Source organism: Thamnophis elegans, chromosome 4, assembly GCF_009769535.1.
Source record: "Thamnophis elegans isolate rThaEle1 chromosome 4, rThaEle1.pri, whole genome shotgun sequence".
Classification (NCBI taxonomy): domain Eukaryota; kingdom Metazoa; phylum Chordata; class Lepidosauria; order Squamata; family Colubridae; genus Thamnophis; species Thamnophis elegans.
Window position 1 is genome coordinate 44,205,132 of NC_045544.1, and position 72,089 is coordinate 44,277,220.

Genomic DNA, 72,089 nt, shown 5'->3' on the forward strand with positions numbered 1-72,089 from the left:
ATGACTCTGCCCATGTTTAAAGTACCTGAAGCTTAAGGTACATGAATATATGGCCATTCTTTGTAATACAGTCTCAGGAGATGCACCCAGCATGTTATCAGCTTGTGGCTCTATCAACTCCCTGTGGGAGAGCTTCATTGATTGTTACTAAAAGGGCTAATACAACATGAACATACCTTAAATATGTTTCACTGAGTGACTAATGAACTTCACAGAATTTTCTGTGTTAAGTAGAACAAAATTGGAAATTAGAATTCTGGGAGTTGAAGTCTACACATCTTAAAGTTGCCAAATTAGAACAACCTGACTTGTCAGGGAGAGTAGAAAAATAGGAGTTTGGTTTGAGCTCCAGTGTGAATATTTAAGAACCAGTTCTCGTGAATTGGGTCAAATCAGTGGAATAATATATCTGACTGAATGGCCACCTGGCAGTGGACTCCCTCCAAATGTCTTTTAGGAAAGCCCTCCTTAACAGGCTTGCTTAGCACCTAGTGTATTATCTTTTTAGTGCCAATTAAGCAGAGATATTTTTATTCCCTGGAAATCATTACTCTTTATATGGTATGTATTTTAAAATACTATATTTTAAGAGATACTGGCTCAAAAACTTTAAAAAAATCTCTGAACCTGATGAAATGGAATGGTGTGCATCCTATTACTTGAAAATTCATTAATAAAAGACTAATAAGAATGTCACCTTCTGTATTAGTACATTAGCCCTAATTTTCTTTGTACCCAATAAGCCCTGCAACAGCTGGCAGAATGGCTCTAACAGCCGTGATGAGAAGAATATTGCTTGGATGCTACCATAATCAGAGGCACAGGCCTTCAAATAAAAAAACATCAACCCATGGCTTGCATTTGTCACCAACTGATCTTTCCCTTCTTTCATTGCATCTCATTATGGTTGAGATAATTTAAGAGTTCATTTTGTGAACAGAGTATTAGAGATCAATACCTATCCCCCAATACATCAAAAAGTGCCTATAGCATTCTATTACTCTTTGCGCCTCCTTTTATCTGCTTTATAACTGATCCCAAAAAACTCCCCATCTATCTGCACACAAATACATAAACACCACACTCATACATGGCACTAAATCATGAGCTTTCCTTGGTTCTAGCTTAACACACTGCAGGAACCTAGCCTCTGATATGATAAGCCACAATATTTAATTCAATAGTTTAGTTTAATACCATAATAGTAGCCAGTGTTGGTTTATAGAAATTTACGTTGATTAAGCAAATTGTGTTTGTCTTGATGTAGGTGTCTTCATACAAAAAAATGAACGCTATAAAAATGGCTCTCAAACACATTTTAAACATTAGAAATTGTTGAGAATATTCATAGTTTGGGTTGTAGGTTTGAGCAGAGATCTGTTCTCTGAGCTTCCTGTTTAGCTCCCAGACTTTTCATTACTAAACTGCAGCAGGGTTTTGGGTGAAGTATCTTATTTGTTTATATAGAGACACTTCACCCAAAAATCCCGCTGAAGATGTTACCTGGTTTGATAATGAAATGCCCAGGAGCTAAACAGTAAAGTTGGAGAATAGACCTCTGCCAAAACATTTTAAACTTCCTTTCAACATTGCTATCTTGTAGAAAGCATGCCTTTTCCTTGGCAGCCCCTGCCCCATGGAACATCCTTTTAACACCCCCCCCCCCACATAAAAAAAAATTGTCAGGCCTCTACCATCCTCAACATCCATAAAGTGTTGAAGATCTGACTTCCCCACCAGGCGCTCTGATAAGATGAGGTGATTGCACAAAGGAAGCTTAATTTACACCAGATTTTTGTTTTTATGTAGTTGATTTTAACACTTTTAATATGGTTCTTGTGTTATTTAAATTTTTAATTTAGAGCTGCCCAGAATTTGTTGTAAGATGGGTGGCTATATAAATGTTTTAAATTAATAAACTTTGAGTACACAGCAAGATCTTTATGTTAGAATTTTCCTCCAAGTCCCAATCAGTCCTATCTAACAGTTAGTGATAAGGGCTAGCTACTAAGAGTTGCAATCTAATAATTCCAGAAGCGTGTGCATTGTCTCTCCATGTTCACTGGCTAGGATTTTGATAGTCGAAATTCAATAAGCTAGAAGTAGAAGTCACAGTATTACAATCTTTATAGCTATAGCTGAAATGGAGTAGGAAACTGGACTCAATTTATTGGGGGTTGGCCGGTGAGATGGAAGCAGAGGAGGGGGGAATTAAAAGGCAGGCAGAATGATGGATGGGTTGGGAAAATTGTCTGGTAGTGTTTGTTTCAAACTTTTGGCAAGAGTATACTTTCCCCCAAAGTCTCTTGCATAGAAGAAAAAGTAGAAAAAAAGAAAGAGGGGAAAGACAACTTATCTAATTTTGGGATAGGCTTTACCATCCTCTCCCAAGGGTATACAACTTCAACAGAAAAATAATTTTCCCTCTCTGCTTTAGGGTCAGGCTACAGTAGGGCACAAGAAAGAAAACATGCAAGTTCTAAAGGGCATCAGAAGCATTTCAAATCACGTGGCTGACCTGCAGAAATCCTTGTAAATTTCACAGCTGAAACAGGAAGCCAGTCTTCACCCTTTAAAGGCTTGTTTGTCTAACAACTGCCGAGTTAGAAATGAAGCAACATGCAAACATTACTACTAATTATACTTTTTCCACAGAGACATTTAAGAGACACAATTTTATCTGCAGAAATTCCACCGACAAATGCAACAAAGCTTTTTTCATATGAATTGTATATAGTTTTCTTTTTATACTCACTGCTATAATTGAATATTTACCAGAATATCTAAAAGGAATTTTCTTTTATGAAAAAGATGTGGTTGTATTGCTAATATCTCTGTCTTAAAAGGAAGCCAGAGGTCACCTTTGTTAAATTTGTTTTATATATATGTGTGTGTGTGTGTGTGTGTGTGTATAAAATCACTTTTAATATGTTTTGCCATTCCTTTTCCTTTTATGTTAGTATTTCAATATATGGTATCAAAACCTAATAGAGGTATTATAAATAAAAATGCAAAAAAATATTCTAACTTGTTTGGGGAAAAATTCAAAAGTAAATTGTACCAACTTTAGGATCTATAGTATGTGGTGTCTTATATCCAAGAATTTAAAAAGATAAACATTTAAACATTTCCTCAATTTTTTTCTTTTTATATGCCACAGGGTGGCACTCATGCTTTGTATATTTTTCTACCACATAAACAAACAAACAAACCTATGGAGGGAAATTAAAATTAGTTTTCTCAAATATTGTATTTTATAAATTTATACACACACAATGTTTTCAATCAGATCTCCAATCATATTAGGTAGAAAATGCTTGCTTTTTTAGAATGAAAAACTAGTCTCCAGATACTCTATTTAGTATAATGCAATCCACAATACACTTTAATAAATGCATCTGTTTTACGTTCTCATCATAATTAAAATCCATGAGGGACAACTAAACTCTCATCTAGCATTAGGTTCCTGGTTTTTTCTTGGTTTAGCTGGTGCTATGTTCTGGAACAAATTATTATGAACAGATGTAAAAAAAAATCACTTTTTGAAAACTTTTAAGTACCCATATCCATGTTCTTAGAAAGTAATGTTTCTAGATGAGGCAGTTACAGTTCTCCATACAGAGAACATTTGGAGGAAAGTAAATATTCAAATGACAATATCTTCTGCTTGCAAATCATGTTTCATGGACAACTCCTAATGCTGACACTGTCCAGTTTCTTTAAGATATCGATATTATTATCATAATTATTAATGAAATGAGGAAGGAAGGAAAAAGAAAAGAGAAATATTACTCCCTATTTCCAGAAGGGGAGCTATATTAAATACTTGGATAAGTGCTAGACGACAGACAGCATACCTAAAACTCTGAATTCTGCTGTCATCTAGCGACAGCCAGTTGTTACATTACTATTAGCCTTCAGCCTTCTGAAGAAATCAGCCGGAAAGCCCCGAGGGCGAGAGGGGGGGGGGAAGAACGCGATTGCTCTTCTCTGGCCACGCCCTCCCCGTCCCGATTTGCATTGGAAGCTTTCGGACACTCGAAGAAAGTAAGCCGGATCGAACAAACTATAGAAGCGACCTTAAACCGGAAGGACCGTGCACGCGGAGAACATCCGGTTGCCGCTCTAGGCAGCGGAGATGGGGGCGCCGTCTATGGTGTTCGCGCGCTTTGTGATGTTTTATTGTGTCGCGGAGATTCGGCGGCCTGGAAACCCGGAACCGTCAGGAGACGCGGCGGCGGCAGCGGCAGCGGCAGCGATTGCCGAACGTCTGTGGGTCGCCTAGCGGCCGCTTTTCTCATCAGAAGCCGTTGGGGCCAGAGGAGAGGCGGAAAGGCCATCGGGGCTGTACGTCAGTAACGGTCTTCGTGCCGCGCGAACCGTTGCACGCGAGCCTACGGGGAAGCGGGGTCAGAAGTGCCAGGGTGGCCCCCTCTCCCTTTCCGTCTGGCATTTTGAGATGGAGGAAGAGCTGAAGGGTGCGGGGAGGGAGGAAGGTTTCTGCGCCCAGGAAGGGCCGAAGAGTTGGTTTGAGTGCAAAACCGGAGGTTGCTACGTTTCTTCTTCTCCCTCCTCCCCCTCCTCCCTCCGCATCTGCTCCAGAGCTTTCTCCCATCTTCCTTCCCGTTTCGGCTGCGGGGGGAAACGCCATAAGCCAGCCTTCCCTCAACGCCGGGTGCCCTTTTGTGGGGAGGGGGGGGAAGAACAGCCATGCTGGCAAGGGCGATGAGGAGAGAGAGCTCTCTAGCCCAAGAAATCTGGACGCTTAACGGGGTTGGGAATGGCTGCCTTATTCGTCCTCTCTGGGAAACAGCCAGCAGGAGGAGGAGGAAACAGCGTCCTCCGCAGGCACTTCTCCGTTCCCTGGCAACCTCAGTGACTCACGTTCATAAAAAGTAAATAAGCTGAAGAAGGAAGGCCCTCCTTTTCATTCACCCGTTGCTCTTTCTCAGGGCTCCGCTCTGTGACCTCTCCTGGAGGCAGAAAGTGAAATGGATCCGCGCAGAGATCCACTTCGGTTCTTCATAGTGTTGCCTTTACAGAAGCCCAGATTTATATCTTGTTACTTGTGGGGTGGGGGGAGGTGTTCCATAATGCTATGCATCCTATTTCTACCGGAAGCTTTTTAAAAATAACGCCCTTAAATAGAGCCTGGGTATAGCTATCCTCGTTGCAATAACTTCTCTAGACGGCTGTCTGTTGTAATGTGACATGCAGGAGTTTTTCTAAAGAAACTCCAGTTTATAGAAAGTGCAGCTGTTAGGTAACCAGGCTTGATAGAAACCATCTTATCGTTTAAGCGGCTACATTTATTCTATACCAACAAAATGCTCAATAGTTAGTATTTCTTGCTTTCATAATTTTCCTCCATTTTGAGTCCCTTTGCCATTTGAAGATACATGAATGGTAATCTGAGACAGCCTTTTTGGCTGAGAAACCAGATATTTGTTGCATTTTGAATTTTTTTCCTGTTTGCTGCACCATTTCAGAAGTTTGAATAGTGAATTTAAATTCCTGTTTTGTACTTTAGCCATGTTTAGTAGGTCACTGTAGCTATCTGCCTGCCCGGTTTTATTGTTTACTTGTTTTCAACTCCTTTGTTTCTGAGAAAGTATATTGAAAAGTAGATTATTAATTGCATTATAAATAATACTCAAATAATCTCTCAGAAAAGTATAATTGAAATTAAGTGCTGAAGAGCATCCCCCCCCCCCATCTCAGAAAACCCACTAACAATTGAATCTGGAGTCCATAGAACAGGATGGCAAAAATAGAATGAATTAAAATGAGTTTCAGGTTGAAAAATGTTGTCATAGTCTAGAAGACACAGACCTATTTACTCCCTTTCACAAATCTAGGATTCCCTTTTTTAGGAGCTCTATTTTCTTCATTATTGGGATCTCTCTTAGAATGCAAGAAACCTTTTCTCCAATCAATGTCAGTCACCTTCCCTTATATACTTTCTATTGTAAAAGAGCAAAGCTTGAGATATTCTGGAATTGAGATTTGTGCATTCAAGTTTATATCTTTCATTTAAATAACTTCTCCCTCAAATAACATTGTAAACTTAAAATAAATGCCTCTCATTAGGTGACTTGCATTTTATTCACCTTGTCTTGAACTCTTGTTATCATCTCTGTACAGCAATTAAACTGTAATGCCATATTAAAATTTAGAGCTAGATGGGGTGAATAAACAACCACATTTTGCTAGCCTTGAGCTATTGTACTATGTGGAGGAGAGTTTGCACAATTGCTTCTCTCCTGTACTCCTTGAGTATTGGCCCTTGCAGCGATGACTATAGGACAAAACAAGTGAATTCTATTTTGCCACTATCAACCCATTTGAAACACTCCAATGGAGTGAAACAGAGTCAGTTCTTAAGCTGAAATGCATGCCACACATCAAAAGAAGGAATTGGTTCCTTTATAATATAGAAGTAATACACAAGCCTTGAAAATTATTAAAGAGTAACTCTGATGAATATTCTTAATTGGAAGATGGGGGTAATATTGTAGATGAACTTTGAGTGTATTCCAGAGCATTTAGCCCTTTGAATATTACTGGATATTATTACGTGCTTTTTCCATCCACAGTTCTGAAAGTTATAATAGCATCCTAGAGAAAAAATCTAGAAGTATTTTTATGAATCAGTGAATGTATAATTAAGAAGAAAACTGTGTATATGTTCACACATCTGAGCTCAGGAATAAATCACTGTATTTGGTGGGAAATGAAATATTTTTAGTGGACAGCTGCTAGCTAACTTGTAGAAAGCACTTTCAGGAAATGGTATCCAGAACTTGTGTAAGTTTCCTGTATTATCCTTTCTTCCAATAAAAGATTTATATATTTTTTTCTCAGTTCCCCAGCTGCTATCTTGAACTACCAGATGTCTGTTTCTTAGTTTTGAATTTTGAAATATTTTTTTTGAGCCAAAAGACAGGTGTGAAGTGTGAGAACCATCAGTTGTTACTGAATTACCTGTTCTTAATATTGGCTAAGGGTGATATGTATTGGATTTCAAAAATTCATATAACCATTTTTCACTTCATTCTTGTTTGTAATTTAAGGTCAGCTAGTTAAGGAATAGTTAAAGATTTCCGTAATTCAGATACTTCAGACTTCATTTAGACAGATCTTAATGGCTGAAAAATAATAATCAGAAATTCAATTGAAGTAGGATAACTTTAAAGAATGCAGATTACAATGTTAATTTGTGTTCATTTTGGAATGCTTTTAGATTTTTTGATGATAATTACAGATAACTTCTTGATCAGTAAATCTCACCCATTTCTGGAAGAAGAAGATAATGCAATTCCAATTTCCATTCTTTACATGTGTATTGTTGCTATGCTGTAAATTTGGGCATGATGCCGTCCAGTATGAACAAGCTACAATTAAGTCCAAATGCAGTGGTATAATTTATGCTGTATAAAATAACAAAAATATACATTTTACACTTTCATATAATATATTTCATAATCTAAAAGATCATATTGCATAGAAAAACTGGTCTTCAGAATATTTCTCTCTGCCATCCTGTTCACAGGAGGCAGAAAACATTAACAATTCAGTTAGGTTTCTGTCTCTCAGATTCTTATGATATGAAAACAGTATAAATTCAGGATTGTAATTATGCTGGGAAAGTTTTTTAAGACTGGTCATGATACACCCTGAAAAAAATTGTATGAATATAAGTGTATGAAAGTGAATCTGAAGCAAACAAAACTTTTCCCCCAGAATGTTGAAAATAGATTTACGGCTAACTAATACAGAAAATGATATATTCTGAACATTATTTATGTTTAGCAATGTCTGACTAAGTATAAATTGGTTTAAATTAGTTTAATACATTGTTTTCAAAAATGTATTAAACTAACTAATGAAAGGAAAAGTACTAGTGAAGCAATAATAATTTCAAACAATTATAATAACAAAAAGATTGAAAAAGAAAAAGCTCTGGAAAATTCAATCAATCAATAATAAATAAATAAAACAATTCCAGGGCTAACCTTGTTGTTTGAAAGTATTCTGCATACTGTATTCTGCAAATGATGGTATGCTTAACAGTTTTGGTTGGCTAAAAAATCAATCACATTAATATCTTTACATTAAATGGATATTGGTGTCCTTAGATCAAACTGTTGTAAAAAAAAATTCTAATCAAATCATGTAACTTAAACGTTCACACACATACACACACACGCACCATTTGTCTATTGGGAAAATCCTGTTTTTCAAATTAGGACTTCATTTTGGGAGTTAAAACATACTGTTATACGTTTTGATATCTGTTTAATGTATCTTACCCTCAGGATGTGATCTTTCATGGTATGGTGCTGGCAATCTGTGTTTTAAATCACCCCAATGGATGCAGAGAGTGATGTTGCATTGGATATTTTAATTACAAATGTGGTCTGTGTCTTCCGAACAAGATGTCATTTAAATTTGCGAAAGATTGCTTTGGAGGGAGCAAATGTGATATACAAGCGTGACGTTGGGGTAAGTAACATTTTAATTTTAGAATATTGGAAACTCTAAACAGTTCTATATAACAAAACATTTTAGATAATTTATTTGGTAATACGGATGAATGTTTTTTACAGTGTGCCAGTAGTAAAGACATGAATTGTAAAAGGGTTTCCTAAAGACATGCTAAGTGTCCAAAATTCAATGGTCAGGCACTCGGGTGAGCTTATTCAGTGTTATTCCCAAATTATGGAAGGTACTCCATTGGGAGCTCCTACACTTTTAAAGGAATTGTATTTTTCCTCTACAGCCAGGCTTTTTTAGATTGAGTTAGTTTATCGTGATATGGGTTCTCAGATTTTAATTGTTGCATTGCATGCATAGTAAGCATACAAAAATGATTATGTAACATTTCAAGCTCAAAAGCCAGTCTTACCAAAAGTGTTCCAACAGCCATAATCAGAAGAGTATTAGAATACTTTTATAAGCTGGGATGGTGGTTTTTAATTCAATCAGCAGTATATTAAACTTGAGCAAACTTGTTTCAGATTTGAGCTGTTTTGTACACTTTTGTGTATATTAGTAAAAACAGCACCATTAGTGGGAGCTTTCTGAAAAGCTAATAGATGCATTTATTCAAACCTTGAAATGGTCTTGCTGCTTTTCTAGTTGAAATAGATGTTGATTTTAATATTATGAAATGTGTTTTTTAACTTTTTAATTGTGTTGCTGTTTTAAAGTGAGCAGCTGAAAAACGAATTGTCAGCATGGGGAAAAGAACAGGGATTTGAACCATGATTTGTTTATATTGGCCTCAGAATTGAATTTCTGAAATATAGTCATTTCTGCAGTTTAAAAAATTCAGGTTGATGAATATTAGAAATTTATATATCTGATACTTTGTTCACATGAGTTGCTTATATAATTAGAATTCTGTCCACAAGTAACCCATAATGTGTAACTTGTTTGCAAATAAATATTGTTTTGTTGGTAAAACATCATGCCTGAACAACTATAGTAATAAGAATTAATTGCAGGAGATTCCAGGGCTGAAACAATTTTAATTAAAATACTTAGAGAAAGGAAGAAAATGTTTTATTATGTTCATGTTCAGACTTTTCTTGGTTTTTACTGTGGTATAGTACTGCCTATCCAAAGTTGAAAATAAAGATAACACTTTATCATAGACTTCCTTAGCCTAGTATCCTTTTGATGCATTAGATTTCAGCAGTTATCTTCTTGTCAGCTGTAATGTAAAATAAATACTTAAAATCTTGCTTTTTTATTGGAGTTAATTGCTTCAAAAACAACAAAATTATGTGCTAGGTAGAAACATTTTAGTTTCTCCCCCAGTATAGAGTACCGTATTTTTCAGACTATAAGATGCACCGATATATAAGACACACCAAGATTTCGAAGAGGTAAGTAAGAAAAAAAGGTTTTTGTCCTCCCTGGCCCTCGGGAGCACTCTGCAGGCTTCAGCAGGACTGCGGGAAGGCAGAAATGCCCTGTTTTTTTGAGAAAAATGGGTGGAAAAATGGGCTGTTTTTCGCAAAATTTGAGGCGTTTCTGCAAACAGCTTCAGGAGCCCAAAAATGGCTGTATGTGGTGTATAAGATGCACCAACATTTTCACGCTTTTGGGGGGGGGAGGTGTGTCTTATACTCCAAAAAATACGGTACTTCAGAAGTGAAGAAACCTCTAATTGAATATTTCTAAATGATAGCGTTTAGATCTTTTTTTAGGTTTTTCAACTTATTTTTCCCTGATTGATTTCAGAAAGTATTAATGAAGCTTAGGAAACCCAGGATTACAGCAACAATTTGGTCCTCAGGGAAAGTAATTTGCACAGGAGCTACAAGGTATACTTAATTTATATTTTATTGCTTTTTAATGAAATCATTTATGAATTAGTAATGCTTAATTGCATAATCCCTTAACTGGTTGTTTGTTTGTTTTGAACTTTAGTGAAGAAGAAGCAAAATTTGGTGCCAGACGACTAGCCCGTAGTCTGCAGAAACTAGGTTTTCAGGTAATTTTCTAGTGAAATAAATATATTTTGATTTATTAGTCAATTGTAATACCTCTCTTCTTGTTCTCATTCAGAGATTTTTGTTATTGGTTCAGTTTCTAGAAAGTTAGCTGACTATACTCAATGACTGAACAGATTTCATTAATCTGCTCACTAGCAATTAAAACCCTTTTCCTCTCTGATGAATCCTTTGTGTTGCAGGCAAAACACCACAAAACAAAATGGGTCAAAAAACAGTTTTTTCCTTCTTTTCATCAATTTCTTTGAAAAGAAAAGTTTCTCTCATTAGCTGAGTCATTGCAAAAATGCTTAGATCCTTTACTATAAAAAGAAACCAGGTTCTTTTGTAAGGAACAATGCAAAAAGAATTGAAGGAACATCACGGCTCTACACGCATTCCCTGCAAAAACTCAGTGCTAACAGCAAGTTTTCTCCCACCTCTATGTTCCCTGTCTGTGTTCATTTTGTCTCTGTTGGTTTGTATGTTATTACTTGACTAAATGTCTATAGAGCCTGCATCCTGAGCACACTCTTGTACTGCAGTGAGTCTTGGACCCTTTATGCATGGCAGGAGAGAAAGTTGAACACCTTTCATGTGTGCTGTCTCCGACATATTCTTGGCATCACCTGGCATGACAAAGTTCCAAATAGCGCAGTCCTGGAATGTGCTGGAATCTCTAGCATGTATACACTATTGAAACAGCAATGTCTACGCTGGCTTGGGCATGTCATGAGAATGGCTGATGGTCGGATTCCGAAATATCTCCTGTATGGAGAATTAGTGCAGGGAAAGCGCCCCAGAGAGAGACCACAGCTGCAATATAAGGATATCTGCAAGAGGGATCTAAAGGCTGTGGGAATGGACATTAACAGTTGGGAAACCTTGACCTCTGATCGTTCAGCTTGGAGGCTAAAGGTGCAGCATGGCCTGCCCTCAGTGTGGAAGGGATTGCCACTCCCGAATTGGACTTTTTAGCCACACCAGATGCTGCCACTCCTCTTTCCAGAGCACAATACCATAGTCTTTTGAGATTGAAGGATGCCAATGGAAATGTCAATAATAAAATGTTTTCTCAGCTACCAATTCTGACTTCACCAATTATAAATCCAAATATATATAAGTAGTTTATTAAAAGGAAAGAGGGGTGTATACTTTATTTGCAGTAAAATAACAATATGTTCAATTTGACATATATAATTCAAAGGTGAAGGCCTGGTTAGTAAATAGAATTTAATCTTAGTATTCAGACATCAGTTGCACTGTATGTGTAGATGCAGGAGTATGTGTGTGTGTATATATGTTTTAAGAAGCAAAATGCATTATTTCACAAAGTGCAGTAGGGTGGCACTTCTGACAATATAACTTGTCTTAAAAATAATCTAAATCAGTGTTTCTCAATCTCATCAACTTTTAAGATGTGTGGACTTCAACTCCCAGGCTAGTTGAGAGTAGAATCCCACACAGTTTAAGGTTACTGAGATTGAGAAACATTGATATAAATGATACTCTTTGCAGATGTAGTATCTCATACATGTGATGTTGCCCCACCCTATCCCAATAATTGGTTAGTGGTGGTTTATATATTGTCATGTTCTTATATATAGGAATAAACAAATAGGCGTTATATTTTGTGTTAATTATTAGAAGAACTAATACATGTGGATTTTAGGGATTTGTTTAATGTCACTTTACTCCATATGGCTGCTGCCAAAAATCGCTTCCAAGTGATGCAGCTATCTTTTAAAAAGCTTGGTTTCTTAATTCTTTTAGCCAAGGTAAATTAAATACTTCTAAAAGCAAAATGGGAAAATAGAATCACTCTTTTTTAAAAGATAGCTGCAAGTTCAGTACTATCTAATGAATATTTGTTTACTGTGAAACAGGAATATAATTATCACAGAATATTTCTCAGTTTTCGGGAACATTAGTAATTCTTGATTGCCATTGCAGCAACTTAATCGAATTATACGAAGTTGATTACTGAAATAATTTTCTGTTGACTAAAATATGTTAAATTCTTTTCTCAAAAAGGTCTTATGCTAAAAAATACATTCTAGCCATAGTTACAGGAAACAACTGGTGGTTTCTTTAAAATGAGACAAAAATGTATATAGCCCCTTTATTTAAGTTTTAAAAGTGTTCTAACACGTGTATCTCCACATGTTCTTTCTCCTTCAAAAAGGTGATTTTTACAGATTTTAAAGTTGTCAATGTTTTAGCAGTATGCAACATGCCGTTTGAAGTCAGATTGCCAGAATTTACAAAAAACAACCGACCCCATGCCAGGTATAGTCCAATTTAACAGTATTATTATATAATACAAATTGAAATTGTTTTAATTTGAATAGAATAAATTAAAATTATTTTATATTTTTATATTGGGATTTATTTTTGAAATACGTTTCATTTATTTATTTCCTAGTTATGAACCAGAGCTTCATCCTGCTGTGTGCTACAGAATAAAAACACTTAGAGCTACTTTACAGATTTTTTCCACAGGAAGTATCACAGTTACAGGTACTCATTCATTTTTGTGAATAAATACCTTCCTTAGCAATGGGACCTCAGGTAATTAAAGATAGATGTATAAACATGAAAACAATAACAAAAAATTACCTTTATTAAGACAAAACAATGTGTTACAAAAGAGTTTTTCAAAAATCTGAATTTAATAGAATTCTTTGCTTGGCAAAATGTTAAACATAGCTGTGTTGGAATGGAGGTGTGGGAATGACAGCTAAAAACAGGTCCAACATTTTTATGAATGCTACCTGTAATTCCCAGGCAGTAGTTTGTAGATTGGATTAATCCCCATTACTTATTTCTTACCTTCTCTGACAATAAAGCTAAAATTAAGATATCTTACATTGAGTAAAACATAGTTTATACTTAGGTAGAGATAATGATGATATACTAGATTCCTCAATACCTCATATAGCATTAATAGATGCAGAAATAGCTATTCTAATCTGCAAGACTATATGAAAATCCATAGAAGGCAATATTTCTTTTGGGATTGGCCCCAGTACTAAATAAGAGTGCCATATTTTTGTTTTTAAACAAATTATGTTTGTGTAGATCCTGTATGATCATTTTTGTAGATCACATAACACCTTGTTTTTTCCATTAAAATGGTGCCATCAATCTTGTGTGACAAGTGACATTTGAATGAAATTAGTCAAATTAAATTTTAGGTTGAAAGTCTAATAAATTGAAATTTGAAAATCTAACAGATAAAAACAGGAACATAATTGAGTGGGATCAGTTAATGTGTTACGATTAGATGTTCCAGGTATTAAATTCAGTAGTCCAACCATAAGTCAATATAACTGACAGGAACTGGTTTCTTATATCATAAGAAGTAGTTTAGTTACACGTCCAATTTAATTATGAGCACATGGAAAAATATTGTTTTTTAATCAGAAATATAGCATACGATGGAAGAAGGCTTACATCTCCCTTTCTGCTTGTGACTTATACACTTTAAGAATAAATATCCCATTGTACCAATGGGAACATTCTTTTTTTTATACTTTAGCAACTCTGGGGAAGTAACAATTTTGTTCAGTCTTGCTGAAGAGAGAAGAAATAAGACTTTGATTCCTACATGTTGGGATCCCAATGAAGATTTTCTGGACTTATAATTGAAGAAAAACAAGATAAATAGTTATATTAAGGTCTAATTTGAGTTGGAATGTTGGGTGGCCGTTGATGATAACAGGTAATTTATAACAGTATAAAGTGCAAGTAGCAAATATGGTGAAATCAGTTGCTGAATTTGCACTTTTTTCTTCTGAGTTTATGGTACAGCTAGTCTTCAATGTGAGAAGAGAGGAGATCCATCTAGGAGGTATATGGATGTGTGTGATGTATAATTTAATTAATGTTTTCAGGCTAGTTTTATTTTCTGCTTCAGTAATGTTGGAATTGTTCACTTTTAGAATATTGGAGAAAACACTAGTTGTAAGTATTAAGTTCCACTAATAAAGTTCTGATCCTTTTTTTTCTCATTTATTCTTAGGGCCAAATGTAAAAGCTGTTGCCACTGCAGTGGAACAGATCTACCCGTATGTGTTTGAGAGCAGGAAAGAAATTTTATAATTTGCCACTTCACGGTTAGGTGAACTAACCAAGCACCTTTTATAAGACTGCTGCATATTGGACTTAAAGCAAAAAAAAAAGGGTAAAGAAAAAAGGATTAACTGGACCAAGACAGCTGAGAAGGTACAAACTCTTGGCCACAGTGATAAACTCCAGTCCTTTTGGGATTTTATTTTGAACAGTGCTGTATTGTAAAAACAAAAGTTTACAAAAAGATGAAATTGCTGCTTTTTACAAGACATTCTATTTATTTCTGCAGTGATTTCTGTGTTCATAAGCAGAATTGTCATGATATGCACTAACCTTGGAAATACTTCTTTAGGTTGAGCTTGTGTTTTTATTTGTTAATAGTCTTTTACATTTTTGTATGCTGACTGTTGGGCACCAAAGAAGCTGTAGACATTACCTTTTTCACCTGACAAACATGCACAAATAAAAGTCTGCAAAACCTTCCTTCATACCTGTTCTGTTACATTCCTTTTCCCTTTTCAATTAACAATTGTATATTGGCAAAGTAACTAGAGCATTATTAGTGTAATCTTTTGTTCATTTTTTTTCTTCCAGTTTTAGTGTGCGTATGTAAAGTGGTCAATAGCAGACTAGGTTCAAGTGAATGACAGATACTTATGTATACAAAGGACAGACTCTGTTTTTTCTGCAATGTATTTGTAAGTAAATGCAGAGGTTGGCTGATCTTTTTCTGCTTTGCTCAGTAAGAGCACATTCTGGATCATAACAGATTTTAATGAACATTGTATTCAGTAAAAATAGAAGTACCATGATAGCACTTGATGTTAGCAAAATCAGCTTACTGTGTCCATAATTCAGATACAGTTTTGGTTGGTTTTTTAAAAACTGCTGTGAATTCCTTCCATTGACTAGTGTTATTTTTCAGGAAAAAAGTTTAATTGATGTAGACCTTTAGCTACTTCTAAAAAATTGTCCACATTTGCCAAATACTGCTATAGTACTTCATTTTTGTTTTTGTTTTTTATTCTAACATGTAAGAAAGCTTGGTTTTGACATGTAATCTTGGGACTTCAAAAGCCACTATTGAGTCTCTCAGTACATGTGCATTGGTACAGATGAGTGGTATTACTAAATTTTAATTGGAATGGAGATGCTACTCTCATCATATACAATAAATATGTAAAAATGCAGATGTCTCTTTTTCATATCTAAGCCTCAAAAATGAATAAATGTTGATATGAATATTGCAAATACCATGTATTCAGTTCTCAGCTTCCACTTCAAACTGAAATAAATTCAGCAGAGTTCTGCAGATAAACATCCCATTGGCATATTTTTTCAAACTATTTTTAAAATACTGTTCAAATGTCATGAGAGAACTTTGGAGGTCTGCTGGAAAAATGATATATAAATTGTGCTTTGCGAGAGGATACAAATGGACTAGATATAAATAGACATTGTGTTATTCCAACCAGAAAGTATGCTAAATATATCTTCCTAAAGCATTTTCATCAAAGAAGCAGGCTCACCTTTTGAGAGGCATCTACTCACATAGATTACAACATTGAAGCAATGATTATGCTAATAATAATTACAGTGGTTCTAGGAAGAGCATCTCCATAACTACAAGCTAATGTTGATTATCATCTTTTCGTTATGCGTGTGCCATCAAATCATGTGTGACTCATGGTGACTGCCTGGACAAGTTTCCTTGGCAAGATTTTGGAAATGGTTTGCCATTGCTTGCTTCCTAGGGGCGAAAGGGTAGGACTCACCCCAAATTAGCCAGCTGCTTTTGTGTCTAAAGCAGAAGTAGAAGTCATGGTCTCCTAACCGCTCACCAAGCTCTCATCCCAAATCATCTAGTGTTCAGAATTTGTTAATTGCTTCTTTGGAAACTTATGTAAGATAATTGCATAGTGTGTAGGGAAAAGTATGGAGATAAATAAGAATGATAGGGAGAATGATTGCACCCTCTACATTAACTTTTAATTAGTCATCATTTACATTTCAAAAAGGTATCGCTTATAAAAGTGACATTTCCTAGACTGATGAGTTGGAGTGCAATTGTGCCAAATTTCAAGTTGATCTGATAGAAGTTGCAATGAGTCCAGAAAGTTAAAATGCACTAAATATTAACAAATTTATCCTTTGTATTCAGACATACTGTATATAAGGTGTAAACTATTGGTGCACTTTATTAATCAATGAACTCATTTCAATGTGGTGCTCAAACTTTTCTGAGGTTTTTCTGCCCCATTAAAGGAGAGCAGCAACTGTTGAAATAGGTATATTGTATAAACTAGATGTTATCAGCTTGATTTGAGGGAAAAGAGATTAGTTTGCCTAGAGCACGGATGTCAAACTTGCCACGTTACATTGCCATTACGTGATGTTTTGCAACGTTTTTTCCCTTCACGGAGCTGGGGTAGGCGTGGCCTGCACATGATGCATCCAGCGTGCAGGGGCTGCCAGTTTGACATCCCTGGAAGTATGCAATCTGGAGAATTCTGGAAGTTGAAGTTCACACATTTTAAAATTGTCAAGATTGAGAACTGGCCTAGAGGAAACAGGAATAAAGTGCAGGAAAGAGATGTACCCAAATATTTTCATACTAATCTAGCAACACCACTTAATCTACTATCTCAAAATGTTAGCTTTCTAAATTTTTACTCTACTTTTAATGTTTGCATTCCAATTAAGAAACATTGTTTTACATGCATATAGTAAATTGCATAAAACGATTAGTATTCTGTTTCATATGAAGTGACTCATATAGTAGTGAGACAGTGGGACTCTGCTGTTCAAAATTGTCGATGTATTTTGCTAAGTTGTTACATGTGAGCAACATAATTCCATAATTATATGGAAAGAAACTCAGAAAAGTAGAGAAAACATTCCCATACAAATAAAGTCCAGATCAATATAGCTGGTATTTAGCAATCAGGAGTTTGAAGAGAACACTTAAAGGCTTTTAAAATGAGGTGGAAATTGTTTTGGGCCAATAATTACAGAAGACCAGGAAAGTTTCTCTGTTGATTGGACTTCCACATTATACTAAGCAATGATTTGTTTTAATCTTTTTTTAAAAATCAGCCTGGTTTACACAACTCTAAGCCATAAACTACAGCTTACAGACCACAGTTGTTCAATACCAAGCAAAAATTAAGATAGACTACATTATAATTTTATAGTGAAATATGTGATTGCAGTGATTTGAAAAGGCTTATTAGTTTAGTAGGGGACAAAGATGATGAGCAGCAGTAATAGTCTACGAGGTGCTTTATGTTACAAGTAGCTGATTCATAGTTCCTACATACTAATGTTAAAATATCAGTCTTTTCCAGTCCAAAATTAAAAGAAACCAGGTGTTTTAAGCCTAGTATAGCCATAATTTCATTTCTCAATCTGAAATCTAATAGGAAAAAAAAGATTCAGCCTTCATGGACTCAACACAAAAGTGGGAAACTCACCAGCCTTGTAGGTACTTTTAGGTAGTCTAATGTAAGTCTTGAAACCCCGTCCTCCCATCATATTGCCACTTGCCATATCTAGAAATGCTTCCACCTTAACCCTAACCCATTGAACAGTAAGGATTGCCATTTATAAACAATTAAGGGTAACCTAATAGCAGTAGACTTATATACCGCTTCATAGGCCTTTCAGGCCTCTCTAAGCGGTTTACAGAGAGTCAGCATATTGCCCCCAACAATCTGGGTCCTCATTTTACCCACCTCGGAAGGATGGAAGGCTGAGTCAACCCTGAGCCGGTGAGATTTGAACCGCTGACCTGCTGATCTAGCAGTAGCCTGCAGTGCTGCATTTAACCACTGCGCCACCTTGGAAAAATGGAGAGGGAACATGAAATATATTTACAATGGGAAACTATTGAGATTTAAAGACCCGTAAGGATGCCTAATTATATAAATACAGTGATGACAATAGCTGGGAATTGTAACCAGGTCTATATCTCGGCCAAAATGAGGCTGGGGGGGAGGGGCTTGGATTTAAAAGCACAATGACTATGTATACTTTTTTCTCTCTTAAAAAAAGAAGATATGTTAAAATTAAATATGTATATTGAAAAGGAATTATAAACACCATCAACATAAAATGGAGCTTGCTCAGAAGCTGAAATACACCAAGTAAATGAGATGAAGGAGAGAGGTAAGGGAAGAAGAGAGGGGAGAGGAGGAGTGGAAAGGGGAGAGAGGAGAGGGAGAGAGGAAGGGGAAGTAGAGAAAGGAAGGATGACAGAGGGAAGAAAGGAGATAGGGAAGAGGAGAGAGGGAGAAGAAAGTGATGGATAAGGTACAAATATGGTGTATGGAGAGCAGAAGAGCCAATAATTGTTTTTGGGAGTTGATGGCAAGACGAAATGATGTAAACATTTAATAATACAATAAGATGTTGGCTATGTAATAGTATACATGTGGTTATGTTATGAAAATGAAAAAAAATAAAAACTTTATTTATTAAAAAAAGTGGGAAACACCAGCCCTGCAGGTACTTTTATGTAGTCTAATGTAAATCTTGAAATACCGTCTTCCCATCATATTGCCACATTTAGAAATGTTTCCACCCAGAGAATTGCTGGACCATTCAGGAAGAGGATCATTTCCAAAGGAGGAGGAGATACTGTAAATAATAGAGGCTTTCAGATTTTCCTCCTTGGTGGCTGCAAGGCAGCTGGCAAAAACATGATGTTTCTTTCACATGTGAGGATACATATCACTTGATAAAGCCTCCGATTGCTTTATGTCACATCTGGGCTTCGAGCCTGCTAAGATTACCCACCCCACATTCAAGCATCCATTAAAACAAGACACTATTCCTTTTCTTTAAATTTTTTAATCTTCAAATTGTGAGACGGTATCACGAGATGTTTTGGTAATTATTTAAGGCAGATGTAACCTCTAGTCCAGTGATGGTGAACCATTGTGCGGAAATGTCACGCAGGCGCGTGTTGGGGCCACACTCCGGAAAAGCCAAGCTTCTGGGTTCTAGCGTGCATGTGTGCCCGATTATCAGCTGGCCGGCACACATACGCAGGCAGGTTCTCGGCATTGCTGGGCATGCAAAGGGACCGTGCTCTGAAAAAGCTGAACTTCCGGGTTCCGGCAGGCACGTGCATCTGACAATTAGCTGTCCAGCGCGCATGCACGGGCTGATTTTCTGCACTGCTATGTACACGACGGACAGCTGATTGTCATGCACACATGCGCCGCAGAAACCCAGAAGACAAAGGCAAGGCCACATGGACCGGGCGTGCCACTTTGGGCATTCGTGCCGTAGGTTCTCCAGCACAGCTCTAGTTTGTACAATCTAAAACAGAAAAGTTGTTTTCAAGCATAACAGCAAACCTTACTTCAACAGTACCAGGATATGTGTTGAAAAGTCTCACATTCTTATAAGTTCTGTCATTCTGTGGTGTGAACATAAATAGGAAACTGGAAGTGCTTATTTCTAGCCTTAAACTAGCCCAGCATATTACTAAGTCACAACACTGAAGAGCTGCATTGACTCAGATCAATGGCATTGCAAGGCCAGTATTCCTGTGCAATGGCCAACAAACGCCTGTAGAAAGGCCACCCACAGCAGCAAGAGCAAAGCTTCCCACCATTCAGCTCTATTGGATGGCCTTGATTTCTAATACTACAGTTCAGGCAAACATGTTCCCAACATCCATCATGATTTCTATCCTTACTTGTCTTTATATTAAGACACAGTAAAAAGTTTCCACTTTCTCTAAGGGGAATCACTCAGGAGCCTTTCTCATTTTGGTTGCCCTGTGCTGTCATTTGTTTTTTAGTTCTACAACAGACAAATCACAACAAAACATGATTTAAACCATCTGGCTTTGAATACTGGTATGCTTTAAAATATATATAACTCTTTGCTTTAAAAAAGAAGTCATAACTTAAGGTCAGTACCACTTGAAAAAAAAGGAAAATGCTTAATTTGCACCACAGATCATATTTTTCCCCATCTCCAGGGAGAAAGGGAAGTTTTCAGATAAACCCGTGCAAGTAACTCTAAACCACAATTGAATACTATATTCAAATTTAACCACAGCTTCCTATATCCAGATCTTACCATTTGTCCAGATTTAATGACCTTAGGGTAGATTTTCTTAGGCAGCTATTATAGATTGCCAAGCAGGTAGTCCTCAGGTTATGATAACTCAATGGGACTGGAATTTCTGTCACTAGTAATGTGGTCAAAGTGTGAAGTCATGTGGCTGCATTGCTAGGTAATGGCAATCCCTGCAGTCCCAACTTCTGTCTTAACCCCAGAATGACACAGGTTATTAAACAAGGATCTCACATGATTACAACAGAAGAGGCAAGCAGGTGAGAGCTACAGATGGATATGTACCATGGGCAGACAGTATTGAGCATTCGCAGGTGGGTGTCCCAGGCAGGCACAGGAGGGTAGGAAGGTGCCACGGGCAGGTGCTGCAGAGTATGGCTGTGGGAGCAATTTGTGGTTTTCCCTGCCAGTTTCCCCACTGATTTTCCTTGTAATTAGCAGACAGAAAAAGTTACAAATGGCAATCATGTGACTGCAAGATGCTGCAACTAATTTAACTGCAAGCTGGTTGCCAAGGACCCAAATCATGATCACGTGACTACAAAAATGCTGCAACAGCCACAACTTCATCCCAGTCACCAGTTCGGGTGAAATTCAGCAGGTTCTGGAGAACCGATAGCGGAAATTTTGAGTACCAGCAAATACCATCTCTAGCTGGCCCCAGAGTGGGGTTGGAATGGAGATTTTGCAGTATCCTTCCCCTGCCATGTCCACCAAGCCACACCCACAGAACTGGTAGTAAAAAAAAATGAATTTCATGACTGCATCATAACTTTGATTGCTGAACAGGCAGACATAACCGGAGTATTATCTGTGATGCAGTTTGTGTATTTGTGACTTAGCATGAAGCAATAGTCAGTGGCCTTCCTTTTAAAGAGCTTGGCTAAAAGGCCTAGAAAGGATGACTACAGTTGCACAAGCCTGCTGAGCATGTCTAAAATGTTTTACTCTCTTAAAGAGAAGTTTGCACAAATTTCTCATGTTTGTATAATTGGCTATATCACGCTCATGGTTTTTTATTTATTTATTTCCATAGAAATATCCTTACAGTTTGACAGTTCTGTGTTGAAAATGTGCAAATTCATTATTTTGTAATGTTCACTGACCAAAAAAGTCCTCTACAATAAAAATCAGAGAAAGCTAATTTAGAGTAAGGCGCTAAATCATTCAGATGTAGCAGCAGGATTTCCATAAATTCTACCATCTTGTACTCTTCTGGTCTTAGTGATTCAAGCCCCTGCCTCTGCTTCTGTCTAGAAGAACTGTTCATTGGCGTCTTTATTGGAAAGTTCTATAGCTGAGCCAATCAGTTGGTTTTGCCGCTGGCCCATCCAACAAAAAGGATTCTTGGCGTGCTTTCTGAAAAAAAGGAAACATTTTCAGCACAATTTTTAACGTAAGGTTCAGCATTCACTCCTAAACACACAGGTCCTCAAACTATGGGGTATTATGACCCTCTAAAATTCCTAATGAATATGTATGATGCTCCTTTACAGTCTTACCTTCTCTCTGTTCCAAAGCAGCTTTTTCCTAGGGCAGTGATGGTGAACCTTTTTGTAAACACGTGCCAAAATTATCCGTGTGCGTGTGATAGAGCGCGGACGTGTGCCCATACCCACAATGCAATGTGCCCTGCCCCCTGTGCATGTGGTGCGTCCCCTGCATATGCGCAGGTGGACCTCCCCCCCCACACGCATGCATGCACTTTCCTGAAGCCTGGGGAGGGCGAGAATTCCCCCGGCCCTCCAGAAGGCCAAAAATCAGCTGGCTGGTGCACGCATGCATGCTGGAGCTGATGGCTCGCGTGTCGGCAGATATGGCTCCACATGCCACCTGTGGCACATGTGCCATAGGTTCGCCATCACAGTCCTAGGGGATGTCAAACTGGCTTCCCATTGCAAAACCGTTTTCTGCCAGAGGCGCAATGCCCAGGCTGCCTGGAGTAAATACGCACATTCACTACCAAGATCCAGCATCAAATCCAGGAAAAGTTATACCTGAAGGGTCTATGACAATTCGCCACGGCCAACTTGCCGCAGCAAACTCACCGCGGCTAACTTGCCATGGCCCACTTGCCACGGCCAACTCATTGCAGTACATCTTGCCATGGCCAACTCGCTGCAGGACAACTCACTAAAGGACAAGAGTCAAATAAATGGTGGAATAGAATCATTAAAGAAAGGGTGCAAAAGGAGGGACAGAATGAAATGGGAATGACAAAATTAAATTTTTATTTATTTATTTAAAATAATAAAATACAATTGTTAATTTGTCCCACGGCGAGTTGTCCCATGGAGAGTTGGCCATGGCAAGTTAGACATGGTGGGTTGCCCGCAGCAAGTTGGCTATGGCAAGTTGTCCCATTCTGTTCCTGGAAGAGGAGAGAGATGAAGACTCTGGTACGTTGCCTTGAGCAGTGGTCAACAGCAGGTTCAGATCTTGCAAGAGCTGCTGGTATGAATTCAAAGAAGAGGAACCCAGCAGAGGTCCCATACATGGTCTGGTCCAGCCAGAGTGGGAGCGTCACACACACACACACACACCACTCGCAGCTTCCAGTTTGGGAAGCTTTGCCTTGAGATCCTGAGTTCCAACTTGGATGGAAAAATGTACCTTTACATATTACCAAATGCTCTGTCCTATCTGAATTTATTTAAGACTCTTCTATATTAAAAAAAAAAATCAATAGGCACTAGAATGGACCAACCCATCAGGAATCTATTTCCAGCAATACTTTATTTCCATTAAGGTTTCTGAACTGCCCATATATCTCAGAAGAATTCATAGAAAATAAAACAATGTGTGGCTACAGTTTTGCTTGCTTTTTGGCATATGGGCCATGGTGGGTATGACCAACTATTTTGTAGAAGTGCAAATAGGCTTTCAAAATCCCAGAAGTGTGCACTGATCCAAAAATGTTGGGTAGCAGTTGGGATTAGCTTTGCTTTTTGTCCTTTCCCATGCTATGTCAGCAGGTCAGAAGTTATTAAATGGGCTATTTCTGTCATGATAAGCATAGCACACAATTCCTTTTCAAAAGAATACTGATATACTGTATACCTAACAGTTTTCCTCAAGCTGGTACACTCTAAATATTGGATATTTCAATTTCCCAAACATCTAGTCAGCACCATCTTTGTACAGAATACTTAAGATTTTAAATAGAAGATCTAAAAAGTCATTTTTATCTATGCAAGTAAATTCCAAAATAGCTAGTATAGGTATTCACGTATGCTCTGCTTGACTAACATAAAACCGTTTGCTCTCTACTCCTTTTAAACACTTGAAGACTTTGTATTTAAGTTTTTGCAAGGGACACACTGCCATTACACAGCACACACAGGCTGATGAAGGGCATCAAATTCTTGAAGTTCAGTGCTTACATTTCTTGCTTGAAGCAGGACTATTCACACCACTGCAGCTGTTATTTCCCTAGCTTCCCAGTTTAAATTAAAGCTATCATACTGATGTTAGCAACAGTGTCTTTTCTGACACATCCAATTGAAGCTTCTGTACACATAATTTTCAAACACTGAAGATTGTGTCTACAGCAGTTTTTGGAAAGTATTGAAATAGGCTTCCTGCAAACAAAATGACCTATGCCGGCGATGGTGAACCTTTTTTTGGCTCGCATGTCATAAACAGGGGGAGTGCAGGGGGGTCGTGCATGGGTGTGCCGTACCCATAATGCAATGCGTGACCCCACCCCAGCGTGCATGTGTGCATGACAGATGCTCCCCCCCCATTTTTGCATGCTTTTTTTCACCCTCCTCAGGCTCCAGTGGCTTTCAAAGAGCCTCCCCCGCCCGCCCCCCAGAAGCCCCCCAGAGGCTTCAGGAGCTTCCCTCGGAGTGTAAAAAACCGGCCCTACCAGCAAACCGGAAATTCAGGAATGGACTTCCCGGTTTGCTCATAGGGCCATTTTTAGTCCTCTGGAGCCTTCAGGGATCTTCAGGAGACTTCCTGGGGAGGACCAGTTTTTTGCGCTCCGAAGGCTTCAGGGCAAGCTGCTGAAGCCTCTGGAGGGCCTCGGGGGGGGGAGACTGTTTTCACCCTCCCCAGGCTCCTATAAAGCCACTGGAGCCTGAGGAGGACGAAAAATGGCTTTAAAAAAGGCTGAACACAGTTGGCCAGCGCGCGCCTCGCGTGCCCTGACAAATGGCTCTGCGTGCCACCTGTGGCACGTGTGCCATAGGTTCGCCATCCCGGACGCATGCTATCTGATATGCTGTCTCCACAATATAACATGCCCTGTTGAAAGAAATTAAGAGTGTCTCACACAACCCTATTTTCTATAAATGTTAAAACTATAAATCTAAAAACAATCAATCAAAAATAGCAGCAATACCAACAACAACAACAACAACATCTTTGCATCAATGCTGCTATTAAGACATATGTCCAGTTTCAAAAGAGGTTTTTAAAGAGGCCTACTTGAATGTCACAGCCTCTCATATTGTTTTAAAAGGCCAAATGTGGACAGAAAAGTTATAGCCACAATGGAGAACTCCTAGGTTTGGAAATCGGGGCAGTGACGGCATGCTTGCATAACTTGTGGTGGTAGCTGGCAATTCTATTCACTCATAGTCTGACATTATTTTCTATTACTGCATAATATGTCACCACTTGTCCACTAGACCAGAGCTCCCCAATCCCCGAACCGTATATTGGCATCAGGCCGCAGCATACCAGAAACTGGGTAGCGCAAACAAGCGCAGCCCTATTTGTGGGATGCAGGCAGCACATGAAACCACGTCCCCTCTGTGGAAAAACCTCTCTTCACAGAACCGGTCCCTGGTGCCCAAAAGGTTGGGGGCCGCTGCACTAGACATCAGCTGTTCTCCATTTCAGAGAATCATCAAAGCATAAAATTATGGTGTTCAAGCCTACATCCATCACTATCTGTAACTTTAAGTGTTATAAATCCAGAGGGATGTGTAGTGACTTTTTTCCCCTGGAGTCAAATAAATCTTTAATTATAGTACAGGCAGCCTTTGGCTTACAAGAGTTTATTTAGTGACTGTTCAAAATTACAACAGCACTGAAAAAAGTGACTTACCACCAGTTTTCACAATTACAACCCTTGTAGCATCCCTATTTATGATGGTTGCAGTAACCTGGGGCCACGTGATCTCCTTTTGTGACCTTCTGACAAGCAAAGTCAATGGGGAAGCTAGATTCACTTAGCAACAGTTTGACTAATTTAACAACTATGGTGATTCACTTAACAACTGTGGGCAAGAAAGGTCGTAAAATGGGCAAACTCACTTAACAAATGAAATTTTGGGGTCAGTTGTGATTGTAAGTCGAGGACTACCTGTAATACACTTGTATATAAACAACTACAATATATGTGCACATTGCTTTGTACTTACTGTTTTGCCAGTTCCATGGATATTTGTTCTAAAGAATATCCTTTTGTCTCTGGTATACAGATAATGACGAAAGCTAATGATGCTAGGCTCATCAGGGCATAAATGTAACATATCCAGGGTAAGCCAAGTAGGTCTAAAAAGAATAAAAATTGTTTGACTCAGATACTTTAAGGACCCATATTCTTGGACAAACAATCTGAGGTTACCCAAGATTTGCTATAACATACAAATCTTAATACACAGAGTAACAGCAACTACAAAACCAGTTCAACATTGAAAAATGACAAATATGTTTTATTTTCAACAAATAGAAATTACTAGCTTACAAAACAAAACCTTATAGCAGATACTAGAAAGGATATTGTGAAATATACTACTCAGTTGTCATTTCCTTGGACGTAACAATGACTATTTTCTCTTTTACTTTACTTTCATTCTAAGAGTGATTTTTGTCATATAATACTAAAAATATCCTTCTGTCTACAGAAGTCCTCTAGTCCAACTCCCTGCCTAGAGCAGGAATCATCATACTATCTCAGACAAATGGTTGTCCACACTTTGTTGAAAACCTCTAGTAATGAAGCATCCACAAATGTTTGGACTTTCCCAGATTTCTGGAATTCTGCTCAAAGATGCATCAATTCAACTTATTTTTAAAGCACTACATCAGGGGTAGTCAACCTTTTTATACCTACTACACACTTTTATATCTCTATTAGTAGTAAAAAAATTTAACCGTCCACTGGTTCAACAGTAATGGTGATTTATAAAGTAGGGAAATAACTTTACTTTATAAAATTTATAAAGCAGAGTTACAGCTACCGCCCACCATGAAAGCTGGAATGCCCACTAGTGGGTGGTAGGGACCAGGTTGACTACCACTGGACTACACCAACAGGAGAAAAAGGCAGCAAACTTACTTGTTACAGTCAAAAACGTTGATGAGATAAGGAGATTAACCCCCCAGTTGACGCTTGATGTGAAAGCAATTGCTCTTCCTCTGATCCCTCCAGGAAATATTTCACTTAACACCAACCATGACACTGAAATCAAAAAACAAAATCAGTTAACTAGTCAAGTTTCACACTCTTCTACCCTGATTTATACTTCATAGGTAAAGGTAAAGGTTCCCCTTGCACATATGTGCTAGTCATTCCCGACTCTAGGGGGCGGTGCCCATCTCCGTTTCAAAGCCAAAGAGCCAGTGCTGTCTGAAGACATCTCCATGGTCATGTGGCTGGCATGACTAAACGCCAAATGTGCACAGAACACTGTTACCTTCCCACCAAAGGTGGTTCCTATTTTTCTACTTGCATTTTTACATACTTTCAAACTGCTAGGTTGGCAGAAACGGGGACAAGTAATGGGCGCTTACTCCATTACGCGGTGCTAGGGATTTGAACCGCCGACCTTTCTGATTGACAAGCTCAGTGTCTTAGCCACTGAGCCACCATGTCCTCTTATAAAAATTAAATGACTACCCTCCTCCCCATTTCCACTGTTTTTACCTGCTTTGAGTCACCCAGAGTCACTTGGATGAGATGGACATAACAAATTGAATAAATTATGGTTGGTCACATAGCCAGCCAGATATTTAGACTGGATTTGGTATTTTATTCTGCCTAGCAAGTCCTTCCCAAGGACCAGGATAGGTAGATGTTGCTGTTTATTAATATTTAAATTAGGATACAAGCTGTTCCAAGTAAAGCTGCCTTCTGCAAATGATGGTGATTTTGTCAATGCCAATGGTATTCAAGTAGTCCTCCAGATGTTGTTGAAATCATCATTATCTAATTTTCCTTAACTGAGGAACAGTAATATCACAAAATTATCTACCTTTAAGTTAAGCTCCTAAATGGCATCGTGTTAACTTCGAACCAAACCTAGCCACAGCCATCTTTCATGTTCCGCTGTTGTCACACAGAGGGGGGAAGTGGGGAAGATGGTTGGAAACCTTTACTAGACACAACAAAGAGCTTTCTTATGAGAACCAAGGTTAAACTTTACTGGCAACCGATAAGGTTGGGAAGGAGTGCCTAGAGAGCCCACCAATTGACCAACATGACCTGTGATATCTGGGGATGGGGTTATTTCCTAGTTTAATTATACTGAAACTGTGGGAAAGATTTAGAATTGGTTTTCCATTGAAGTTGTGCCGATATGATGTATTCAATAAACAGGAACTTTGAGAAGAAGTCAAGTTTTAGAGTTCTGATTTGCTTGGGTTCATTGGTCGGGCCTTAAGAACATAGGAAATTTCCAAATAAAGATCTCAATCTTCAGAAGGCAGCAAGATCAGTTCACTTACTCCCATCCTGTTCCTTGTTCTGCTCTGGGGAAAAGTTCCCTTGCAGAAAGAGGGAACATGAAAAACAAGAGGATCCATGCGGTAGCCTCAAGCATAGTCCAGGTTTCTAGAAATTCAAGTACGTCTTTAGTTTGGAATGAGGCAATATTATGAAAAGAAACTAGAATATAACAATGCTCCATCCTGGTCACTGAGCATTTGAAGCAAGTAATCCTACCAAAGTAACATACTAAAGCAGCAAAGTTTATGTTAACACACTTTTTCACACCTATTATTCAGAACAGGGCAAGCCTGTTCTTGTTTGGTTTTCAGCAGCCTTCCTTGGAGACAGAGACTGTTTCTTTCTCATTAATAGCTTTATTAATAATTGTGATTCAGGCATTTCTCAAAGTAGAATTTATTTAAAAAGTGAAAGGAAGGGTTTAATCAATGTTGGATATTCAGGCTATCATCCTATTCATTACATCTAATCAGCTAAAGGCTCTGAAGAAAGAACAGACAGACATTTTAAGTTTTCATTCCACCTGATGCGCTGAAATACTACAATGGAATCCAAAGATAATGAAGCAAAAGGTTTCTTGAGATCTTAGGAAATCTCAGCCACAAAGGCCAAAATTGTATTGTATTATATTTGCATTTAATGGATTTATAGGCTGCCCAATCCCGGATGAACAAAGGGAATTGTTCATTTTTGAGAGTATTGATGTATGCATTCGTTAGCTGCTAATACTATATTTTTTCAGAGTATAAGATGCACCGGAGTATAAGACGCACCAAGGTTTTGAAGAGGCTTTAAAAAAAAAAGTAGGTAGGTAGATAGAGGGAGAGAGGGAGAGAAAGAAAGAGAGAGAAATACAGTAGGTAGGTAGGGAGAGAGAGAGAGAGTGTAGTTAGGTAGGTAGGTAGGTAGGTAGATAAAGGAATAGAGAGAGAGAGAGAGAGAGAGAGAGAAATAGAGAGAGATAGAGAGATAGAGAAATACAGTAGGTAGGTAGGGAGAGAGAGAGAGTAGTTAGGTAGGTAGGTAGGTAGATAAAGGAATAGAGAGAGAGAGAGAGAGAAATAGAGAGAGAAATAGAGAGAGATAGAGAGATAGAGAAATACAGTAGGTAGGTAGGGAAAGAGAGAGAGAGAGTATAGGTAGGTAGGTAGAAGGATAGAGAGAAAAATAGAAAGAAAGAAAGAGAAGTACAGTAGATGGGTAGGGAGAGTGAAAGAGTAGGTGGGCAGGTAGGTACTTTACTTTAATAAGATTTGTATGCCGCCCACTCCCTTGGGACTCTGGGTGGCTAGAGGGAGAGAGAGAGAGAGAGAGAGAAATACAGGAGGGAGGTAGGGAGAGAGAGTGTGTGTAGGTAGGTAGATAGGTAGAGGGATAGAGCGAGAGAAATAGAAAGAGAAATACAGTAGATAGGGAGAGAGAGAGAACAGAGAGGTAGATAGCTAGATAGAGGGATAGAGAGAGAAATATAGTAGATAGGTAGGGAAAGAGAGAGTAGGTAGATAGATAGATGTTTCCAGGTGTATTTATCCATGTGCTGGAGAAGGAAATCGCTGACCATCTGCAACACCTAAGACTTTGTTTCTGCTGGCACAGCACTTGATCAATGTAATTCTCATCAATAAGTTAAAGAGCTTTCCAAAAGGAAAAAAAAAGTTTTTGCACTCTGCAAACCTCCCCCAAACGGTCCATTTTTCACGAAAACGGGCCCATTTCCTTTTTAAAAAAAAGGCATGAATAGCCTTGGGGGGGGGGCTTTCAGAGTGGTCCTGGAGGGTGGGGGGCAAAAATGAGCAAAAAACAGCTCGTTTTTTGTGAAAACAGATCTATTTTGTGTCAAAAAAATTGCATGCATAGACTTATGGAGGCTTATAGAGTGCTGCTGGGGGCTGGGGGGGGAGCAAAAACGGCCCGTTTTTTGCTCATTTCTGCCCTCTCCAGCCCCCAGGAGCTCTCTGAAAGCCTCCATAAGGGTATGCACGGCCATTTTAGTGAATGGGCGGGGCTTCGTGAGGCAAAAAATGCTGTATTCAGTGTATAAGATGCACCCAGATTTTCAGCCTCTTTTTTGAGGAAAAAAGGTGCATCTTATAGTCTGAAAAATACGGTAATTTAGAATAACCTAGCCTAAAATAGAAAGCAGAAAGGAGCTGCTGGATTTAATTTAATCACTTTTAAGAATGCAAAACCAATTTTAAAAACCCTCTTATACCTTTTACTTTCTGTGTAACACAAAAAAGAACAAAACTGGTGAGCCACCCGTTTGTTTATCATGGTTTTTACAAGGCAAAAATAGCTTTCTATTACAAACCATTCGATGTCTTTTTAAAAGCCTAGTTGGCTTCACACATAACCCTGAATCATAAACTATAAACTACAAACCACAATATCTTAGTGTCACATTATTTTCAAGTAGATCACATAATGGCTAACTATGATGTGTGCACCAGCCACCAGTATCATTTCACCTTGTTTCCACAGTGATGCAAAGGTAGGAAGTGTAGATTTGATTAGGAGATAGTGACATGCCCTGGAGTGTTAATATTCTTGAGGAGATCTTCCTTGAAGTCAGCCAAGTTCCCTGCCCTATCTAAATCCTATTTATTTTGGTTAAGATGTTTTAAATAAAAAATATAATAATGCTATATAAAGCACAGCATCAATTCATTTAATGCTTTTTTTTCCCCCCCAAGCCTTTGGCACAACATAGCCTGCGCCGAAGCCAATAAAAGGTAAATGGCTGCAACCCAATCTCTGATTAGAAGTTTATCCCCTTAATCTGAGTAAAAGCAATGGTACATTGAGGTTAAGCACATCCTCCAGGAGTTAGAGGAAATAATGGGATATGATCTCACCAGCCTGTTTTCAAATAAATGGATGGCTATGTTGATAACGGCAACCATTCTTTAAATTGATCTATGGTTACCAGCCAAACCATATTCTTAAACTATAAAATGTATCCTCCAACCTAAAAGTATTGTTTACTAATGAGACAGACACTAGCAAAAAAAGCTTATGAGGGCCAAACAAGATGTGACACAGACAGCAATTATATTATCTTTCGCCTGGGTCAGTGTTTCCCAACCTTGGAAACTGTAAGAGGTGTGACTTCATCTCCCGGAATTCCCCAGCCAGTAAGGCTGAGAAACATTGATCTGGGGAATCCAACTGCTTGCAAGCACATCTATTTCCTGCAACAGTGGTTCTCAATCTTTTGTTCACCGATGACCCCCTTTAAATACCTTTTGTGGCCACAAACCACCAAGATTTAACTCAAGACTTAAATCATGAAATTTCTTCAAACCTTTGTAGACCCCCCTGTGATATTGCCCCCCCCCCAGTGTGTATGTGTATATGCATCACAAGTTGAGAACCACTGTCTTAGATATATCATACATACTCTTGGCACATCAGCAAAGATTTTGCTTTACAATTTTTGTTGTAAACGTTCCTGATCAGTGACTTCAATCCAAGCATCTTAACACTACACCAAAATATGAGAGAAAGCAATATATGTAATACTTACTTGGTCCAAGTCCTATGGAGAAAGCCGCAACATAAACCAGCAAGCTAGCCAAAGAGATCCATTTCAAAAAGGGTTGCACCTTGGCCGGTTCAACTGCAACCTGGGATTCTGCTTGCATTCTGATAAATGTTTTGTCTCCCACCAATGTTGTCCCGTTCTGATACTCGGGGTCAGCAATTTCATCCTTCCACCGTGAGGAACTTTTAATAGGTAAAGTCGTGCCAGCAAAACGTTCCTTAAAAGTTTCATTAGTGAAGGTCCCAGTTCCTGCTCCCTGAGAAAGAATCTCTTCCAAAGATTGGTTTAAACAGACAGTGGTGACATTCACATGTATATTTTGCATCACTAATCCTAAGGTGATCAATGACACCGACATGAGGGATGAGCCAATACAGAGAAATGTCTTGCTTCCTAAGTGGTCCACAAAAAAAATAGCTGGTATCGTACTGATCACTTTAACTACTCCAACCCCAGTTGAGGCCAAAGTAGCTGCTGCATTGCTCTGGAATCCAACTGATTTCAAAACAGTGGATGTGTAAAACAAGATGTTGGGCTGTCCAGTTATTTGTACAAAAAAAACGAGACCAACCCCTATCAGCAGCCGTGTTCTCATGTTGTCTTTGGAATGGAACAAATCCAGGAAATGATATTGGTGTTCATCTTTCAAGGAAGATTTGATCATGGTCAGTTCTTCGGTAGTGTCCGAAGTTGCCCTGAGTTTTCCAAGTACTTTACTAGCAGCTTCATCAAAACCTTTCATAACCAGAAAACGAGGACTGGGCAGAAGAAAATATAAAGCAGCTATTTGTAAAACCCCCAGTGGAATAACAAGGCCGAACATGTACTTCCAGCCATGAGAAACATTAGCAAAAGCATAATTAGAAATGTAGGCAAAAAGAATGCCCGTAACAATCATAAGTTCATTTAAAGACACAAGCAGACCTCTTCTGTGCTGCGGGGCAATCTCTGCGATATACACACATGTTGCAGTTGAAGAAAGAGAAACAGAAACCCCTATCACAATCCGTCCTACTATAAGTAGTCCATAGGAGGCAAAAATGATCAGAATCACACTGCCCACAACTAGGAAAGCAGATGACAACATAATGGTAAATCGCCTCCCATATTTGTCTATCAGGATTCCACCAGTTATTGAAGCTAACAAGGCACCAACAAGAATTGTGCTTACAATTATTTCTTGTTGTCGGCACGAAAGGCTTAGGATGCTAGTTAGCTGAAGAAGAGCTCCAGAGATAACTGCAAGCTCATAACCCATCAAAAATCCACTGATAGCCGCAATGACAGATGACAGGAGAGTGAGCATTCCACAACCTGGAATTAAAGGATATGAGAAAAATCATTTAGTTTTGTTACATCAGTAAATATAGCTTAGAAACCATACTTTTCTACGATGCTCCAGCAGTTAAAATGGAGAATTGTATAAAAGGAGTTTTGAATAGATTAACTGCTTTTATTTCAAAAACCAGATACTATATGAGCCCAGAGAATTAAGAATTGAGCTAAAGAAATGGTTAATCATGGTCAAACTGTGGCAGAGTTTTCTGGATCCCGAATGGAACCAGGGTCTGCTGATGAATGGAGTCCTATCCAGTATTACTTGTCATCAACAAAAATTCCATGACAGAATGTGCTGGTTATGAGTTGAAATGGTATATCAGGAGGGAGTATTCACAACAAAACATCTTTGATCTCCATAATCATTTTTTTTTTTGCCAAAACATGGGGATGTTTGAGATGTCAGAATAACGGACAACTGGAAACCTGAGAAATGGAGCTAATATCAAAGTACCATTTTATTAGAAAAGTAATTGTTTTATTTTATTTTTCTTCCTTTTAAAAAGTTTTTCAACAAGCTTTTTTCATCCTTTGGATTTTAAGATTTAGGAAAGGACCTAGATCAATTATACTAGAACTACTAAATGGTAACATGAACTCACATGAAGTTCCAATTGAGGTATGCAATGTTAAACTGTTCAGATAATATCTCCCATACTATTTATTTCAGGCTGGTGCCTTCGGCTTCATGCTTGTGTGAGCAAAGCGTGATTGGAGCTGCCGTCTTTCTATAAATATTGGTTGGGGTGTGTGTGAAGTGCTGGCTTTGTTGCTGTAGGTGGATTGGTTGGCTGTGTGGTAATTAGTTGACGGAGTTGATGTTTGCAGATTAGTCAGCTGTTTCGTAACATCCTGCTAAAGGCTGTCTTGATATTATGTTTGTGGAGAATTTTGCTGATTTTATCTGTGGTGCCTATGATGTAAGGGAGGACGGCGACTCCAACTTCCCTTTCTGGGCGTCCTAATCTACAAAAAACCCAATGGCTCCCTAGGACACACCATCTACCAGAAAAAACCACACACCAACCGCAGATAAAATCAGCAAAATTCTCCACAAACACAATATCAAGACAGCCTTCGGCACTGACCAAAAAATAGCCAACATCTTAAAAGATCCCAAAGACACGATCCAGCTAGAAAACCAAGGAGTCTATGAAATACCATGCAAAATCTGCCCAGCCACATACATTGGACAAACTAATAGGAGAAGAAATGCACACATTGCAGAACACAAGAACGCAGTCAGAAAAGAAGAAAACACTTCCTCCCTCTTCTAGCACCTTAAAGAAACAGGACATGAAATTGATTTTGAAAGAACCAAATTAATCTCCAGAACTGAACACTTCAACAAGAGAATAATTATGGAAGCCATCGAAATAGAGAAACATCCCCAGAACATGAATAAACGTGATGATACCTCCTGCCTACCAGACATCTGGAAACTAGCCCTAGTCAACAAACGAGTCCCAGCCACGAAAACTGACACCAGACCCAGAACAACACAGGACGCAACCACCAATCATCCTCACCAGACTCAAACCCAAACCCATCCCATAGACCAAATGCAACCACCATCCAGAAGCCAAACCACGGTGGCATCACCAACTGCTGCACCCCCCTCCGACCCCCACACAAAGCAAACTGACACACACCATGAACACATGGCAAGACCGCAAACTCGGAGCCAAACCAAAGCCCAGGATGTTACACTTCAGCCATCTGCTCAGGATATTACAATGCAGCCCACCCCCCAGGAGGTTGCAGCACAGGACTCAGGATATCACTACAATAGAGCTCAGGATGTCATCACACAGCCCATTACCCAGGTCGTTACAACACAAAAGAACAATAGGCACACAGCGAAGTACCTCAGCCACACAGGATGTTATGAAACAGCTGATTAATCTACAAACATCAACTCCATCAACTAATCAAGATGTTACAACACAGCCAACCAATTCGCCTACAGCAACAAAGCCAGCACTCCACACCCCCTCAAGAATATTTATAGAAAGACGGCAGCTCCGATCACGCTTTGCTCATATAAGCACTAAGCCGAAGGCACCAACCTGAAGATGACGAGTGGGACCTCGTCGAAATGTCGCCAAGATACTCTCAATCTTACACGGGAAAAGACCCGAATACGCCAAGACCTGCATACCTGTACCCATGAAAATCTACACACACACACACACACACACACACACACACACACACACACATGCGGGTCTTGTTGTATTTATATCTATAGTATGACTATATCTATCTGTCTGTCTGTCTATCTATCTACAGTATCTATCTATCTAGTATGTGTGTGTGTAAAGTTTAGCTCAAGCAGACTGCCTTGTAAGTCTTATGAATCTGCTTAACCATGTGGCCTGAGGTTTGTACTGTTTATGATTTACATTTTTTCCTCCTAAGTTTGCTGACAGTCCACTTATCTTGTATATTAGACATTACTTTAGTTTCTGATTTTAAAGAAGAAACTCTGAATAAAATAAAATAAAATTCTATTTAACCATGCTAGCTGGACATAGGTTGAAAGACACATTTTAATATCCACCTTAGGTTGGTCTTTCCAAGGACTAGAATTCATGTTCCATTAATTGCATTGTTTAACTGTTGTTAAACAATGGGCCCAGAAACAGTTACACGTCATCATATTCATCATTAAGGAGGAGAGAGAGAATGACCATTGACTTACCTGAACGGTCCTTCTATGTGTGCTGCAAGGGGAATCCAATCATGGGTTAACTTTGTCCATTAGCCTAGAGACTGAGTATGCAAATCTTGACCACGCCTCCTCAGACTGGACCGGATCAGTTTTGCATGAAGTCAGCCGTTGAAAGATGCATGTCAATGTCACTCATGGCCACAGCCACACAGGTATTAAGTCACGTCCAGAGAAAGTCCAGTCAGGCGAAAGTCAAGGTTAGTCATAAGTCATAGTCAAGGAGAAGCCCTGGCCAGCCGAAACTGCGGGCGGGTTTGGATTCCCCTCACAGCACACATAGAAGGACCGTTCAGGTAAGTCAACGGTCGTTCTCCTGTGTGCTGCTTGGGGAATCCAATCATGGGACATGCCAAAGCAATTAAGTCCCAGGGCGGGAGCTAGGCTGGTCAGGATCCTCCGCAGACGAAAGAACCCTTTGCAACACTCTCCGCCCAAAGGAGGCCTCAGCCGAGGCGTATACATCAACTTTGTAGTGTCTAATAAATGGCGAGGGCGACGTCGAGGTAGCTGCCCTGCAGATCTCCTCCACCGAGGCTTGCGTAGCCCGGGCCGCCATGGTAGCCGCACTTCTGGTAGAATGAGGCGTAATACGTCTGGGAACCGGTCAGGATTGACTGTCGTACGCCAAAGCGATGCACGCCTTCAACCATCGGCCGATGGTGTGGGAGGACACCTTCTGTCCCATGGACGACGGCTGGAAGGAAACAAAGAGCGCCTCTGATCTTCTGAACAAGGCCGTGCGCTTTACATAACGTCGGAGGGTCCTACGAACATCCAAATGATGCCACTGGCGCTCTTGGGGATGCGAAGGGTGCGGGCAAAAGTCCGGAAGGACGAGCTCCTGAGCCCTGTGGAACAACATATTGACCTTCGGAAGGAAGGAAGGGTCCAAACGGAGGACTACTCTGTTAGGATGGAATATGCAGAGATCCGCACGCACAGACAGTGCTGCCAACTCCGAAACCCTCCTGGCCGATGTAATGGCCACCAGAAACACAGTCTTAAACATCAGCAGCCGAAGGATCAGATAGACTCGAACGGGGCAGACGTGAGAGCCCTGAGCATCAAGGTCAAGTCCCAGGTAGGATAACAGTGGACTGTCGGAGGTCTCAAGTTCATCGCACCCTTCAGGAAAGCCTTGACCCATGAATGCTGGGACAAGGAATGGCCCTGGCCGCCTCCCACCACCGTGGATAATGCTGTGACTTTCCGATGGAGTGTGTTAGGCGCGAGGCCCTTATTAAGTCCTGATTGTAAGAAGTCCAAGACCTGTGGCACCGAAGCCATGATAGGGTCAGCCCCGGTACAACGGCACCACCTACAGAAGACCTGCCAGGTGGCCTCGTAAATATGAGTAGTGGATGGACGTCGGGCCGCCTGGATAGTATCAATCACCTGACTCGAATAGTGAAGGCCAGTCAGAATAGTCCACTCGCGTGCCACACAGCTAACTGCAGGAGCTGGGGGTTCGGATGGATGAGAGCCCCCTGGTTGAGCTGGATCTGGTCGTCTGGAATCCTCCACGGCCGCGAGACCGACAGGTGCATGAGGTCTGCGTACCAGGGACATCTGGACCACATCGGCGCAACCAACAGCACCTCCGCCTGTTCTGTCAGAATCTTCTGGATGACTGACGGAAGAATCGGGAGGGGGAAAGGCATAAAGGAGGCCGGCCGGCCAAGGACTGCATAGAGCATCCACCCTCTCTGCTCCGGGGACCTGGTACCTGGCGTAAAACCTCGGAAGTTGTGTGTTGTGTGGTTGCGCAAACAGATCTACCTCGGGACGGCCGAACCGGCGAGAGAGTTCCCGGAAGAGGTCGGGGTGAAGTTGCCACTCCGCTCTGCTCAGCCAGTCTGCCTGTGTGTTGGCCACACCTGAAATGTGCTCCGCCCGGATGGACAAGAGCTTGGTCTCCGCCCAGCGATGTAACTTCTCCGCCTCCAGCATCAGGGCCTTGGAGTGGGTGCCCCCTTGGCGGTTGACATGGGCCTTGGAGGCAACGTTGTCGGTTAAGACCAACACGTGGTTGTGTGAGACAATGTCCCGAAACTCCAGGAGGGCTAGGCGGATGGCATGTAGTTCTAGCCAATTTATGCTGTTCAACAGTTCCTGATTCGACCAGCGCCCCTGAGCTACACAGTCCAGGGCGTGGGCCCCCCCATCCAAACAGGCTGGCTTCCATTGTAATCTGGATGCGGTCCAGTTCCTTGAAGGGGCACCTGTCAGCCTCTGCTTTGCTGTTGCTTCGGCTGCCATGAAACGGGGAGGGAGGACATGGTATTTGGGAGGGGTTACTCATTGTGCTGGAGGAAGGTTCTGGAGTTCACCGGCTGATCGGACTACGCATGCGTGGGAGTTTCCCGCCAGGACTAACGGCACCGACATTCCATCTTCATGATGCCTTTTGAAGTTATCTCGCACCTGACACTTGGGAGAATTATGATTGGACTGTAACTGTGATGCCAAGGGGAGGGGAATGGGCTATTCTATATATCAATCGCTTTCGCACCTAAATATTCAGATTTCGCTTCGCTATGCCTTTAATCATTTATAATTAGTAAAAGTACACTTGATTTCCACGCATGGAGTCTCGTGGTCTTTCTTTCCTAATTATCTAAATGGAGAGGTGCTGACAGCACCCCTGCAGGAGTTTGGAGGACGTCCACCAGCGAAGGGACATGAAAGGCTTGTGTGGGAGCCGAACCTTGGATTGGGAGTGGCTGGTGTGTGCCCTCTGGAAGGGGAGCAGGAACCACTGCAGTGAGCGCGCATGGAATCTGGCCCAGGGAACCACGCATCAACCACGTTGATGCAAGATATCATTTTCCCCAGCATTTTGGACAGCGTCACCAATGGCAAGAGTCTTTGGGACATAACCTGAGTGGCCAGGTGCTGGATGCTTTGTCGCCTCTTTGGAGAGAGAGAGACCTTGCAAGACACTGAGTCTATGATGGTTCCCTGGTGGAGCAGCAAGGTGGTCAGCTGCAGGTGGCTCTTGGGAAGGTTGAGAACCCACCCGTGACTGTGCAGCGAGTCCATCGTGATTTGCAGATCTCGTAGGGCCTGGTTCGAGGACGAGGACAGGACCAAGATGTCGTCCAAATAACAATTCACTCGTATTGGAACCAAGCGAAGAGATGCCGCTACGACTGCTAGGAGTTTCGTGAACATGTGTAGGGCCGATGAGAGGCCAAAGGGTAAGGCCCGGTATTGAAAGTGACAGCCATTGAACTGGAAGCGTGGGAAACGCCGATGTGCTGGATGTATGGGCACGTGGAGGTACGCCTCCTTGATATCGACTGATGTCATCATGTCACCCTGGTGGATGGAGGCCAGTATGCTTTTGAGAGATTGCATTTTGAATTTTTGGTATTTGATGTACCGATTGAGCCTTTTCAAATCTAGGATGGCCCGCCATCCCCCCGAGTTCTTGGGCACCAGGAACAAGATGGAATAGAATCCTAGGCCCTCCTGACCCCTTGGCACCTGTTCCACCGCCCTGATGGTGAGAAGGTGATGTATTTCGGTGTCCATGAGTCGCCGTTTTGTTGGGCACCTGGGTACGGGACACTTGATGAACCGTCTCGGGGGAATGGAGAGAAATTCTAGAGTGAGGCCCAGCCTCACGACCTGCAGGGCGCAGGCATCGGACGTGATCTCCGCCCACTGATGGGCGAAGGCCAGGAGATGCCCCCCTATGGCTTCCTCCCCCTGCGAGTCACCGGTACCTCCGAATGGACCGGTTTCCGGCTCCATGAAACTGCCTCCTAGTCTGGGGCTGCGCCTGATTCTGCTGGCGACCCCTATCCCTGGCGGCCGCACGATCCTGGCCGCGATCCTATGACTGGGAGAAACCCCTGTTGTAGTGGGGAACATAGGGAGCAGGGGCAAATCCAGAGTCCCCAGCCCGAAAGGGCTGTCACTTATTGTAAGGCTGTTGTCTTCTATGGGCCTGGCCCCCGGTGGAAGGAAGAACCTTACGCTTATCCCTGGTCTCAATGAGGATGGGATCCAGCACAGACCCAAACAAGGCACCACCCTTGAAGGGCGTGGATGCAAGGTGCCACTTGGACTTGACATCAGCCTGCCAATGGCGGAGCCACAGCAAGCGCCGGAATGCCACATTAGAGACTACGGCTCGAGAGGCGAACTTCGTTGCACTAAGGGTGGCATCTGCAGAAAACTCTAAGGCTGCCATTAATTTGGTAATATCCTGGTGAAGGCGCGCTTCCTCCGGCGCAAGCCTACTCTGCAATTGTTTAAGCCAGACCAAGGAAGTCCTATTAAAAAAGGACGCTGCTGTAGCCGAGCGGAAGGCCCAGGCTGCAGCCTGATGAGTCTTGCGAATAACTGTCTCGGCCTTACGGTCCTCTGCCTTCAGGCCCTCCGAAATTTTGGATGGAATTAATGCTGGAGAGGCGAGGGCAGCAATAGGAGCATCAACTGTGGGAAACTGGAGAAGAGCTTCCAACTCAGGAGTAGAGGTGTAGACTTTCCTATCCCCATTGCTAGGTGGGTTAACCGCAGTGGGTTGATCCCACTGCTTTTGAATCAGATCAAGAAATAACTTGGGCGAGGGAATAACATCCTGCAAAGCCACTTGCTCAGCGAAGAGTCGCTCAGTAGCATCTAATCCTACAGCCGTGCTGTCCTTAGAGGCTGCCTCCCCCATGTGGGTGGTGGTTTTAGCCTTATACAGTAATGATTTAAAGAGAGAATGTCGAAATAAACCAGGGGCAGTAGGCTGGTCCAGGGGCAAGCCCTCATCATCAGAAAATTCCCTGTCAATAACCTCGCCTTCCTCCACTAATGCTGACTCCTCGCTATAAACAGAGGGTAGAGGCGAGGGTGGGTCAGTCTGGAGAACAGAGGAATCTCCCTGCACTGGCTAGGGATCAGGCCCAGCGTGGGCCACAGTGGCTCTAGAAGACTGGGCTCTACGAAGCAGCTCTGCATCACCCCCCTAGAAATAGCTGCAGATATCATTTGGTATAAATCAGGATGAAGGCCCAAATCCTGGCCTTCCTTAGGCCTGAGGCTTGCAGCAGTAGGGGTAAATGTAGCAGAAGGCCCTGCATGTGGAGGCAAATGGGCTGAAGCCCCACCTAGCTCCGAGAGAGACAGAGGGAATTGGGGCCCCAAACCCCCTTCTGCAGAAATGGGAGCCTGGGGTAATTGAATATCAGGTGACCAACCCTGCTCTGTAGGGCGTGCTGGAGAGGCCCGTTGAGGGATTAGTACCGGGGGTGAGTCATGAGGTGCTTCAGAGGCCTTAGACGGGGCCTTGGACTTATCCCTGCGCTTATGGGATTTGTCCTTAATGGTGGATGAGGCCTGAGGCCTATGGCTGGAGGCCCGAGTAGTGGCCCTGCTGGGCCTAGGGCTAGCCCCCCCCCCCCTCGCCAGGGGAACGGGGCTCACAAACTGGCTCCCCAATACCTTTGGACCCAGACTGGTCTGCCATTGTACGAGAGAGAAGAGATTTGGAAAGGCTCAACCTTGTAAAATGAATAAAGGCTCCACCGCACAAAGCACCACGTGCAACAGTAACTGGCTGAGGCGACCTCCTCACTGACTCAGCAAGTTGCAAGTGAGAAAGAGGAGGCCCATTGGAACGGCGCCGACGCCAGGGCACGAAATCACATGCCCCGCCCTCTCCAGCCGATTCCTCCGCATGCGCAGAGACCCAAACCAAAATGGCGGCCGTCTCTGAGAGCGCGGAGATTCAAACCGGCACAGCCATGAACGGCGCTGGAAAGCCTCGCAGCCACAAGCCCATGGCGAAAAAGCCGCAGAACTCACCAAAGCAGCACAGCGCAGCAAGTAAAAGGTGCCTGGGCTGAACCGTGCCTCAGCGGCGGGTTGCTCCCAGCGTAATATAGCGCAGGGCGGCACACCGGCCCAGGACGCACACAGAACTCAAGCGGGGGGGGGGGGCTCCAACTCCACCCTGCAAGCGTTGCTGCTATGTCCTGGCTGAAGAGCCTATGGACCTCGCAGCCCCCGATCTCAGGCAAGTAACCCGCTGGTAGGGAGGATCTGGGCTTGCAGCGAACTCCACCTCTGAAGAAATATTCGAGATTAAATCGCAATGTGTGACTGCAGAATCCAAATAAAGATGAAATTTGTCGATTAGTCTAGAGAGAAAATTGAAATGCGTCTCGTTAGGCTGGACTGAGTAAAAAAAACTGATCCGGTCCAGTCTGACGAGGCGTGGTCAAGATTTGCATACTCAGTCTCTAGGCTAATGGACAAAGTTAACCCATGATTGGATTCCCCAAGCAGCACACAGGAGAATGAGATGCTCATGATTTTCAGAATAATAGCTGAAAATAGGTAACAGAAGTTGATTAGCTTTCTGTTCTGACCCCTCTCTTCGCTCGTTCACAAACGACAGCCAGACAGAAGTTCAAAGGAAATATCTTTTATCAGTCCTGACTCAAGCTGGCTGCAAGCCCAAAATAAACATAAAGTCTCTGGCAAAAAGTTACACAGCAAATGCAAAAACAAAACTCTTACAGCAAACCAGGTTTACAGAAAGCAAATCACTTATCCAAGTGCCTCTTTGAATCACGGAACTGAACTCACAAACGAACAACGAACGAAGAACGTTGACTTCTGCAACTAAGGCGTGGCACCATCCGTCTTTTATCTGCAAAAGCCCCTAACGAGCAACAGCTGCTCATTATCCTGCATCCTGAGAGCATCCTGAAACCACTCACTGATAGCAGCTCCAAAGGCTCCTACCGAGCCACAACAGCTTTCCATGCACCATTGCAATTTATTTTTAAGTAGTTGGTTATTCAAGAAAGAACCTGTACCCTTTGCAAGAGTACATACACGTTGGCTCCCAAGTCTATTTTAATGATTAATTCCCTTAGATTTCCTTTCACTTGGTCTTTTTAAATTATCTCTTGCTACATTTCACTTTGTTTACTTTTGTTAGTCATAAGCAAGTCAAGACATGAACCTGAACAGTAATTTCAAAACATATTTTATTGACTTAATATTGCAAACCATTTTGAAGTTTGTATTACACTAAAAACTAATTACTTTCTTATTTATTATACTACCTGTTATTATAATTGTATATTTTATTATTCACCATTGACGTTATTTAGAAATGGCTTATTAATTAAATAAGTTATATGCTATTCACGTCACAAAAGTGATTCGAAGTGATTAAAAAATCATTTACAAAAATAACACCCCGATAATATAATACACGCCCAATACCTAAAAACCATTCCACTTTCCAGTCAAATAAAGACAAGAACTAGGTAGAACAAAGAAAGATGGAGCCTGATTGTTGTGCAAATAACATGACCCTGTGCCATGTAGGGCTATGTAAGTGATGATGACAGCTTTTAATTATACTTGGAAATCCGCTGGAAGCCAGCACAGTTCTTGGGGTTTTAATGAGCTTATTTGGAAACATCCAAACCTGCCAAATCCCTGGATGAAAACTTTTTCATAGACGGTCCTTAGTGGAACTATGACATTGGAAAAATTGCTGGTGTAGCAATGCTCTGTGCCCGTGATGGCAAACTTATGGCATGTGTACCAGAGGTGGCACATAGAGCCCTCTCTGTGGGCACGCATGTTGTCAGCAACTGCTCTTCAAGGGTGTTGGAGCACCAGAAAATGGCCTGAAAACAGCCTCTAAACAGCCCCAAAACCAGCCTCAAAATGGTCCGAAAGCCAGCCTGAAAACAACCCAAAAAGCGGGCTTCCAAAACAGCCAGAAAATAAGCATGTGTGCACCAGCCAGCTGGTCTTTGGGTTTCTTGTGCTCCGGCGCATGCCCATGCATTTCGGTTTAGGCACTCGGTGCCAAAAAGGTTTGCCATCACTGCTCTATGGCATTAGAAATTTTTTGAGGACGAGACCTTTAGTTTGGTGTGGAACTTAAAGCACCAGGCTAGAAACCAAGTAAGTTCCTTCTTAGGCAAGGTGACTTTGGGCCAATCTCTCTCTCTCAACCCATGACATCGGGCTCAGGTGACAATCTGGTTAATCAATTCTTGTTGTACCCAATGGATCAACACTCCATTGAAAAAAAACAACAACCCCACACCCTGCACTTGTTGGAAAATGCCGGAAAGAAAAAAAAAATAGACGTTCTATTATAAATTCTAAAAAGTTCTATGGCATTAGAAAACTTGCTAGTGTAGCAATGTATTGTCTGGATTCTCTTTCTCACCTCTCTGCTTGCTGCTGCCAACTATTTCATCATAGATGGGAAAGCATATGATTTGGCTAGGTGAATCATGCTCTGGGATGAGAAAGGCCAGCAATAAGGAAACATGATGGAAAATTGTAGTTGCCTACTCAGTCTAATGACACTGTAAATAACTAATGGAGAAAATGGAGATCACCAGACACTTTGTTTAGTTGGGAGTGGGGGGAATCAGGTAAATGAAAAATTAAGAATGGATATAACTGGCACATATTTCAGTCAAGGTAATCAAGAACAGAAAATAATATACATATTGCAACATAGCATAAAAAAAGAATCAATATATAGCATCCAGATTAGGACATAGTGATTCTAACATTATAGCCAGATGACAAACATTTGGAAACTTGCGGGAGAAGAAAGTGAAAGGAATGTTTTCTAAAACACTACTATGCAAGTAAGAAAACATATTCTGGTATAGTTCCAGTTTCTCATATATGTTACTTTATTAAAACCCACACATTATGCAATTTATTTCATTAAATGCATTATAGCTGCCAATTCCAGCAGATTACTCATCGATTGATAATGATAAATTCTTACGACGTCAGGTACTATAGAATTAAGCACTTAGAAATTAATAAAATGCAAAAAAAATTGTTTATTTATAATTTAAATTTCTGCCCAAATTCAACAATGACTCTAAGTGGCATACATATTAACATTACTTGAACTGTTTGTCACCCTTTTTTTGAGGACAGCTGAGTTACAAAGGACCCATGCTGTCCCCTTTCCTTTCCAAGCAGATTCTTGATGGGAGACAACATCATCTTCTTACAATTATATGAAGCCTTGTGATTTATCACAAGATTAATGCCTGCTTCTTTTATTATTATTATAGGTTTACTAACATCAAAGCAATAAATTTAAAATGAAGACACTTGCATTAGTTCTTGTATAAGCATGTTTAGTTGCCCAGGCCGACTTGCATTAGCTTGGATTTTACATTTAGATTTACATTTTATATTTAGAACTCAACTTTCCCCAACACATACATATTTACTGCATAGCTTTCTGAAAATATACACTTTAGAGGCTGAAGTGTGAAAATGTTCTCCTGGACATTATCTACCGGTAAATCTAAATTTCTTAAATTCACAGCAATTGTGTTGCTTACACTGTTAACACTATTCCTCCCCTATTTCCTCTCTCCTTCTCCAGGACACAGGTAATTTCAACAGCATTTGTGGTTTGAATGCCTAGAGAGAGAATTCTGGTTCTTCCAACTTTTGTACAAGCTGAAGCTTTTCTGAATCCCTTTATGTCTACTCTGATTTCTAATCTTTCCTTCAGCTGTTCCTGGGACTCATCTTTTCCTGAACCTCTTTGCACTTAATTCAGTTGCTGGAGCCCTTAACTCTGCCTGATTTTGAAATGTGCTGCACACATCTGCAGGCATTCCTAAGAGGGTGAATATTACCTGAACAATCATTCAGTGAAGCAAGTGTTATAATTGTAACACAAAGCTGGTTTATTTACAGCAAATACAACATTCAAGGATGCAAAACCTGCTTGGGTAGTTTGCTATTTCTCCCTCGGGGTGAAAAGCAATGGTCACAGAACACTCAATCCCCCCCCCCCGCCAACCCTGTGAGGTTGGTTGGGCTAAGAAAGACGGAGTGGAGTAGAGTGGAGTGGAATGGAAGAGACCAGACAGAACCGAACAGAATTGAATAAAAGAGTTGGAAGGGACCTTGGAAATCTAATCTAGTCCAACCCCCTACTCAGGCAGGAAATCCTTTACCATTTCAACAAATGGTTATCCAATATCTACTTAAAAACTTCTAGTGTTGGGGCACTCACAACCTCTGGAGGCAAGTTGTTCCACTGATTAATTGTTCTAACTGTCAGAAAATTTCTTCTTAGTTCTAGGTTGCTTCTCTCCTTGATTAGTTTCCATCCTTTGCTTCTTGTTCCGCCTTCAGGTGCTTTGGTGCTTTACTCTCTCTTCTTTGTGGCACCCACTGAGATACCGCAATACTGCTATCATGTCAACCCTATTCCAGGGGTGAAATTCAGCAGGTTCTGACAGGTTCTGGAGAACTGGTAGCAGAAATTTTGAGTATTTTAGAGAACCAGCAAATACCACCTCTGGCTGGCCCCAGAGTGGAGATTTTGCAGTCTCTGTCAGGGCTCCTTCACTTAATAACCAAGAAAGAAACCACTCAACTCCATTTTGCAGAATTAAGAATACTTTTACTGATTATAAGTAATGAGAAGCTAAGCAAAGCTGGATCTGAGCAAAAGCGCGCGAAAGCATTAGATATCACTACATGATTCATTCCCCTCCCCTTGGTAGCCCAGTCTATAGGCCAATCGTATATCTCCACAGCTGTCAGGTGGGAGACATTTTCAAAAATCATCATCAGACTGGTATGCCGGACAGTTGGCCTTGGCGGTAAACTCCCCTCCTTCCACATGCGCAAACGAATGGTGTGAACAACTCCCAATTAACAGTCCTCCTATACAGATTATTTCCCTCACCCAAATACCATGCCCTCCCTCCTCGTTTCAATGGCAGCCGAAAAGCAAGCAGCAAAACAGAGGCTGACATCCAGCCCTCCTCCAGAAAAAAGGACAATCATCCCTGCAGAAACGAAAGAACACAGACAAACAGACAAACAACATAACATAGAAGAAAAAGGGAAGGGGAAATAAAAGAGAAATCAATCAAGGTCAAGGCTTGTCTGGGTAGGCAGAGTAGAATTTACGGAGAAGTCGGGGAGCCCTCACATGGGTCTTATCGACCCATTCAGCATGAGAGGGAGGGAAATGCTTCCACGCCACAAGATATTGAACACGGTTCCTGTGTTTCCTAGAGTCCAAAATTTCTTTAATCTCAAAATGCTGTTCACCCTCAATCAGGAGCGGGGCAGGTGGAGCCGCCAAAGGGCCCCGCAACGGAGAAGTACGTTCAGGCTTTAGGAGATTGACATGAAATACCGGGTAGACACGGTTGAGATATTTAGGCAGTTCCAGACGTACGGACACAGGGTTGATCACCTTGATAATTGGGAACGGGCCAACATACTTGGGACCCAATTTCTTAGACTTTTGAGAGGTCTGGAGAAATTTGGTAGATAACTATACACGATCACCAACTTTATACTCCTCAGCTTCGTTCTCTTTTTATCCGCTTGCCTCTTATGTGCTTGATGCGCCGCATCCAGTGCCCGGTAAGCCAAAGGCCACATCTTTCGGAGTTGGTCACTCCACTCAGAAAGGGACAGCACTTGTGGTTTTTCTCGAGGTACCTCGGGGATAGGCACAAAATCATGTCCGTACACTATTTTGAAGGGCGTAAATCCTGTGCTGCTGTGTACCGAGTTGTTATACCCCACCTCAGCATGAGGCAATAATTCCACCCAATTATCCTGCTGGTAATTGATGAAACATCGGAGATACTGCTCCAGCACAGAATTAGTCCTCTCACAGGGCCCATTAGTTTGAGGGTAGTGGCTGGAGCTTAAGCCCTGGGCGGAGTCTATTAAGTTCAAAAACTCTTTCCAAAACAAGGAAGTAAATTGGACTCCCCTATCCGAGATGATGCGGTCCGGTGCTCCATGTAAACGTTATACATGTGTAATGAACAACTTAGCTAAGGATTTAGCGGACGAGATCTTGGAACAAGGAATAAAAAGAACCTGCTTGGAGAACAAGTCAGTAACCACCCAAATCACCGTATTTCCTTGACTTTCCGGCAATTCAACAATGAAATCCATAGAGATCTCCTTCCATGGTGCCTCAGGACGGGCCACCACCTGGAGCAATCCTTGGGGTTTACCTGGTGGCCACTTTGCTGTAGCACAAGTGGGGCAGCTAGCTACATAAGATTCAATGTCTTTTTCAGAGAGGGCCACCAAAATTGTCTTTTAATGAGATGCAGGGTTTTTACAAACCCAAAATGTCCAGCCATGCGTGAATCATGAGCACGTTGAAGAACTAGGGCCTGAATAGTCACAGGAACATACAATTTAGCTCCAATTCAAGCCAGGCCATCCTTCATGGTGCACTCATCTGTATGTTGGCGAAACCACTCATCAACTTCAAGAGCCTCCTTGAGCTTTGTAACGAGATCCTGTGTAACCTCCAAATTGGAAGTGGTTTGGCTCCTGGTGACGACCGGAGCAGCGAGGCTTCTCACTGGCATCACTAGTTGGAGCACACTAAGCTTTGAACTATTATATTGAGGAAGTCTGGACAAAGCGTCAGCCATAAAATTCTTCCCTCCCGGGATGTACTTCAAAGTGAAATTGAATCTATTGAAGTGTTGTGCCCATCTCATTTGTTTGGGGGATAGTTTTTTGGGGGTCATCAATGCCTCTAAGTTTTTGTGATCAGTCCATACCTCAAAAGGGTGTTTAGCCCACTCCAAAAAATGACGCCAGGTCATCAAAGCCCACCTGACCGCAAAAGCCTCCTTTTCCCAAATAGCCCAACGTCTCTCAGTCTCTGTTAGCTTTCGAGAGGTATAAGCGCAGGGTTGCAACATCCCATTGGCATTCACCTGAAGTAGCACCACCCTACTGCGACATCACTAGCATTTGCCTGGACCATAAAAGGTGAATCTATGTCCGGGTGTTTCAAAACTGGTTCAGCTGCAAAAAGTCGTTTTAGTTTCTCAAATGCTGCTTGACATTCCATAGTCCAGTTTAAGGGTTTACCCGGCCTTGGTTTTGCCTCCCCCTTTGATTTTAGGAGGTTTGTGATTGGCAGGGCAATCTTGGCAAAGGAAGGAATAAATTGACGATAGAAATTAGCAAAACCTAAGAAACTCTGCAACTGTTTCCGTGTGCAGGGGGCCGCCCATTCAGTGACGGCTTGGACCTTTACTGGGTCCATTTCTATTCCTTCGTGGGAGATGCGATATCCCAGGTAATCCACCTCCTGATGAAATTCGCATTTAGACAATTTAGCATACAGTTCTGCTGCACGAAGCTTTTTTAGTACTGTGCGAACAGGTTTCACATGTTCCTCACGTGTTTCCGTGTAAATAAGGATATCATCAAGATAGACCATCACGCCTTTGTAAAGGTGGTCATGTAAAACTTCATTAATTAGCTGCATGAAAACAGCTGGCGTGAAACTTGTTCGCATTAATGAAGGACATGCTGGCCCAGTTGGGTAACATTATGCCATTTGGACTACAGGGGCGCCAGCTGTTTTCATGCAGCTAATTAATGAAGTTTTACATGACCACCTTTACAAAGGCATGATGATCTATCACATGGCATAACACGAAATTGAAAAGAACCAAGTGGGCAGTTAAACACAGTTTTCCATTCATCCCCTTCTTTAATTCTGACTCGGTAGTAGGTCTCCTGTAGATCTAACTTGGTGAAAATCCTCCCTTTACCCAGCTGGGCCAGCATGTCCTTCATTAATGGCAAAGGCTAGAGATTTTGGACACATACACCGTTCAGGTTTTTAAAATTCACACACAAACGAAAGGAACCATCCTTCTTTTCTCTAAACAAGACTGGAGCAGCAACTCGGGGTCTAGCGGGTTTAATGAATCCCCTCTCCACATTTTTGTCAATGAATTTTCTCAATTCGTCCCTGTCCCTAGGGATCATTGAATAAATCTGAGGCTTAGGGAGTTTTACTCCAGGGAGAATGTCTATGCTGCAATCGGTGGGTCTGTGGGAGGGTAACTTATCTGAAGATTTTTCACTGAAAACATCCCCAGTATTCTTTTGGGATTTTTTCTTCCCCTTCAATTTTTTCTTGCCTTCTGGTTGCTAGATTGGGGTCTGACTTATTTGGTTCTGGAATCCCTTCTTCCTTTTCAGGGGGCGTAGCAGATCGGATGCATAACCAACCCTTCCTCCAATTTATGTGTGGGTTCCACTTATGCAGCCAAGGCAATCCCAATATAAGGGGCCGGTCCATTCCTGGGGCTACAATAAAACTTCCCATCCACATCTCAATAGACTCAGTAACAAAATGAGCAGGACTCCCTCTCGCAATAGAGCCATCCAATTGGCAAAAAGCGATTGGGATTTTCAAAGTTTTTAGCTTCAATCCCAATTTTTCTACTATTTCCGGGCTCATAATGCATCGTGTGCATACGGAATCTAAAAGAGCTAGAATTTTCTCCTGTGCGCCAGAAGAGGGCACTCTAAGCTTAACTGGAATAGTCATGGGAACTTACCCAGCATCCATCATCAGAGTCACTTCCTTCCGAAGAGCTGGGGGTGTCCTCCCCCACCCTTCACCAGGGCTGAAACGCTGAGGAGGTTCCTCCCCTTTCAGGGCAGGTTCTTTCTTCTTGCTGGGAGGTTTTTCCAGCCTCTTCTCTTTCCGAGGGGGGGGGGGTCTTTTGGATCATCTTGACGGCAATTAACTGCACGATGCCCCTCCTTCCCACAGCGGAAACACATGAAGGGTTTTGACTTTCTAGCAGATCCACCTTTCCCTCGTTTCGGGACTCCTGGGGAGGGTTTTTTCGCCCTCACTTTCCCCTTGGTAATTCAGCCTTGCCAGATCAATTTCCACATCGGCAGCCACTTCATACCAGGGCTGCAGTCTACAGGGAGGTCTTCAATTCACACAATGCTGGTAAACCTCTTTGTTTAAACCATCAGTGAAATGGTCTAACAATGCTTCTTCAGACCAACCCCTCATAAAAGCTGATAGCTCACGAAATTCTGGTACATAATCAGTTACTGGCCATTTCCCCTGGGTAAGAGTTTTAAATTTAATTCTGGCTCTTCGCTCTGTGAGGGGATCATCAAAGCATTTTCTCAAAGCGGCCATAAAGCCATTAAAGTCTCTTAATAGTGGGGAATCAGCATTGTGCAAGCCTACCATCCAATCTGCTGTTTTTTTTCCCAAAGCCATCATAATAAGTCTTACGTTCGCTTCATCAGAAATAAGTTCATCGCCATACATTTGCATGTAGTTCCATGCTTGAACAAGGAAGAACCCTAGATCTTTCGGTTCTCCTCCATATTTTACACTTAAGGGAGGAAACTTAGCCATCCAGCGTCTGCGGGGTGGGGGTGGGGGGCTCTTGGAATGTTTCTAGCTGCAGTGATCAGGGTCGGTGCTGGGTCATCTTTTTCAGCTCCCCATTCGGTCCCTCCAGTTTCTCTCGTGTCAGCCAAGGTATATCTTTCCTCTGTCCCTGTCTCAGTTTCTCTCTCCATTTCACTCTCACGGGCTTGGCACCTCTCCCATGCCCTTTCAAAAAGTTTCATCGCTTGGGACATTATAAGGTTCTCCTCCTCAGGATCCCGCCAGTCAGCCACTGGTTTTCTGGGTCTCCTCATAGTAATCCCAGTCAAAGGTTCTTCAGGGTCCTCTTTCCGTCCCACTCCCCAGGTCCACCTGGGTCGAACAGATCGTTCTTCCAAGTGCAGGCCAGCCATCCGCTCTGTCTCTGAAGGGCATGCTGCTCCTATATCTTCTTCTTGATCACTGTCTTGGTGGGACATCCTTCAGGAAGGTGTCAGCTCCGGGATGGGTGCGAGATGAGATCCAGCTTAATGCCAGGGCTCCTTCACTTAATAACCAAGAAAGAATCCACTCAACTCCATTTTGCAGAATTAAGAGTACTTTTATTGATTATAAGTAATGAGAAGCTAAGCAAAGCTGGATCTGAGCAAAAGCACACGAAAGCATTAGATATCAATACATGATTCATTCCCCTCCCCTTGGTACCCCCGTCCATAGTCCAATCGTATATCTCCACAGCTGTCAGGTGGGAGACATCTTCAAAAATCATCATCAGGCTGGTATGCCGGACAGTTGGCCTTGGCGGGAAACTCCCCTCCTTCCACATGCGCAAACGAATGGTGTGAACAACTCCCAATTAACAGTCCTCATGTACATATTATTTCCCTCACCCAAATACCTTGCCCGCCCTCCCCGTTTCAATGGCAGCCGAAAAGCAAGCAGCAAAACAGAGGCTGACAGTATCCTTCCTCTGGAGTGGGGAGGGAATGGAGTTTTGCAGTATCCTTCCCCTGCCATGCCCACCAGGCCATGTCCACAGAACCGGTAGTAAAAAAAAAAAGAATTTCACCACTGCCCTATTCCTTCTTTTCATTAAACTAGGCATATCCAGTTCCTGACTGGCCAATGTTACTCAATGAGCTTCAATGGCTGACAGAAGACTGGACCTCTTTAGTACCTGTCCTGCATGTTCACTGCTGCAGGAATGAAACTGAGTAGAAACATTTCTTGCATACTTCACAGTGAAGAAATGCATATATGAAGAAAGAGGGGGCTGTAGAGACGTCATCCTTAAATTACCCAGCTGCATTATTGCCAATGAATTCAGGTTGATGAACAACATTCTCCTAAGATAACATCCTGAACAACATTCTCCTAAGATAACATCTTGTTTCCGCTTCCCAATGAGGCTAGAACGCCTCTCCTCCACCTAAACCCCATTGCTGTTCCAACATTCCAATGAAGAGGGAGAACTCAATAAACCCCGGCAGCTATTGTTTGTTTTCTCTCCTACCTATTCCACTACGTTACACAAATGGCTTTCAGAAGAAGAAGGAAAACTACATGGGGCTACCATGAAAAGAATCCAGAAGCTTCAACTGGTAAAAAATGAGATTGCAGACAATCTTAGGCACCCAAAGAATAGTGTATATAACTCCTTTGCTACATGAGATCTGAGCCTGAAAAAAGTCTGTTTTCAGGTCCAATTCAAGATGTTGGTTATGACCCTTAAAACCTGTATATGGTATGGAGTAGGGTTACTTATGGAAGCATCTTCATCTGGTTACATCAGCCTATGTCACCCACTCAGGTAGGAAAAGTATTCTGCGGACTTTGTCAACCAAGGTATTCGGACTAGTGGGGTCCAGGAAGAGAGCGTTCTCTGCTGTGCACCCACCCTGTGGAACACTCTCCCCTCAGAGGTGACACAGGCCCCCATTCTCTTGACCTTCCGCAAAGGGGTAAAAACATGGCTCTGTGCCCTTGCTTCAGATGTGCAGAGGAACCTGCAGCCATAGGGCTGACTAGTTCCATGAAAGTGCCCCCTAACTTTTAACTTTCCTTGCCTCTTTAAATTTTATATACTATGTTATGTTTTTTATATTTTACTATATACCACCCAGAGTCCCTCTGCAAGAGAGCTGGGCAGTTCTTAAATATGGTAAATAGATAAAGGAAATTTACAGAACTTTAATGCTGGATTAACTTCTAAGTAACACCCATATATCAACAATATACTGTGTACATTAGTCATATCCATCTAATATTAGCAGTCTCAGGCAAGCAGTACAGACAGATACAATTGGACTCAGCGATTTGAATTAATGGCAAAGTGAAAGAGAAGGAAGAAGTAGAAAACAGCACAAAAAGAAGTACTACCAGTAGGAAGAAATGCTGTATGTATATAATGCAATGCAATCCAAACTTCCATTTTAAAGATCTACAACCCTTGGCATTATTTTAATAAAAATATAGGGCATTAATGACAAGTCTAAAATGTGATCTAATTACACTGTAAACCCTTTCTATGCATTCTTTCCTAGTATAAATTAGGAATAACCTAAATATAAATTATGAACAACAACATAACAGTGTTTTTTTTATAGTAGAGGCAGCAAATTTAAAAGATAAAGGCTTTTTACATACTTACATTTGTGTGTGTCTGCATATGTGTGTATGTATTATATGCACGTGTATGTATCTGTGTATGTGTGTGTATATGTGTGTGTGCGTGCGTGTGTGTGTGTGCAACTATTTGCAAAATTAAAAGTGCTTTTTTGTAAAGCCATATATGGTCACTGGGGACAATGGGCCTTTAAAATAATCCAAAATGTAATCACTTAATTTATGTTGCAGATATATGAAACAAGCCATTATCAGAACATCATTTTATTACATCATCAATGACTTTTGGGGGGGGATTTAGTTATTTTACATATAACTGGATTTAAGGTACTGAATAATCTAAATCTAAGCCACATTCAGACCCTTATCAACAAACAGAATTTTGACCTCTACCCAAACCTACCATCTGAGAATGCCATTCTTGGACAGATGCCGAGGCCCTCAAATTTAAAAGGGTCAATATCCATTCCATTGACCGTATAGTGTCTCTTTAAGTGATAGCAACGGATATCTGCCAGTTGTCTAATACAGTGTTTCTCAACCTTAGCAACAACATGCTGGCTGTGGAATTCTGGGAGTTGAAGTCCACACAGCTTAGGTTCGCCAAGGTTTGCTTTACTTATTTCTCACCTTTATTATTTTTACAAATAGCTCAAGGCAGATAACATACCCGTTATTCCTCCCTCCACCTATTTTCCCCATAAAAACCACCTTGCAGCGGTGAACTTGGTTGAGAGTATGTGACTGGCCAAAAGACTGTTAATTTATGCTTAAGGCAGGACTAGAACTTAAGTTTCCTTAATCACTAGACCAAACTGGCTTTCAGGCTGGTTGAGAAACACTGGCCTAATGAAAGAATACCATAAGCTACAACAAACCAAACCATTCAATATATGGGTCCCCATTCCCTCCCATTACCAGAATGCTGTTATGAAACAAAGCAAAGGACTGGCATGGCTCCCATCAAAAACGCTGCTGCTTCCTAGGAAAGTGAGCTTGGCAGCTTGAGGTGAGATGGAAAGTCAGGAGCCGCAGCATAGGTTAAGAGATGTTAAGAGATGCAGGCAATGGAGACATGAGACCTTTCCAGGTACGGATGCCTGAACTCTGGAGATGGTCACTAATACCAGAGGAAGGTTGTTTTTTCTGTTGCTAATTAAAACAAAGCCAATGCGGGAACCAGATTCACTTAACAAGAGTGTTGCTAACTTAACAACTGTAGTGATTCACTTAACAACTGTGGCAAGAAAAGTCATAAAATGGGGCAAAACTCACTTAACAACTCTTGCTTAATAGTAGAAATGTTGGGCTCAATTGTCAAGGACTATCTGTGTATTTCTGTGTGCTTCTATTAATCTCCTATGCCAGTGATGGCTAACCTTTTTTGGATCGCGTGCCAAAAGCGGGAGGAGCACAGAGGGTGCGCAGGCGTGCCACACCCATCATGCTATGTGTGCCACCCCAGCGTGCAGGCACGCACAACACCCACCCCTTTGCTTTTGGCATGCTTTTTTCACTCTCCCCAGGCTCAGAGGCTTTCTAGGAGCCTAGGGAGGGCGAAAACAGCCTCTCCCCCAGGGGAACCGGGAAATGATTTCCGGTTTGTCCGTAGGGCCGTTTTTCGCGCTCCAGAGCCTTCCGAGCCTTCCCTGAAGCCTCTGGAGCTCGCAAAACGGCCCAGCGCACAAACCAGAAGTTCATTCCCGAACCTTCGGTTTGTGCGTTGGCTGTTTTTTTGCCCTCCGGAGGCTTCAGGGAAGGCTCCGGAGGGTGAAAAATGGCCAAAAAAGAAGGCCGAAGTTAGGTGGCACATCCGGAGTTGATAAGGCAACACCTGGCGTGCCCTAACAAATGGCTCTGCATGCCACCTATCATGCCATAGGTTTACCGTCACAGTCCTATGCCATTTCCCCAGAAATTCTAAGCTCTTTGCTTACTTAAAGGAGCAAGCTGATCCTGTCCATGTTCTTTACTTAATTAACTAATCCAGCAAGTGTTCAAGGTTAATCAATCATGCCCACTAGTCCTTAGCATACTAACACAAGTTCTCTTCCAACCTCCCACATTCCTTACTGCAGGCTTTTAAGAGAGAGCATTTTATGAACTCACTGGCTAGAATAGAAGTGCTTCATAAAAGGATTTGTATATGTATTGCAAACAATCATTTGCACAAGCCAGTCTAAGTATCTCAGCTGTCATGTAAAAGTTAAATCCTTAGCATCAGCACATTGTGAATCCACCCCATGTAGCTCTTTTGTGTTACTTTTGGAAATCTGCAGAAGACCAAGTAGGCATAAAAAAAATGGAACAATAATGACATTGCAATCTTATGGGTTTTTGAAAACATAGATAATACCAGTCTTGCTGTGTTCTGAAATCAGAGCCAAAATCATCCTCAAACATTTGGAAAGACAACCATAGTCAGATGAAGAATTGAAGCTTCAAGACAGACAGATGTTGTTTTCATAGTGTACTTACTGCAAAGGGCACAACAGGTTATAATATATCTTGCAATAAGTTTGGACACCTTGTTAGTCCAATTAAATCAGGAAATAAAATAACTGCAAGATAAGCAACCCTCACCTCACATGGAAAATGATGCAAGGATAAGATCAAAGTGCTGTAGCAGATGGAAACTTACTTGGACAAGGAAAAACTGTATCAAAACCTACTTACTGTATATACTCGAGTATAAGCCTAGTTTTTCAGCCCACTTTTTGGGCTGAAAAAAGCCGCCTCGGCTTATACTCGAGTCAGTGAAAAATTTGCCCGAAATGGAGGAGAAAAAGGGGCGGGGCCATGCCGCTGGGTGACACTCGTGAATGGCCCAGTGCCCCTGTGAGTTTCCCCTCCCTCTGTGTCAGTTTGCCGCGCAGCGCGCACCGCACCATCCCCCCTCCTCACGTTCTAATGTAATGCAGGGCTGTCTTACGATTCCCCTTCCTCCCCCTCCTGCCACTCTGCAACGATGTCCCACCTCCTCCTTGTTATGGCAAGCAGCCACATAGCGATGTCCCACCTCCTCTGGTACAGTGATCCAATGATAGGAATCACTGTGCCGTGTGTCATAGGAGGCGGGACATCGCTCCCGCGGCTGCACGGGACATCATCATCACAGCGGGACGTCAGCATCATGAGGTGAGTGAAGTATTTCATTGAATACACCGCTAGTTTACTGTTTTTCTTTGAAATAAATATTCAAAAACATTATTGGTATCTATTTTTATTTTTGAAATTTACTGGTAGCTGCTGCATTTCCCACCCTAGGCTTATACTCGAGTCAATAACTTTTCCAGTTTTTTTGTGGTAAAATTAGGTGCCTCGGCTTATATTCGGGTCGGCCTATACTCGAGTATATACGGTACTATTGCTTAAATGAGAGCAAGTTGATATATTAGATTACGATAGTGATTAAGGCTTCAGGCTAGAAACTGGGACCTGAGTTCTAGTGCTGCCTCAGGCACAAAGCCAGCTGGTGATCATCAGCCAAGTACTCCTCTTCAACAGGAGAGTAGGCAGGAGGCAATGGCAAACTATTTCTGAAATCTTCCAAGAAAACCGCAGGGATTTTCCTGGCAGTCATTAGGAATCAAGACTGATTCCAAGGCACACAACCTGCCTCTCATTGCTTAGCTTTATACACACCACACAGAAATGCTACCAAGCTAAAATAGAACAAGCAGAATTCTTCTCCTTCGCCTCCTCTGGCTTCTCGAAATGCCCAAAGGATCTATACTGTACACATATATACTGATAGTGTTGCTTCCAGCACCTCCCTAAAGGAAAAACAGGAATGAGAAAGTTGAGTTGAACGATTGCAAAGTTTCCGGGCTATTTTGTTTCTTACCAAGCATTTTGCCCCTTCGTTATTGTTCTGTTTCTTGAAACTGGAAAGTTACAGACGAATATTATCTGTATCTGTCAAGTCTGCAAAGCATGTCCACAATCCGGATTCGGTTGCTTTACCTGTTTGAGCTGGGGGGTCGTGAAGGCTCCTGCGTGCGGTACCCTCTTCTGTCTCGCTCTGGCTTTTCGGACTGAGGTCCTCTTTCTTCTGCCCGAGTAACATGGCTGGAGCCTGAGAAAGACCAGGGGGCCTTCGAGATTCAAACGCCTTTATAGCAGGGCCGCCTTCCCCAGGCGGTCCAGACCGGCGATGAATCTCGCCGCCCTGCTCATAGCAGCGGGGAGAAATCTGAAAGTTACCAAAGCGATCCGCGAGTAACTTTTCTTTCCGCTACCGCAGGCTTTGCCCTTTTCGGTGACCCGGCGTGTTGCTATTCTGGCGGAGCCTATCAGCGGCGCGAAAGGGAGGGAATTTTTTTTTTGTTTTGTTCTGTTCAGACGTATTGTTTTCGCTTTGAACAAATAGCTGAGAAAACCAAAGTGGAGAAACGCGGAGCTCAGCCGAAGCTCTGGAGGTCCTCGTTCTAATCGAAGCTGTTTTGAGTATTCTCCGCCCGCCCCCAGCCCGCCGCGTGTGTGTGTGTGTGTGTGTGTGTGTGTGTGCCGCCCCCAGCCCGCCGCGTGTGTGTGTGTGTGTGTGTGTTTGTGTGTGTGTTTTTTTTTTTTTTTTTTTTTTTAAGAGCTGAAGTACTGCAGGGCCTACATAAACGAGGACACAGGGTACCATCCGTGCGCAGGACCATTATTTTATATCTTTTTTAAACCGTTCTGAGCAATTAAATAAATGTGGGAAAGAGTCACCTAAAGCAAATCCAATGTTTATCGGTGTCTCCCCCCCTCCCAAATAAAGGATGCTATGTTGGCAAGAAAAAGGAAGCAGAACCCTGGACATGTAAGTGAAGAAAAACGGGGTGCTTATAGCCAGGTCAAAAGTGGATTATTTCTGTAAAAATTTAAAGAGATTTTGCACAGGCAATAGTAGGATGTGGGTGTGTATAATGATTTTTGATTCAGCTGTCTTGCAGAAATTACATGAGAAATGTAGCATTGCCTACAATAAATTTAATAACTATATTAATCTCACGATGTTCTATTTAAGTAGCATCATTTCCTGAACAACCCCCAATTGTTAGGGTTCACACATAACCACAAAATTATAAACTAATTGGAGGATTACAGGATTACAAACCCCAGGGGTTGATTATGTTGCACAAAGCAAAACAAGACTGCCTCAGGACAATGCGTCATCCCGCCAGTAATATTTAAATACTACATTTCTGAGGAGGGTAATGCTGTGAATGTTGACCATGGCTTTTTTAAACTTTTAAATTTGAGTACACGTGCTCTGCTAGCTTTGAATATAGTGGAAATCACAAGGTGGGGTCTGTAAATGTGAAAAAAGTCAAGAGGGCCACAATTGTGTGATTGAAGCTCTGTAGCTTTTTGCAATCATGCACAGTACATGATGTGAAAAAGAGATGGGGATTTAATCATACCACTCCTGTCACTACCTTGACTTTTTGATGCAAACACCCCTCTAGTGCTCCTGTCAAGAATGTATCAGGCTTCGTTTACTAACTTTAATTTAAAATTTAAGCAGGAGAGACTATGATTCCAGATCCATTCAGTGTCCTCGGCAGTGGGATTTTATAGTAACAATTTTCTAGTGAATAGCAGAAATACTAAAATCAACACAAGTGAGGAAAATCCAAAGCAAATAAGAAACTTCAAAGCTCCTTTTATTTTAAAGGCAGCTGGGCTTTCTAGTTTCTCTTTAAGATGTTTTACTTCTCATCCAAGAAGTTTCTTCAGTTCTAATTAACTTGCGGGGCATGGAAGGGATTTATACATTCCACAAACAGCCAGTCAATGAGGATTGGTGCTAATAATCTGTGTCCTCTCACATAGTAAGAACTGAAGAAGCTTCTTGAATGAGAAGTGAAACCTCTTAAAGAAAAAAATCAGAAACTCCTGGTGCCTTCAAATAAAAGTACCTTTGGGACAATTGTGACCTTGATGAATGAGAATCTCTATAGACAAATGAAGCTGTTCATCAAGAAGAATTTTAATTCTACTTCCGATGTGGTCTCATTATTTTCAAAGAATAATCCAAAGAGAAGACTCATCTATAACTTCTATCCTCAGTAAACATTTTCCACAAGTCTCTAGATAAAATATTTGTCCCAACACAATAATGAGACGTGTAATATTTTGTTTTCTTAAAATCAATATTTGTACTCAGATGCAATTTAGTTGTTTTCTTCCCTACTTTTTGTACTGCAGGGTAAAACAGAAAAAATAAATCACTATTGAAGAGCTAATACTGCACTGTATGAAAAAATACGAAGCTATCATTACAGGTAGCTCTCGATTTATATCTACAATTTGGACCAGAATTTCCATTGCTAAGCAAAGCAATTGTTAAATGAATTGTGTCCAATTTTACGACCTTTCTTGACTCAGTTGTTAAGTGAATCACTGCAGTTGTTAATAATGTAGTCATTAAGTGAATGACCAGCTTCCCCCATTGAGTTTGTTTTTCAGAAGTTGGCTGGGAAGTTGCAAAATTACATAACCCTGAGACACTGCAATTGTCATAGATACATGGCAGTTGCTAACACATGTTCACATGATCACATGTCCATGGGGATACTACAGTAGTCATAAGTGTGTTTTGCATAAGCACCTGGTCATACAGTAAGTCATTTTTTCAGTGCTGTTGTAACTTTGAACAGTCATTAAACAAATTGATATGGCAAGGATAATCTGTATTATTCCTTCGTTATTAAGGCTTTAAGATATTCAAGGTATTCAAGCTGCAATAAATAAATGACAATAAAGAGAGGACACACATGCAACTTTGAATGTTTCAACTGAGAAATTCTTAGAATATGTCATTAAACCCAAAACATTCACTGAGTACTTACAGTTAACCAAATGGTGGATGAGGGAAGATGTGACTACACATCTTCAGGATAAACAAGCATATAACTCAATGAGCAATATATTTCCAATGCTAAACAAACCTTTACATACATATTGTACTCTCCAAACCAATAGCATGGGTTTTTTGTGTACTTTTGACTCATTGTTGACTCTTGGTGGTTGCCTGGACTAGTCCCTGCAGTTTTCTTGCCAAGATTTCAGAAACGACTTGCCCTTGTCTTCTTCCTAGTATTGAGAAGGACTGACTGTACAAATTCACTCAGCTTTCTTTGTATGTAATGTAGGACTAGAAGTTTTGGTCTCCTGGTTTCTAGTCTGGTTATATTGATTTTCTCTACAGCAAATATTGACAAAAGTATATTATTTTCAAAATATTCAGGGTAATTAGGTGTAGCCCCAACAGGTGCAAGTATATATGTAGAATTTGTTGGAGTGTAATATCTATGTCTGCAGATAGCTAAACAGTATAGATCTGTCTTTTGCAAATGCATCCAGCAAAATCTATTTAGCAACAAACTACTGTAAGAATAACAAGAACAGTGCAGTACAACCAAAACCAGTAAATATAGCTGTACGTGAAATATATTGCAAGGATCAAACCCAGGCCACAAAGAATATAACTGTGGTTTGTTGCATGGTCAGACAGATGTTTAAATTGGATTTGGCATTTTATCCACCTACCAAGTCATATCCATGGACGTCAGATAAGCAGATGTTATTGTTTGATGGTGTGTTAAAGGTATCATAGGATATAAGCAGTTCCAAGTAATTGTTGCCTTTTGCAATTGACTGATAATAATTTTTGTCAATGTTGATGGTGTTTAAGTGGTACTCCAATTATTTTGGGATTGCACCAGAACAAATTCTCCCTTTTCATGTGTTTCCTTTCACATGGTGTAAGATCTAAGCTTGTTAAAAAATAAAGTTAAACTTAATTATCACTTGAGATTGATCCTCTATGATTAGATTCCATATAAAGAAGTGTAAATTCAAGTAGATTTTCATACACTTCAGGTAGCTTTCTTTTGTCACCGTTGTTCTACTTCTATTTGCAGGTCTTTTTATTTTGTGATTTTTCTCCCATTCTTTCTCTTATGTTCTGCTGTGTCTAGGTCAGGGGTCAGCAACCTACGGCTCTGGAACCACATGTGGCTCTTTCATCCCTCTGCTGCGGCTCCCTGTCACTCAAAATATGTGTCACAACCGCCAATGTGCAACACCTGCCGGCATGCAATTTATTGAGCTTTTCGACCCCTGGAAGGCAAACCATGGATAAATCCAAGAAAAGTTTCAGAATGTTTAATTCAACTACATATGCTAGTTTTGTGGCCACTCAGGAAATAGTCAGTCACTGGAAGGATTTTGTGACTCCCGTGTCAGCGTTCCAAGTATCTTGCAGAATTAAATCAATAGCTGTCCAGATTACTCTGTTCCTACTGCTATCTGGGAGTTCCATGATGAAGTCCATTGCGACCTCTTCCCATGGTTGGTTAGGGCTGGCCACTCGTTGTAGTAATCCAGGGGACTTCTCCAGCAGTGGTTTCATCGTTACGCAAGTAGCACAGCTTTTTACGTAATCTTCCACCTCTGATTCCATCTTTGGCCACCAAAGTTGATGCCTGGCGAGGTGGAGCATTTTTAGGAATCCAAAGTGGACTCCTAGTTCCGCCTCATGGCTTCGCTGTAGAACTTCCAGCCTCAACCCTGCAGGGACGTACAGTTTGGACCCCTTCCAGGTTAAACCACTGCTCATTGTTAGGATGTTCTTGCTATTGTTGAACCACGGGTCTGCCGGGAGTGCGGCTTTGAACTCTGTCATCAGCTTATCTTGGTGTTGGGTGGTGACCTGGGCCACCTGTTGGTGGGAGGAAGAAATGATGGGTTGAACAACTTTTTCCTTCTTACTGTCGTACTGCGGTTTTCTCGACAAAGCATCCGCCAACAAGTTCTTCCCTGCAGAGATATGTTTAATGTTGAATTTGAACCTTTGGAAGTATTGTGCCCAGCAAACTTGTTTGGGAGATAATCTTCGATGGGCATGGATAGCTTCAAGGTTTTTATGATCAGTCCAGACTTCGAATGGCAGAGCCGAGGTGGCGCAGTGGTTAGGGTGCAGTACTGCAGGCCACTTTAGCTGACTGTGATCTGTAGTTCAGCGGTTCAAATCTCACCGGCTCAAGGTCGACTCAGCCTTTCATCCTTCCGAGGTGGGTGAAATGAGGACCCGGACTGTGGGGGCAAGTTGCTGACTCAATTTGCTAAAAAATTTGTAAATCGCTTAGAGAGGGCTGAAAGCCCTATGAAGCGGTATATAAGTCTAATAAATAAATAAATAAGAGATGTCTCCACTTGAGCAGGCTCCACCTGATCGCAAATGCCTCTTTCTCCCAAACACCCCACCTCCTTTCAGTAGTGGTCAGTTTCTTGGAGATGTAAGCGCATGGCAAGAGGTGGCCCTCTATTCTTTTGTAGTAGCACTGCAGCTATTGCTACATCACTGGCATCCGTCTGGATTATGAATGGTCACTTGGGGTCGGGATGTTGCAATATGGGCTCTTGGGCAAAGAACCATTTAATTTCTCAAAAGCTTTTTTGACAGTCCATTTCATGGGTTGGTTTGCTTTTGGCTTTGTGGGAGAAGGCCCCATTTTTAATAGTTCAGTCAATGGAAGGACAATTTCCGCAAAAGTCGGAATGAACTGCCTGTAGAAATTTGCAAATCCAAGGAAGCTTTGTAGTTGTCTGCGAGTACTTGGAGGTTTCCAGTCTAATACAGCTTTCACTTTTCCTGGATCCATTTCTATCCCCTCATTGGAGATGCGATAACCCAAGTAATCTAGTGAGGTCTTGTGAAACTCACACTTCGACAACTTTGCGTATAGCTTGGCGGCCAAAAGTTTTTTCAGGACTTGCCATACCAGCTTCACGTGTTCTTCTAGGGTTTCAGAGAAGATCAAGATGTCATCTAGATAAACAAGCACTCCGTGGTACAGGTGATCATGTAACATCTCATTTATGCATTGCATGAAGACTGCAGGTGCTCCTTGTAGCCCAAATGGCATGATTTTGTACTGAAAACTACTAAGGGGAGTGTTAAAAGCAGTCTTCCATTCATCTCCCTCTCTGATCTGTATACAGAAATACGCCTCTCTCAAGTCCAGCTTGGTAAAGATTTTGCCTTTTGCCAAGTGGCTTAGCACATCTTTCATGAGGGGAAGGGGATAAGAGTTCTTTTCGCATACAGCATTCAAGGCTTGCAGATCAACACAGAGACGAACCCCACCATCTTTCTTTTCTCTGAAGAGCACGGGGGCTGCTACTTTTTGACTTCGCTGGTTCAATAAAGCCCCATTTCAAATTGATGTCTATGTAATTCCTCAATCCCTTTCAGTCTGGTTTTCAGGCCTGGTTACTGCACCGAAACCGCTTTGGTCGCACTGACCGATGATCTCTGGCGAGCCAGGGATAGAAGGCATTCCTCTATCCTGGTGCTTCTTGACCTCTCAGCAGCCTTCGATACCGTTGACCATGGTATCCTCCTGCGGCAGCTGGAAGAGGTGGGAGTGGGAGGCACCATTCTGCAGTGGTTCTCCTCTTACCTCTCTGGCAGGTCGCAGTCGGTGTTGATCGGAGGACAGAGGTCGACCCCTAGGCCCCTTGAATACGGGGTGTCTCAGGGCTCGGTCTTGTCCCCCCTCCTATTTAACATCTACATGAAGCCGCTGAGTGAGATCATTCGTGGGCACGGGATCAAATACCACCAGTATGCGGACGATACCCAGTTGTATCTGTCCGCCCCGTGCCAACTCAGTGAAGCGGTGGAAGTAATGTGCCAGTGCCTGGAAGCTGTCAGGGTCTGGATGGGAATGAACAAGCTTGCGCTCAACCCTGACAAGACTGAGTGGCTTTGGATGTTGCCTCCCAAAAATAGTCCAGATATTCCATCTCTAATTCTGGGGAGTGAAATCTTACACCCCTCAGAGAAGGCTCGCAACTTGGGTGTTCTCCTGGATCCACAACTGACATTAGAACATCACTTGTCGGCTGTGACCAGGGGAGCTTTTGCCCAGGTTCGCCTGGTGCACCAGTTGCGACCCTACCTGGACCGGGAGGCACTCCAAATGATCACTCATGCCCTCGTCACCTCAAGGCTTGACTACTGTAACGCACTCTACATGGGGCTGTCCCTGAAGAGTGTTCGGAGACTACAATTGGTCGAGAATGCAGCGGCGCAAGCGATACTGGGTGTATCTAGGTACACCAATGTTACACCTATCCTCCGTGAGCTGCACTGGCTTCCCATCAGTCTCCGGACACGCTTCAAGGTGCTGATCATTACCTATAAACCCCTATATGGCCTAGGACCTGGATATCTCCGTGACCGCCTCCTGCAACATACCTCCCAGCGTCCAATAAGATCGCACAGGGCGGGCCTTCTCTGGGTGCCGTTGGCCACACAATGCCGTCTGGCGGCTCCCCGGGGGAGAGCCTTCTCTGTTGCTGCCCCGGCCCTTTGGAACGATCTACCCCCTGAGATCCGGACCCTCCCCACTCTCCTGGTCTTCCGTAAGTCTGTTAAGACCTGGCTGTTTTGGCAGGCCTGGGGCTGTTGATCTTGACTGAGCTTCAGCCCCATTACAACTGAGTGTATGTTGTGCTTTTGTGTTTAAGTCGTTTTGTCTCATGTTTTTAATCTAATCTTTTTAAATATTTTGTATTGCTTTTATGTAAGCTGCCCGAAGTCCTTCGGAATTGGGCGGCATACAAATCTATGAAAATTACAAATTACAAAAATTCAACCATCTCTTTGGGGCTCATGGAGTACATTTTCAACTTCGGTAAGTTAGCCCCCGGTTTGAAGTCTATTGCACAATCTGTGGGCTGGTGGGGGGGGGGAGATAGTTGCAATCTTCCTCACTGAACACCCCCGCTAAGTCCCAGTAGTCTCGGGTAAAATTGGCCCAGAATTTCATTCATGTCATCTACCCAAGCTTTCCCTCCTTCTGTAGTGATGATAAAAGGGGAAACACAATCTGAGGTGAAAAAAATCTTAGACTCGAGGCTATATAGGGGTCGCTTACAGTATTTCGTGCAATAGAAGGATTGCGCTTTGTCTGAAGCCACTTGGGTTTAAAAGTAGGAACTTAAAAGTGGAGAAGTTAGTAGAACAATTCCACGGAAAGTTTCCCAATAAGCCAAAGGGTCCCGGGGGGGGGGGGGAGAGGTGGTTATTTGTGTTATGCTAACTTTTATATTATTCTCTTTTCAGGAAACGTTTTTCTTCTGAGGAGAGGCCACCTGTCAGGCCTGTAGTTATGTTCCTTTTAGGATCTTTGGCCTGCCACACTTTCTAATATTTCATTATGCTGTTTCATTAGTGTAGTAGTTGGGAGGGGGGAATAGAAAGGAGTAGAATCATGGAATGTGTTGTTGTCATTCTTTTCTAGAAGCCCAAGGTCATCTTTTGTCTTCGCACCTCTGCACCTGACCGGAACCAGCTGGGTGGAGATGCCAGCGTGACCGAAGAAGATTGGACCATGTGATGGATTTATGGGTGTGGGGATAAGATCATGAACTTTCAACTGGGTGGAATCCCAGGAAGTTTTCAGAATTGGGATTTTCAAAGATGTGCCAACGTGTCTGTCTTATTAAATTGGAACTTTAAGGATAGATCTGCCTTGGACTCTGATTTAATTCTGCATGATATTTGGAATGCTAACGCCTTGTTTTGGAACGCTGACATTATCCCAATTCTGAAAACTTCCTGGGATTCCACCCAGTTGAAACCCATGGTCCAATCTTCTTTGGTCACGTTGGCATCTCCACCCAGCTGGTTCGGTCAGGTGTAGAGGTGCTTATTTATTACAGTTATATGCAGCCCATATTACTATCGTGTGATTTTGTGTAGCTGAGTGCCCGCAACAACGTTTAGGATTTGATCATGCCTTTATAAATTAAACTGAATGATTTATATGTATTCCAGGATATCAATTTTCCCCCCTTTTTCTAATTTATTTCACAAACTAAAAAACACAAAATCTAGAAACTTTTTTGTTGATGATCTATTCGCCAATGAGAACCCTTTCATGTAGGAGAACATTTGAGACTTTGAAGTAAGGCTGGGTTTTTGTTGTTTACTGTGTGAGCCCTTCATAGCACTTTGTAATGGAAATCACCATTATTGTCTATATTGTGTATACTGTCAGATTGAAAAACAGTTGAAGGCATCAACTGAAGGTTTAGTAAATTGCAACCTGGCTTCAATAGATACTTCTAAATAGAAGATAAAGAACAATAGCTATAACTAAATAACTAAATTATAATTTACCATAGTCCATTAAAACAAATTCTTCCTCTTTTCATGTGTTTCCTTTCATATGGTGTGAGATCTAAGCTTGTTCAAAATAAAGGAAATATCAAATTAGTTATCACTTGAGATTGATCCTCCTTATAAATAACTGTTCATGTGTGCTGAGCAATTAGATTCCATATGGTGAAGTGTACATTCAAGTGGATTTTCATACTCAGTTTCATACTCACTGATTTTCTACTTGCATGGCTGAGTTACATAATTAAATTTGATGGAGGGTGGATTAATTTGGAAATATGTAGACCTGTAGCCTTTATTTTCTGAAGCTATCCTCTCCTTGCATATATTTCAAGTGACCATATAGGCTGCACATCCTGTGAGTGTGTACCAGTGGTTGGTTACAGGCGGTGGAGCACCAGGTAACATTCTGGTACGGTGTTCCAGAGGGCCCAACCGCCCACCCGTTGTCCTTATCTGTATTTGAACTCTTCGGCGTTTCTGTGCACACGCAGGGCGCATACGGCTTATGCACGACACTCCGCCGAGCAGCTGGAGCATTAAGGAGGCATCGCTGGTTCATGTGGACTCCAGGCCCCATTGCATCATACCAGTTGCAACGAGCTCCAGAACCCACCACTGCTGTGTACATATATTTGTGTGTGTGTGTGTGTGTGTGCATTCAATTGGAATTTTGAGTTTATATAAATAATGTCTAAATGCATAAGATTTATTTTCAACACTTTTGTAAGGAGACATTATAGTTGTCACTAGTTAGACCCATTCTGCTGGTAAATAACCATCACAAGCAAACAATTTTTGCAGAAAAAGCAGTGGTTTTCATTAGGGATGAACAGAAACAATATAAAATATATTCATGTTTCTTCCACTAGAGGTCATCAAAACAATAATTTTGTCTGTTGGCTCTTCCAGTAGGCAATATATTTTAACTAAGTCTCAGGTGAAACCATTTGCTGCAATTTTATCATTTTTAATATTTCAAACATTCAAAGCACATTACGAATTTAATTATATATTATTTATAATATTTCCATGTTGGAAAGAAAGAGCTGAGGCTCAGTTATTTGCCCATTGGCAGGCTGGTCACACTATAATAAGCCCAAAATTTTATTATGATGTTAAAAAAAAATACCAGTATATTTTGCCAAATTTGGTCCTTTCTGGTGACCTGATTATCACAGGAAATTTGTTAGCTCCATGCATATCTTGCTTAGCGTTATGTCAAAACAAGATCCTTGTGTCAGGCCTGCAATTATATCCCTTTTAGGATCTTTGGTCTGCCACATATTCTATTATTTTACTGTGCTGTTTCATTAGTGTAGTAGTTGGGAGGGGGGAATAGAAAGGAATAGAATAGTGGTGTTGTCATTCTTTTCTAGAAGCCAAGGTCATCTTTTGTCTCCGCACCTCTGCACCTGACCGGAACTAGGTGGGTGGAGATGCCAGTGTGGAAGAAAAAGATTGGACCATGTGATGGATTTGTGGGTGTGGGGACAAGATCATGATCTTTCAAATGGGTGGGAATCCTAAGTAACTTCCAGAATTGGGATTCCACAGATGTACCAAGATATCTGATTTATTAAATTGGAACTTTAAGGATCATTTTGCCTTGGGCTCTACATGATATTTGGAACGCTCACATTATCCCAATTCTCCTTTTAAAATAAATCACCACCACCCCGGTAACGAGGGCTGGTGAGGGATTGCTGATTCCCAACACTGACCTGACCGGATCAGCATAAAATATGAGTGAACAATTATGAGAAAGCCTTTTGAGATAAGAACCTGAGATGAGATGCTTCTCTTCAAATCTTCAAAGGCGAAGGAATTTCTGTTTCAAGATATATTGCATCTAGCAAGAGGCACAGCCTGATGGGGATGGAATGGAGGGGAATGGAGAGGCTTATTCTCCACACGACTAGAGGATGGCCAGAAGATCTGATGAATGGAGATCCCAGCCACCATCACACAGTCATCTCTGATGGGCTTCCTGGACCATTTTGGACAACTAAACGTGAGTGCATGCTCCCCCTCCTTCCCCCCCAGCCAAGGCTTGGGGGAAAAAACTGGAGTGGACATTCTGACTCCTTCCAAACAGTGATAAATGAAATGAACCAATATCCTGCAACTGAGTTGAAGACAGATTCCCTATCAAAATGGGAAATCAGGCAACCCCGGGATGAGTCTTAACCCCAGATCATGGATGGAAGGGATGCCAATGGGTACCTGCCCTCCCTCAGCAGATTGCACCATGGCAGATAACTGGGCAGTGGCCAACTGAGGGATTGACCTCCCCACCGGTTCCAGACTTCCCTGCAATGCCCCAACAAGTTCTTACCCCACCTTCCTACAGAGAAAGGTTCTCAACAATGGAAGAAGGGATTACCAAGGGGGAAGCTACAGAATGGATAGTGGAACAATGTGATGAGGTGGTTCCTAAGTTTAGAGATGTAACTAGGTTCCTTTCCTCGTGGGGGCCAATAAAATGCCACCATTGCTGTCAACCTGGCCACAAAGCATCAGAGTGCTTGGCTCCAGACTCAATGCCACAAACGTGTGCACCAACCACCATGGCGGTAAAGAGAAGGCCCCAGATGTCACCAGAAAATTGTTATCTGGGCCAACAACCTCTGGAAGAGGATCCCCAACTTAAGGTGATGAAGAGTCTTACCAAGGGGGAGACCTCGGAGGAAAAGGGCAATAAACCTCTGGAAGAGGATCTCCAACCTAAGGTAACAAAGAGTACTGCCAATGGGGAGGCCTCAGAGGAGGAAAATGTCAAAGAACAAATGTGTGTACCAATCACCATGGTGGTAAAGAGAAGGCCCCAGGTGCCATCACAGAAGAGTCATCTGGGCCAACAACCTCTGGAAGAGGATTCCCAACCTAAGGTGAAGAAGAGTCCTACCAATGGGGAGGCTTCGGAGGAGGAAAATGCTGAAGATGACCCAATGGTGAATGCACCCATCTACCCCTTTGCCTTCCAAGTCAACCTCCAAGTACCTGAGACGGGGGTGGAAGGGGAAGTTGAAGCAGTTGTGGACACCGGTTGCACTCGATGCTTAATCAGCATGGCGATTGCAACTAGGCATAAGCACAAGACCTCTAGCCTGTCCCATTCGGGTTGAGTAGCTAGATGGAAGGCTAATTGGAGGGGCCCAAGCCACGCTAGTAACTGAACTGGTGAAGTTACAAGTGGGCCGCCATTATGAACTTCTCAGATTCATTGTGGCTCCAGAGATGCCGGAAAAAATAATCTTGGGGCTTGCATGGCTTGACAAGTGGAAGCCTACGATAAAGTGGGGAGACGGTGGTAGGAAATTGATTATTGTGTTTGAGCCACTACCACCGGTGGAGGAAAAGGGCCAGCCAGGGATGATTGAATCCAAGAGCCCAGAACCTGCAGCACCTGCAGCAGAGACAAAAACCTCAGGGGTCCAACAAGTACCAAAAAACTTATTGGGGGATGTTTTGTCAAGAAAACTGCAGTATGACAGTAATGGAAGCCAGGATAAGCTGATGACAGCTATGAAATTGGCGCTCCCAACAGACCAGCGGCCCAACAATAACCAGGAAATCCTAATGATGGAAAATGGATTAGCCTGGAAGAGGTCCAAACTGTACGTCCCTGCGGGGTTGATGCTGGAAGTTCTACAGCGAAGCCATGAAGAGGCCACTTTGGATTCCTAAAAATGCTCCACCTTGCTAGGCATCAACTTTGGTGGCCAAAGATGGAATCAGAGGTGGAAGATTACGTAAAAAGCTGTGCTACTTGCGCAATGATGAAACCACTGCCAGAGAAGTCCCCTGGACTACTACAAGTGGCCAGCCCTAACTGACCATGGGAAGAGGTCACAATGGACTTCATCATGGAACTCCCAGACAGTATTGGGAACAGAGTAATCTGGACAGTTATTGATTTGGTTTCCAAGCAGGTGCACTTCATCACTTGCTCAGGGTTGCCGTCCGCAAAGAAATTAGAGAAAATGTTTGTGAAACACATTTATCGCCTGCACAAATTGCCCAAGAGGATCATTTCAGATCGTGGAGTCCAGTTCATAGCCAAGTTCTGGAGAGAGATCCTGAAATCCATTGGGTCCACACAAGAACTGAGCTCAGAGGTTCATCCCAGCATGAACTGCGCAGCAGAGAGAGCCAATACAGTGATGGAACAATACATCCAGTGTTACGTGGACTATCTGTAAGACAACTGATCAGACTTGTTACCCTTCGCCGAAGTGGCGTACAACAATGCGGTTCACAGCAGCACTGGATTTACTCCTTTCCAGATTACCAGTAACATGGAATTTGTTGCCATGCCTGAGCTGCCTAGAGAACCTCCCTCCTCCATGTCTTGTAATGAATGGATGGGCACGCTAAAGAAAGGATGGGAGAATACGAAGAAGGCTCTAGCAGATGCGGCAGAAGCCTACAAGAAGCAAGCTGAAAATCACCGCTCGCTCCAAACCCCCTTCCGTGTGGGGGACAAAGTTTTTGTGTCTACCAAATACATAAGATTAAGAATGCCTAGCAAGGAATTTGGTCCAAAATTTCTAGTTCCATTCCCAATTGTGAAGATAGTAAACCCAGTTACAGTTCAACTCAGTCTACCCAGAAGTCTAGGGAAAATTGGCCCAGAATTTCATTGTAGCTTGTTGAAACCAGTAATTGGGTCTAGCATAAAAGCACCCACCCAAGCTTTCTCTCCTCCTGTAGTGATAGAAGAGGAACCACAATCTGAGGTGGCAAAAATCGTAGACTCCAGGCTGAATAGGGGTTGCTTACAGTATTTAGTGCATTGGAAGGGTTACCCTTTGTCTGAAGCCACTTGGGTGAACAGTTGGAACGTAAAAGTGGAGGAGTTAGTGGAACAATTCCATGAGAATTTTCCCGATAAGCCAAAGGGTCCCCCTGGGGCAGGAGGGGGGGAGAGGTGGTTAATTTTGTTATGTTAACTTTTATGTTATTCTCTTTTCAGGAAATGTTTTTCTTCTGAGGAGAGGCCACCTGTCAGGCCTGCAGTTATATCCCTTTTAGGATCTTTGGCCTGCCACACTTTCTATTATTTCACTGTGCTGTTTCATTAGTGTAGTAGTTGGCAGGGGGAAATAGA

At 41.9% G+C, this 72,089-nt stretch overlaps 2 protein-coding genes across 3 annotated transcripts; one reads left to right on the forward strand and one right to left on the reverse strand.

Moving 5' to 3' along the window:
- The first annotated feature begins 4,102 nt into the window (after positions 1–4,102).
- Positions 4,103–15,764, forward strand: TBPL1 (TATA-box binding protein like 1). 2 transcript variants are annotated; one of them, XM_032216192.1, is made up of 7 exons: positions 4,103–4,424; positions 8,319–8,505; positions 10,252–10,334; positions 10,441–10,504; positions 12,688–12,791; positions 12,928–13,022; positions 14,527–15,764. In XM_032216192.1, the coding sequence occupies exons 2-7, from the start codon at positions 8,371–8,373 to the stop codon at positions 14,604–14,606; spliced, it is 561 nt and encodes a 186-aa protein (XP_032072083.1). In that variant the 5' UTR covers positions 4,103–4,424; positions 8,319–8,370; the 3' UTR covers positions 14,607–15,764. The 2 variants fall into 2 exon arrangements, with proteins under 2 accessions (XP_032072083.1, XP_032072082.1); XM_032216191.1 differs by having other exon boundaries at positions 4,105–4,347.
- A 5,595-nt stretch (positions 15,765–21,359) lies between these two features.
- On the reverse strand, positions 21,360–58,265 carry SLC2A12 (solute carrier family 2 member 12). Its single transcript, XM_032217034.1, has 5 exons — positions 57,763–58,265; positions 31,880–33,211; positions 26,965–27,087; positions 26,045–26,177; positions 21,360–22,028 (listed from the first exon to the last, which is right to left on the reverse strand). Exons 1-5 carry the CDS (start codon positions 57,863–57,865, stop codon positions 21,923–21,925), a joined length of 1,797 nt encoding a protein of 598 aa, XP_032072925.1. The 5' UTR covers positions 57,866–58,265; the 3' UTR covers positions 21,360–21,922.
- Positions 58,266–72,089: the final 13,824 nt, after the last annotated feature.

What these genes read in the sequence shown, in the direction of transcription:
- TBPL1 (XM_032216192.1), top strand. Translation starts at nt 8,371, where the DNA reads ATGGATGCAGAGAGTGATGTTGCATTGGATATTTTAATTACAAATGTG. An exon ending in TATACAAGCGTGACGTTGGG is followed by an intron (nt 8,506 to 10,251) that starts GTAAGTAACATT and finishes GATTGATTTCAG; the next exon opens with AAAGTATTAATGAAGCTTAG. An exon ending in AACAACCGACCCCATGCCAG is followed by an intron (nt 12,792 to 12,927) that starts GTATAGTCCAAT and finishes TTTATTTCCTAG; the next exon opens with TTATGAACCAGAGCTTCATC.
- SLC2A12 (XM_032217034.1), bottom strand. Translation starts at nt 57,865, where the DNA reads ATGTTACTCGGGCAGAAGAAAGAGGACCTCAGTCCGAAAAGCCAGAGC. An exon ending in CGACCCCCCAGCTCAAACAG is followed by an intron (nt 33,212 to 57,762) that starts GTAAAGCAACCG and finishes CTTTAATTCCAG; the next exon opens with GTTGTGGAATGCTCACTCTC. An exon ending in CTCCATAGGACTTGGACCAA is followed by an intron (nt 27,088 to 31,879) that starts GTAAGTATTACA and finishes TTTTGATTTCAG; the next exon opens with TGTCATGGTTGGTGTTAAGT.